Raw genomic sequence first — 72089 nt, forward strand, 5'->3', positions numbered from 1 at the left:
GGTCCGCTATGGTCCGCTATGGTCCACACTATGGTCCACTATGGTCCACTATGGTCCACACTATGGTCCGCTATGGTCCGCTATGGTCCGCTCCTGCCTACGGAGCCGCCGTCCTGACTTTTCCCTCGCTTTCAAGATATTTACAACATAAATATTTCTGTCTGACAACACGAGGACGTTTGAGGACAGCGATGGAAGTGGACAGGAGAGATATGGAGTTGGCAATTACGCATATGGAGGAAAAGAAGGACTCACAAAGACATCAATGGTAAGTGCTTTGGTGTCGCTGTTGTTGTGAGTAGATGGTGATACCCGAGCCTACACATATAATATAATATGAGAGTTGGTGAGTTGTGCCAGCTGCTGTGGTTGGAGAGCCTTTGGCACAGCTGGACGTTCAGTTCCTCACAGGTGTGGCAGGGCTGAAGATCTGGGGCTGCCTTTGATCCTCACATAATGCATGTGGGGCTCATTTTTTTATTTTTTTTTGTAATCATTATCACAGCTGGTCAGATACACAACGTACAATAAAGTTGTTCCTGTATTGGGTTAAATGTAATGCACATACTCTCAATGGGAGCTTGGGGACACTGTTTTAGTAGACGTCTTATATGGTCGTAATTCATTCAAACGACCACTTGTGTCGTATGGATTTGGTGGACGTCCCCAGGAGATGAGGAGAGTCTCCAGATAGGCTTGGTGAAAACGGTCGCAAGCAGTTGTGTTGCTATTTGTTGTCCTCAACCTGTGAGACGTTTCTGTGCATTGTCTCCCAGACATGTCTTTGAGATCTCATTGGTATCTCCTTTGTAACCAGATAAGGACTGAGGCTTTTGTGATTACATTTATAAACAGTTTCATTCAAACACATTCAAAAACATTATATGCAAATAACTGCACACACGTCCCCTCCCTGACCACCCGTCTGCACTCAGGACTTTTCCTCAGCTCCCCCGCCCTCCAGTCGACAGTTGGACGCCCCTCCCCTACCAAAGAAAGAATTCCAACACATGACCTTGTGTCCTGTATATAAGCCGAATGCCCATCTCGACTGCGCATACGTGGGTCAATCAGGCTCCTAATTTCGGCTACCAAACAAATCGATTAGCTATGTGGTGCACCATCAGATCACTCATAAAAAATTTTTTTTTAAAAAGTGAGTAAATTTAGATGGCCTAGCCCAGTGTTTTTCAACCTTTGATGAGCCAAGGCACATTGTTTTCATTGAAATAATCACGAGGCACACCACCAGCAGAAAATGTTCTCATCAAAGTGTCTTGACGAGGAACACCGTATAGTCCCACGAGCCACAATGCCTCAATACATCACTAATTCTCTTGTCTCAAAGAAATTAACTACCTGATATGGAAGAGTATAATATGGTTACTCTGCCGATCACTAGACAGCATAGACACTCGAAAACGGTACATTATTTGTGGATAATAATGCATTTGTTTGAAAAAAAAAGATCTCTCTGGATCTCTCTGATTTTGCTTACTGTCCACTTCCTTATTGACAAAAAAAAAAAAAAAAAAGAACTCTATCGTTTATTTCTCACTCCAGTTTAAATGTCCTGAATATGTCTTGACATGAGGCCAGTTTCAGACCCTACACTTTGTCCAACAGTCGCCTTCAAGGGTCAGAAAAGTTTTTCTCACATAATTATTCCATCCATGTGAACAAGGACGAGTCGTCACATTTGAAGCATCTCCACGGCGATGACAAACACACTTTAAATCATCGACTTTCCAACGGTTAAAACGGTCCAAATCAGAGCTTTCTTCGTTGCTTCACGCTCACTATCAATATTGTTTGGTAGCTGAAAGAAAAATTCCATTACCCATAATGCAACGGACGACCCGAGCTGGGCATTCGGCTTCTTTCCCATGTATTTATGTATGTGCTTTAACTTTAACTGATTGTAATTGTAATGTAATGCGCATTGAGTTGCCTTGAGTACGAAATGCGTGGCCAGGGGACGTCTCAGAGACATCTTCGTGACCAGCGGACACTCGAGTCTCCAACCAGTCTCCAGGTCGGTGACATAGGCCCTTTAGCCCTTTGAGGAGAGCTTCTTCACCACTATTCCACGGTCTGCAGTCCCTCCAGAATAGCCAATAGTCAGCTCATAATTTCTAAACGACAAGAGCTCGGGTTTAATCCTTGTACATTTCTTTCATTTGAGTTTTATTTCTGTGATTAAGAACCGTAAATTTAGGCTAATGAAGCAAAAGCCTACGTTCTGTTGAGGACACACGGGGAAAATGTAATGTGCCGTAAAGATTTCAACCATTGTGTGGACACGAACACCAGTAACTTTGACAATAACCACAAAAGAGTCGTCACAGTCTTGTTATAAACGTCCTTCATTATATTTTGGTCAAGCAACAGCACAAGAACACACAGAACATCGGCACTTTTCATAAATAAATACTTGCATTTGTACATTATTTTACACATATCTACACACAGTCCTGGTCGTGCATTCGACTGTTTCAAAAGGCAACCAATAAAAGAGTAAAAAACACTTTCGATGAGCAATCCCTTCATAACACACAGGTTCAAACTGCTTATACTTAATATTAGCATTTGTTATTGTGCTACAATCAGAAGAACCTGGATGCATTTTTATACAACTGTGAGTGAACACTTTCTCAGTAAAACAGGTTATTAAGAAAACATGTCAATGCAGAAACGGAAAGGATCTTAAAATTGCTTGAATTCTGACAAGTTTAGGTTCATTTATTCAGGTTTTGCAAACACTGACTTCCATTTTTGTCCGGATTCAAGACATTTCTGATCATGAAACACTTTTTGCTTTACAGGACAATCAAAAATGGTTAAAAGGATGGAAATAGCAAAGGATACGATGCATTTTGCAGGCTCAAGTTATTACCAAGAAAAAGGTTTCCATGTAACTTTATACTGGGTTTGTGTCCCGTTTCCATTCCGACAATCAGAGTTAATTTTCAGGGTTTCTACAGGAGGCAGCGAATCAAATTGAATGATTTTTAATGCCACTTTATTTGTAAATACTATATATTTTTTAATTTAAAAAAAATCTTGGCATATTTATTTTTGTAACTTTTGTAAAAGATTGTCAAAACTGCAGCTGCATCTTAGTTTTTTTTGTGTGTGTTTCTGATGAACGTATGAAGTAAAATTAAATGAGCAGTTTCGAAAGGAAGACGTTTAGATTTAAAGCAGTACTAAGTAACTTGTTTACCATAATAAACCCTTTCCGTAGTCCCTGTGGGGGTAATACAAGTGTTAATGGGATGATTGGGGGGGTCTTTCATCTCTCCCTGGTGTCTCTGGCCAGAAAACCACACTTGCAACTTTCCCTGCTCCGGGTCGGAGGTGCAATACACACTAATGGAATCACGAAGAAGAAGCTGGGTCTGAGCAATATGGACAAAAGATAAGATAAAAAAATGTTTTACTCACTTTGGACGATTACGATTTGAATCGATTTTATTGGAAATAATAAAGGTCACCTGATATTTAAAGAAAACTGCTCATTAATATTAAGATTCATAATATAGCCGACAATAAGGCCCATTAAAAAGGTTATTTCCGTTTTAAATATTTTTTGTCTGCTCTCAAAAGTAAAACTTCTTAATAAGCCTTTAGTTTTATCATCCTCGAGCTCAGCTGAGATTGACAACCGTCTCCATGGAGACTCAAGGGGCGGAGTTAAAAGCTGCAGCAGCTCAGAGCAGCTCAGCGTGAGAGAGAAAGAAGAGAAAAGAAGCAGACCGGGGCAAACTTTGTTTTAGCGGAGAAAACTACATCTCCATGTTGTGTAAAATTAGCCGACTTATGATATTTTCCGCTTCATGGAGATTCTCCCACATGAACAAACCTGCTCATTTTAAGAGGCTCTTTCAAACAGTGTCACTGGAAGTTTGTATGTTTTTGGTCAGTTCTATTTACTATGATTCTGTTTTGTATTAGTCAACAAAACCTTTATCCACAGTTAAAGTCTCATTAAGTCTAGTTTTAGTCAGCAAAAATATCATTTTGATTGACATTGTGATGAAACATTTGAGGCGACTGTACCATCGGCCTTAATATGTTATCACACTTTTGGTTACTATGCTGTTTCCATCCGATTACAATGTCCTTACTTTACCGTTAGAGTGCAGCCCTTTGTTGCCTTTATCAAATCTGCAAGAAATTGGCAAGCAACATTTAGATTTCTTCTAAAACTGCAGGTCTAACAAGTAAATACTTCTGAACTTGTTAGAAAACACAAAATCTACAGAATTCAAATAATCTTAAGCACTTAGACTCTCCGTTTTTGCCGTGTTGGATTAGTGCTTGCTCAAAGGCCACAGAATAAATATCAGATAAAAGTCCAATAGTTTAAACACTGATCGTCTTCATCATAAAACTGTGCAAACGCGGCACTAGCACCGGGCCCAAGCACCGGGCCCCGCTCAGAGTCCTCCGCGTCAGGGGTAGGGCCGGACGTAGCTCTGCTGGGGCACCATGGTGAGGTAGTTGGAGGGCACGTACCCGCTCTGCCCTCCGCGGGTCTGGACCAGGCTCCACTCGGGGTTCCCCTTCTTATCGTGCGGCGCCAGGACTTGGATCGGTTCCCCGGCACACAGCGACACCTCGCCCCGGCTGCGTGCTGTGAACGGGTACGCCGCGACCACCTGGAGAGGGATGTGGACAGGTTAGAAAAGATAAGATAAGATAATTTATTAATCTCACAAAGGAGAAATTCACTTGTTACATTCGGCATTCAATAACATCACTGAGGGTTGTGCAAAGGGGGGTTATTGCACATGTTACTTTACAGTCTTGTTGTACTGTCTGACAGCAGTGGGGATGAAGGACCTGCTCCTTCTTGCACTGAGGGTGTCTCAGTCTACCACTGAAAGAGCTGCTCAGCTCCTCTACAGTCCCGTGCAGTGGGTGGGAGGTGTTGTCCATCCGTCCATCCATCCATCCATCCATCCATCCATCCATCCATCCATCCATCCATCCATCCATTTTCTTCCGCTTTATCCGGGGCTGGGTCACGGGGGCAGCAGTCTCAGCAGAGATGCCCAGACTTCCTGATCCACACACACCTCCTCCAGCTGTCCCGGGGCGACACCAGGCCAGCTCGGAGACATAGTCCCACCAGCGCGTCCCCTTCCACCCTGCGAAGGAAGCTCATTTCGGCAGCTTGTATTCGCGATCTTGCACTGTCCTCGTCTTGTGATGGAGGTGAGCTCGGGTAACACCCTCCTGTCCCTCACCTCCTCCACAGAGTCCAGGGGGCAGCCCAGGACGGAGCTGGCCCTCCTGACCAGCTTGTTCAGTCTGTTCTTGTCCCGCTCTGTGCTGCCCACTAAGCCCAGCGTGGTGGAGAGCAGAGGCGACCACAGAGGCCTGCTCACTCAGAAGGACCTCAGTCTCCTCAGAAGGTGGAGGCGACTTTGGCCCTTCTTGTCCAGGGCGTTGGTGTTGTTGGACCAGTCCCATTTATTGTTGAGGTGAACACCCAGGTACTTGAAACTGTCCTCCCACTGGATGTTCAGCGGTGTGTGCGGTAGTGGCTTCCTCATGAAGTCGATCACCGTCTCCTTCGTCTTACTGGTGTTGAAGCACAGGTGGTTTCGCTCACACCAGTCCACAAAGTCCATGATAACCGACCGGTTCTCCAGGTCGTTCACTCAGACACAGCCCACAAAAGAGACTGGGTGTTGTTTGTGTATCCCATCAGAAACAACAAACATGAAACCTCAAACGCACGAGATATGACTTGAAATAGAACCTCAAATAAGTCATTTCTTTGCATGACAGGTCCCGTTTAAAGATTGGTCAGGCAGCACTCAGCAGAGGATTTTCCCCTCAGGAACTCGCAGCGGCTCTAATTCTGTCCTGTCATGTTCCTCAGACCGACTGCTCTAACAAGGCCGAGTGGCTCTGACCAACAGTGATCAGCACAAATGACTGTCGCGCTCAGTGAAAAGGTTAAGGCACTGGCTCCGTCTCCGCAGATCTCCTCTCAGTGTTTCTAATGAGCGTACAGCACTGGCCTGATGGCGCCGACAGACCGCTAACACGCCGGCATGAGTGTCAATAACACGGCGTCGCTTACAGACACTCGAGCACCAACGAGCTTTTTAAACCACTTATAAGGACTAAATAAAGGAATAGGTATAATGCAGACAGGTGTGAGGACATGGCTATTGTTGCTTTAAAATAAGCTCGATACTGCCACACAGTGTTTGTCCATGGTCACAACACTCTGCTGTTGAACAGGATCATTTATAGCTGTGTGTAAGTGTCGTAGTAGCCAGGCGTCATGTGGCTTAAAGGAATAGGCCACCGTTCTTCCGTACTGAGATATGTGTTTACCCCTTTTTATCCACTTAGAAAATCGACATGCTTAATTTTGTGTACCTATACTTGGATCGTTTAACTACTCATGTAACCGTATTTAAACAGGGAAAACGTCGAAGAGCTTGGTCGGTTCTGACTATGGCCCCGTTTGGCCCCATAAGCCGTCATTCCACATAGCGCGACCCGAACGTGCACGCCACGATCTACGTGCACGTATCGACTCTACCCCGCCCACACTTTCTGTTTCCACCACACACACACCCACATTTGTTGTGGGATGCGCCCCCACAGAGGAGCACGCTGTATAGATCGTCATTGAAAGTTTTGTAAGAAGCGATGAGAACAAATGTGGACAAACGCTGCCCTCTGGTGGGACATATGGAATCATTCAGAGGAGCCAAGCTGTATTAAAACAGAAAAGAAACCACTTAATACAACTGTGAAGGTAAGCTACATGCAAATGTTATGCTAACCGCTGCTAATATCGGCAAAATCCCCTTTTAGAACAGCCCTATGATGTTGTGAAATATTAAATCTGTGTGACCTGCGTGTTAATAGTGAGGACTGTCCACTCTCTCGTTGTCAATCAGAGGCCAGAGTCTGTTCACGTCACATCAGACACGGGTCAGAGCTTTGGCCACAGCCAGAGAGCGGTCCCAAAACCTATACCTGGTCAGACCGGTTTTGCCCTGGCCTTTGTTATGGAAAAGCTCAACAAAGTGGATGACATGCGCCTGCATGTAGAAAACCACCTATAGGAGAGGAGGAAAGGCTAAAGGCTAAAAACATCTTTGGTCTTTTTACGTGACTCAGCGCTTGTGTAAAGATCAAACAGGTACGCATCAACTCGTCTAAGCACAGGTAAGAACACATCTCAGTATGGAAAAACAGTGGCCTGCTCCTTTAACTTATCCACGTATATGTTAACAGAGTCGAAACACAAATATTAGCATAACTTAACATTGACATTTGGGTTATTTTCCCATGATGTGACTTCCTCAAAACAGTATCGGAATATTTTCAACAATAGTGTCCATAAACCTAGCAAAGTCAGATTGATATTGTGTGATGTGCTGCTGTGATTGGCCCAAAGCACAGCTGGATCGGAACAAGATGGACTCTTGTGTGTTTGTTACAAATATGACATAATTCAGTTTGAAGGCAAGGTTAAGTTTCACTTAACAGAACAGAAGCCAGTGATAAAACAGTACTTAAATACTTTCAATGACTGCTCTTAGTATAGATCATATATTTGTAAGTTTGTGTGAAGTACTAAGACCATTAGAAGCAAAACCAATATCCTGTGAAAGAATGTGACCCAGTGCACACATTCCATATGACTCGCTCCTCCTGCTCTTCAGAGTCTCTAATGTGAATCAATGAGATGTGCAGCCCACGCTCAGGCAGTGCAGGAGCCTGGAGGCCTCAGTGCCTCTGCCCTTCACCCTCCCACTTACAGGGTTAAACCGGCCATTATGGGCCACGCTTCACTCTAACGGGGACACTTAGGCTGAACCATTTTGGATTTAAATTCATTCAGTTTTCACATGTTTTTTCCCTAATCCTGTACATTTTGAGACTGAAATTTTAACATTTAAATGAATAAAACAATTTGGAACTAAGCTACAGGGTTAGCAGGCTTTGTACATGAATATAGGCCTGTGCAATTAATGGAAATTCAATTACGATTTCAATTACTACACTAAAACATTACAAAATTAGTATAATCGGGAAAAAAACGATACATATATATATTTTCTGGCCAGCAGGGGGCAGGTGTGAAACAGAGACCTCTCCTTAATCAAGGCAAACTTGAAATCATTTGTACTTTTATGACTGTTTAGAAAACAGAAAATATTCAGCATAGTTTTTTGATTAATAAATAAATAAATAAATAAAATAAAGATAGACTGTTTTTAAAGGCAACAAATAATCGTTTGAATTATATTAATTATATAGTGATTATTATTTTTTTTAAATCGAGCAGCCCTACATGAAGATGCTTCTGTTCTGTACATTAACGGTTCTCATTCAATTTAGACCTGATTTAGTCCTATGTGGATCTTTTTAGAACCTTTTTGAACACACCTTTGTCCCGTTTTGGAGATGAAATGTCCATATTGTGACAGTTTGAACATGTACAGAGGGATGTTGAACATGGATTGAAGGATAATGAGGGCTCAGAGGAAGATCAAAGAAGAGATTTATGGATGTCGCCAAAGCCAAAAGCAGCGAGTAAAAAGCAATGGCGATCGGTCTTTGCTTGTGCTACAATAATTCAGCATGATCCGCAGAGAAATGTGTCCAAAGCGGAGCCAAAATGCCAGCTCATTAATCAGCGGCTCGTGTGACAGCTCCATCTGTGGCGGCTGCTCTGAAATATTAACATCCTCGACGGCGACATGCCAAAACTTTTCTCCCGGCATCTGCAAGTTTACTTTACTGTCACGGCCACTTGGCTTTGTAAAGAATACAGACAACTTCATTTAAAGCAACACATTACATCCAAGCAACATGTCAGATATCATTCTTAAGGTTTGAATGTGTATTTTTGACCAGCTTTTGAGTAATAATAGTCGAGCAATGTCATTATTTACCAAGAATCCACTTTATGGTTTTGAATGACATTTAAGGCCTTACATTTGGCACATTTAACGACTTCTATTGCTTTTTAACGAAACCCTGTTGATGATTTAGTCGTCATCTTCAACAGTAAATGCAGTGATCCTTGTTCTACAATGCAAAAGCAAGTCAAATTTTATGCTTTTTTTGCCCAAATACAATATTTTTGGGCTCGATATTTATCATCTGTACATTTATAAGCGTTTCCCCCCCATTTTTTCTTTGTAAAAGAAGCAAATTGAGTTACATTATATTTCATGTTTTTGCAGCTTGTGTGGTATTTTAGGATTCTGAAATCCAGAGTAAATGTAATATGTGATCAGATGTTTAAAAAGAGCCTGTAGTCGGCTCTACAGCAGCTGAATCCCATCACAGTGAATAGGACTAAAGCTCCTTTGGACCCACTAGTAGAGCAAGCGTAGTATAAACGTAAAGAAAATGATATGGAAAAAGTGTTGAAAAGGCTACAAAATAGTAAATGGAAAAAGCATAAAAAAAAGACAAAAACACAACAAAAAAGCGTTTAAAAAAGACGAAAGCGCAACACAAAAAGGTGGTAAAAAATGCCATGAAAGCAACAATAACGCAACAAAAACACGACAAAAGAAAATTCAACAAGAAAGCCACGAAAGAGTGACAAAAAAAACGATGGAAAAGTGACCAAAACACAACAAAAAAAACTTCCAGTTGGAAGCTTTTAGATTTGGGCAAGGCCAAACTGGTTCAGGCTGGGAGTAAAAGGTTAAAATGTCTTAAAATAAAATAAATACAAATGTGAAAAGCATTAAAGCCGGTCATATCCACTATAATACCCTCCGGAAACCCTGTAGCATAGGATACTACTCTATACTCTTTACTTCCTTTCCTGTACAATGAGTCTGTCTGGAACCATGACCCAAATAAAAACAATTAATGCACCAAACGAGCGTCATGAAAAGCTCTGTGTGAAGAATTTAAGCTCCAACATTGACTCACCTGAAACACGGGCACCGCAGGCGACACGGGAGGAGCCACAGGAGACACAGGAGCGCTAGGACTGAGTGGGTTTGGAGACACAGGAGAGCGCAGGGGAGAGGGGGAGACGGGAGGGGGGCGCAGGGGAGAGGGGGAGACGGGAGAGGGGCGTAGGAGAGAGGGGGACAGAGGAGAGGGGGGCACAGCTGAGGGGCGCAGGTCCAGGCTTTTGGACAGTTTCTTCCCCTCCAGCCTGGGGTCTGCTCTGGGGGAGAGCGGAGACGGAGGTGGGGGGCCCTCTGCTGGTGAAACATGGTACGGTCTCAGTTTAGAGGCCGGAGCGTAACCTCTTTTCCCTGCAAACAAAAACAGAAGCGACATGTTTAAGTGTCAAGGTTAAAACTAATATTAATAGGTCTAAAAAAAAAAAAGACCCAAAAACTAATAATAAATGAAGCCAAATACGCTGTATGTACCAACAATAATGGATGAGTCTTGTATAAAGTGGCTTTACAGTTTCCCGAGTGAATGCCTGAAAGCGTTTAAGCCTCACCCCCGGCGTCGACCAGCCAGCGCCTGCGGTCCCCTCTGCTGTCCCGCTCACTGACCACAGCCACCAGCTCTCCTTTGATCAGCGTCAGGTCCAGGTCCCGGCTGCCCACCACAGCCGCCGTCGCCTCGAAGATCCGCTCCCGGGGGTGTTTCAGACACAGCGTCTGCAAACGGAGGGACCAGCACGGGTTCACCGGCTGGACAGACGAGGGGGGAGGGGTTTGACATGAGAGTTAATACAGAGTTAAATACAATGGAGTAGTGATGAGCAACACTTAAAGGCTTTCCCTTAGGCCAAAAAAAAGTACAGTTTGAAGCTTTGAGCTGTTTCATTCTGCTGGAACACTGACCTCTTGTGGACAAACTTTATTATTGCGTCTTCTCATAAACAAGCCTCATAAACACAACCATGTGGAAGAGAATGGCCTGATATTGATGTTTGAAGGATCAAATCAATCACAGGCCGATAAATAAGAGTCATTTTCTTTGTAACGTGGGTCTGTGTTTCACGGAGCTCCAGTGGGCGGAGTCAGTCACCTGTGGCTCCACTGAGGCAGGACATCAATGCACAAGAGTCAGAGCTAATTTAGCCACTGTTTGTTGTAAATGGCATCACTAAATATTAGATATAATAAGACACTGTATTAATGTGTTGACATTTGAACAGTGCTTCAGGATTTGCAATACACGTGTGGTTCTATAAGCAAAGAACTTTCAACGATTTATTTTCATGAGCGGTTAGAGCAGGGGTGCCCAAAGTGGGGCCCGCGGGCCAAATTTGGCCCGCCGAAACAATATTGGTGGCCCGCCAGAGAGTGACCTACTTTTGCCCTGCGTGTGGTTAATACTAACTTTATTCCATACATTCTCAAAGGTAAATATGGATGCAGTACACTTTTTGGCCACCAGCGTCAAATTGGGGGCGTTGTTTCACTCCTTTCGCAAAGTTAAGGAAACACTGTTGTCGTTTCTTGGTGTTTATCAATCACAGAGTGTTGTCGCATCAACTTTCACAGTTTTCCAACTTTTATTGCAAAGGTTGTTGACGTCAACAACAGTATTTGTTAAAATAAAAGAATTAATGCTGAACTGACACTTTCAAAATAATTGAATGTGGCATTTTCTTTGAGTTAATGAATGAGGTAAAGTTATTGTAGGTGCTGTAGATACAGCTGTGTTTCTTTTGCACTAAATTGCTACAGATGTTGATTTGTTCTTCGGAAATTAGGCTTTTGCCATAGTTACCATTTGTTTTAATATTGCATGTTATTTGCATAGATTGAATCCAATGCAAATGTAGGCTATCAAAAAATAAACAGTCAATAAAATAAAGTAACTTTAAAATGTGCAGTTATATGTGTTTTTCGTGCTTGACATCGCCGTGTTTGGCCCGCGACTCACAGGCTTTCATTTTGGCCCTCAGACAAAAAGTTTGGGCACCCCTGGGTTAGAGCTTGTGTTTCACAGCTATAAGGTGAGTGCGGGACAACAGATGCAAATTAGCCCAAGGCTACAATGCGACGTTGCGTGTTTACATGCATGAGTCCCATGTCCATGTATGTTCATTAACATGCACTGTCCCAACCAAAACAACATCCAAAAGACCAATGTACAGTACGCACCATGACGAGGGGAGCGCTGAGAGCCTCCTCCACCGTCTGACACAGATCCTGCAGCTTCCTCATCCCCTTCAGCACCGCGCCCTCGGCCCAGCCCCAGAATGCACTGGGGCTCAGAGCGCTGTGAGAGAGCTGCACACAGAGAACAAGACAAAAATCGTGAATTACAGTAATTGCGAGTGTTTTTATTGCAGAACTGGCTCATGACTTTGCAGAAATGGCCTATGATGGACCCCGTTTTCTATAAATTGTACTACGGGGGCCGTTCTAAACCGTTCTACCCTCAGGCCCCAGAAGTGTGTCTACGGCCCTGCCTGCATCCATCATCATTTTCTGTTAGTCTGAATGAAATATGACAGTAATGAGAGCACAAAAAGTCAACACTCTGAGCCTCCCCAAATATCTTATCTGAGACCTGGATCGTGTTGGAGCCCTGTAGCCAGATTATATTATAAATAAACGTTCCTGTTACCTGTGTAGCGAAGGTCTGGAAGAGCTGGGTCATGTCCGAGGCCAGGTCCCGGTGTAAACAGCTGAAAGTCCCCAACATCCTCCAGATCAGCTGCAGAGACACAGTGTTGAACCTGGGCAGCTCCGTCAGTAACAGAGTGTTTATGGTCCTGCACAGACAAAACAATCATTAACTGTTAATGTGTTTATGATGATACAAGGGACATTTTCAATGCTCGAACCAGAATCTTTGGGCAGTTGGAAACAGATTTGTCACGCAGTGGTCAATGTTGAGATTTTTAGCTAGTTTTGTCACTTAAAACCTATTGCTTATTCAATTAAACTGTGTCCGCAAGCGACCGTGCGCTTATTCATTCACAAATATTGAAATATTCAGTATCCACATGTAGCGCAACAGGCGGTCATTTCCTTTCATGGAAGCAGCAGCGGCAAAAGACGCGAGAAATAACAAAACTTTAGCGCTCGTTGTCCTTATATTATAACAATATCTCCACTTTAGTAGCGCCTACAGACTTCAAACTTTCCCTTCATGGACTGAACATATTTTGTTTATTATCTGATTACCAGCCTGATTTATGGAGTTTTGAACCAGGCAAGGCAAAATTTAAAAAAATGTACAGATATTTTCACTTATAATTGGCTTATTCTAAAACTAAACAAGATATGAAAAATTCCCTATACGAGCACATATTTGTAGCTATAATAATAATGCCTTACACTTGTATTGCGCTTTACAAGCCTGTATTACCAAGTTTCTCAAAGCGCCACACTGTCATCATTATTCGTTCACTTCATACTCTGTGGTGGGAATCTACTTTTGTAGCCACAGCTGCCCTGGGGTAGAGTGACGGAAGCGAGGCATCCAGTCTGTGCCATTGGCCCCTCCGACCACCACCAACCACTCACTCACACACTACATTCACCCAACGGTCTCCCATCCAAGAACCGACCAGGCCCTTCCTGCTGAGCTTCCGAGGTCTGACGGGATCAGGCAGAGCAAAGGCGGTTTGGATTAAACTAATATATAAACAAAATAAAACTTTTTTTTTTTACTGAAAATAAAGGCAGTTTTATTTTACTATATATTATAAAATGAAAATAGCATGCCGCTCAAAAAATATACAGAATAAAGGGAATACTTGGAGTTACACTGTGTTGTTTAAGTGTTCCCTTTATTTTTGAGAAGTGTACAGTATATATCATATTATTAATTTGTATATATCCATCCATTTTCTTCCACTTTTCCGTTCCCGGGTCGTGGGGGCAGCCGTTGGAGCTGCCCAAATCACAATGCACCAGTCCCTTATGGCTCCTCCTGCAGGTGGGGGGTCCACAGAAGGACGGCCTCATGGTTCTAACCGGGCCTGTTGGTCTCTCATAAGGGGCTTCTGAACCGCTCTTTGTCTGACCCGTCACCTCGGACCTGTTTGCCCTGGGAGACCCTACCAGGGGCACAAAGCCCCCGACAACAGAGCTCCAGGATCATTCAGGCGCTCAAACCCCTCCACCACGTTAAGGTGGCGGTTCCAGGAGGGGTAATTTGTATATGAAAACAGAAAATGACTTGCAATACATTTTCCTCACATACAAACAGTGATCTACAACAAACATTTCAAATTATTATATCTAAATTAATTTTCCCCCCATTCATCTGCAGTGCCTTAATTGAGGACAATAGAGTTGTTACACCACCAGAGGGCAGTAAAGACCACCACAAAGCAATGACAGTTTTCTCTTGCATTTTCCTCAGTGTTTGGTGCCATATTTTAAGCACAGTATTATTAGTCTTAGTACAGCACAAGTATTACTGTTTTGGATACAGACGGGGCAGTAAAGACATAATATCATCATATATAGATGATGATATTATTAGGACCAGGTTTAGCAGCTGTCGTGCGATGACTTACTTGTACGTATTGGCCACCGCCTGCTCCTCGTAGCTCAGGTTGGACTTGGCCTCGATGAGCTCGTAGTCCAGCAGCTTGTCCAGTCTTTTCCGGATCAGGTTCCTGGGCCCGATCAGGAGGTCCCGCAGAGCGCAGAGGGGTTTGTGGATGAGCGCACGTAAACGCTTTTCCTGAGCAGACGGGACGGACGGACGGACGAGCGGGACACGGGGAGGAAATGACAGATAAGCATCGCAATTAGGTCAGAGAGCAGTTTAGATTAGCCTTAGAAATCAAGTTCAGCTACACAAGCGTCAGGAGTCAGGATTAAATAAGGGAAACTAATCACAGACCTAGGACTGCCTGCTCTAAAGGGTTCTTAGGCTTTGGTTTGACTGAACACACACTGGTTTAAAGAATAAATAATCAAAATAAAACACTTTTAAGTTCTATTATAAAAGTAAATGTACCTGCAGGCTGGCGTTCGAAATACATCCTGTACATGCCTGTGACTTTTGTTGCTATGGCGGCCATTTTGAATACTGAAGTCGAATTACAACAATACGTTTGTTAAGCGGTGACATCACAGCTCTACTTCCGGGTCCACAGAAATGCGAGAAACTACAAAAAACTCTTTAATGCCACAATCAATATTTCTGGAACTCAGCAGAGAATTACTGAACATACTTATTTATCAGGCCCCAAAATGCTGAACCTACTGCTATAAAAGTAATATTTACCAAAAATACATCTGGGTTAACGTAGAGAAATGCTAACGATGCAGCAGCTACGCTAACCCCGGAAGTACCAACTTTAGTAAATATTACTTTTTTAGCAGTAGGTGCGGCATTTTTGGCTAATGAGTTTGATAAATATGTAGGTTCAGCGTATTTGCCGGTCTGCTAGGCCCCGGAAGCAGAAGTCGTGACATCACACTTAACAAACGTATATCTCTACTCAGGACATAAATGAAAAACAACTGATCGACAGTGACATTATTATATACTCGTAATCATTGCTCAAGAAGAAAACAATAAAAACACGGCCCCAGAGACGCATGTTTATGTGATGCAACCAGCGAGTCAGTGTTTAAGCTGCTCAAGACGATAGCATGCTACCGGTTTGCATTTAGCTTCAACAGCTCAGCTCTGACCACTCCGAGAGAAAGCCCTGAACCACACTCCAAACCTTGGCGATAACATGTGAAAGAGGTCAGAGCTGTTACTGTAGTATTTCCTCAGTGTTCATAGATGTGAACCATGTGTTTATTGTGTTGAAGACGTTGACAGTTGATTGAGTTGCTAACCGGTAGCATGCTAACATCTTGAGCAGCTTAAACACTGACTCAGACTGAGACTCACAGAGAAAGGTTTTCTGTTTCCTCTTTGATGTGTTTAGTCTAAGGAGTGAAGCAGATCTTTAGTCAATCCTGCTGTAGCTCGACAGACAGAGCTGCTACGTCTGAGCCACATTTACTGGTTATATCACATAAACGTGCGTCTCTTTATGAGCAATGATTACGAGTAAATAAAAATGACACTGTCAATCAGTTGTCTTTCATTTTCATCCTGAGTAGGGATGTTGTTACATGTTGTGGTGGTAATAATAATAATACGGCTACTTCGTGATTCAAAATGGCCACTGGAGCCATGTCAGATGTCATTTGAAAAGCATGTTTATACAGCGGGAACCAAATGCTTACATACACTTTATTTGCATTTTTTTCCCTCGCTGTCTGACATGAAACCAGATTTAACTTTTACTTTTTTATTACCATTTTAGTTACACTTTCCTATAGGCTGTAAGCTTTCAGATATGGTTAATGACTCACTGATACAATGACTTAATGAGGTTAAGTGTGGACTTACGAATGTGGGCAGGATCCACTGTCGCAGAGCGGTGGTGATCTCTTTGTAACAGACCGGCTCCCTCTGCGCGTCCATGTAGAAGTCGAACTCCTCCGTCTTACACGACAGGAACGCCTGGGACAAACCAATACACCATCACACTTTATAGATCAATAATACTGATGAACAACGCAATACCTGCCATATTTGAAAGCTAAGACCTACAAAACGGAAACTCTTCTGTCTTGTTTTCACAATTTTTTGGGGTTTTTTCTTCATTGCTTTCTTTCCCTTTTTCTGTCATGTTTTAGTCCAGTTTTTGTCGCCTTTTATTTGCATTTTTGTCACTTTTTTGTTGTATTTTCATCCTCGATTATGTCACTATTCCCCGGTGCTCGGTTTTCCTCTGACCTGAGCAGAAAAGTAAATGTTTCCAGGGGTTAAAGTTAGACTGAAAAGGCTCACAGAGAATCATGTGTTTGGCTCAGGAAGTTTGAGCGTGTGACTAACTTTACACAGGAAAGAAAAAAGAAAAAAAACCTTCTACATTCATGAAAAAAAAAAGCCCAGCTTTGTGCTTCTGCAGCAGCGGTTCACGAGTGTGGAAAACTAAACTTAGAAAACTTTCCCCTGCAGAGTCAAGAGTGAGATTTTAGAGGCAGAATGAGAGGCCTGGATCTGTTCGAGACTGAATATATATTTCCATGAAGTCTGTCTTTGCCATAATTACTTTACCTGCTTTTCCACAAAATATCTCTTATGGAGAGCAGAGTTTATATCAGTGAAGTATAGGTGACACTGATTTGAAGCAAAATGCTCATTGATTGACTTTTTGTGGTGGTGCCAAACGTTACTAATGAAGGTTTCTTTCCTTTCATTATACCTTGAAAAACTTTATCGTTACTATATTTTACTCGGAAAAATGTGTTTTTTGAAAAGTTACAATGACTGGAATAAACGTCTTACCCCACGCCTTAACCCAGTGCATTTTCTCCAGTTTGGCTTAAAGGGGCTAGAATCAAGTTGGCCATTTTATGCTCACTACTGCCACCTCAGGTCAGTGCCGTCATGCACGAGCTTAATATAGAAGGTGCAGTTACACGTATGACCTGAGGTGGCAGTAGTGAGTATAAAATGGACAACTTGCATCTAGCCCCTTTACATTTAGGTAATAGAAGCAATAATGATGTGTCAATGGAAAATATGTATACTTATTTCCAGTTTTACAGTGCAATATAATATCACTATCTTGCACCAAAAGAGCCAAAGTACTTGCATTAACTTGCCACTCAAATAAAGGGCAGTACTTCTATACTGTACTTATATTCAATCTTCATTTCTGGTCGTAATGAGGCTCCTCTCAGGTTCAAGTTCTTGTATAATTTAGAGACAATTTTCTGTTACTTTATTCATTTCATGAGGTGAAAAGTTTGACATATAATAAGTACCGGTACTTATATGTCAAACTTTTGTGTGCCCATCTGAGAGCTCTGTGTGGCGTTTCTGATATTTATCTGTACATTTCATCATCCGCTCGTCTGGATGTCTTTCCCCATTCTTGTCTGACCACAACAGAGCCGACACCCAAACACTGCAGCCACAACTAATCTGGCTTCCTTCCTGAAAACGCTGAAGTCGTGAGTCATTTAAACTTTATTTGTCACCTGTAGATGGCTGAGGTAGGTCTCCACATTCTCCAGAAGCTCCAGGATGCATTTCTCCAAAAGGTAGAAGAAACCCTCCTGGGCGTCAAACTCTTCATCCACCAACTGCAACACACAAACTGCAATGTTACCGTTCGCAGGCACTTGTGTTTGTATAAAGAATAATAAAGTTCCTCCGCTTTTCAACGGACTCCTCAGATAACAGTCATAATATTTGAAATCTCTACTACGCCTTTTGCCCTGTGTGTTTCTAGGGCATTTGAAGTGCAAGCATTAACGGGGCTAGATGCAAGTTAGCCATTTTATACTCACTACTGACACCTCTGGTCATACATGTAATTGCACCTTCTATATTAAGCTCGTGCATGACGGCACTTCGGACCCGAAGTAACAACTTTTTGAGTAACAGTGCAGGATTTTAGAGGCAGTTGTGGTGAACAGGTCTGAGCTCATTCTACACATTAGGACATGGCTGGAACATGTAGGGGGAGGGAAATACATCATTTTGACATTTTTAAACTCTGTATAGTCCCTTTAAACAGTTTGGGGCGGCATTTATCAAGGCAGGTGCTAAATAGTGGGTGCTAGCTCAAAAATCATGCAATTTTGTTGTTCATTTACCATTTCATGTTGCCTTTATTACTGTATTCAGGCCTAATTGGAATTTTTTTAATGACCAGAAGTCCAATTAGATTTGCAATTTATGGTTTCAGTTCAATGTCCACTATAAAGTACTAAACTCATGCAGAGACCACACACATTTCAGAACCTTTGTGATATGTTAAACAGATTTTGAATGTTTTTTTTTTGCTGAACGATATGCCATACCACTGTGCAATATTGCGATAACAATATTATTGCGATATTTCACTAAACCATTTCAACACAATACGTTCTATTCTAATTAAACACAAATTGTAAGTAACTAGTTTTTCAGCTGATTGTGTCAAGACTTGAAAAAAAGACCAAGAGGTCCTAGAGGACATAAGCGCAACTGCAGGTGTCGTAGCAAGTAGTGATTTTTTAACTTATTAATTGTCTTGGAGAGTAAATACTACGCTGACAGAAAAGGAGAAGGGAGAGAGGGATATTGTACATCCAATTGTACAATGGAAATATTTTTTTTCACTCAAACTTGGCTGTGAATAAAGTTTAAAGTGACGCTAGCCCACAGTTAGCATGTTAGCTTCTTCTTCGTGATTCCATTCATGTGTATTGGTGACTTGTGTGGTTTTCTGGCCAGAGACACCAGGGGGAGATGAAAGACCCTCCAATCTTCCCATTAACACTTGTATTACCCCCACAGGGACAATGGAAAGGATTTATTAAGGTAAACAAGTTACTTAGTACTGCTTTAAAATACTGGCAATGGCACTGCACAGTATGAGAAAATGAATTTAATGTAATGTCAAAACAGGTAAAGATACTAAATTAGGACCAAAACAAGGCTACAATTGAAGCATTTTAAGTAAAACAGTACAACAATTAAGTTATTATTTCAGTAATGTCTGTATAATAACTGGAGTAAACTAAAACTGAACTTTTTACGCATTTACTCAATGCATTGTTTGTTTTGTGCTGAATTAGCAAAAACTGTGTCGATCAGATGACAACTTTAGTGACGTTGTGATATATTGTGCAGCCCTGTCTCTAGCTATTATTCATTTGTTGGGGGTCTCTGATTGTTCGCATGTTCATTTTGGGGGTCCAGCCTCATTATTGATTTATCTAAACAAAAGCTTGGAGACACTGCAGAATAATCTCTGTTATAAAGACTGAAGTAGTTTTCAGACAAAAGAAGAGAACTGTGCAGACAATTCCTGTAGACTCTATCAGTGCTTGTTGGACAGAAACATCTCTGACAGTATTTTAGGAAATATAAGAGTAAAAATAACTTCAGACCTTCGGCACTATCCCCGTCTCGTGTTTGATCTGCTGGCTGAGCCGCGCCGTCTTCTTGAAAATGCTGTGAGTGTTCAGCCGGTTGATCATGTCTTTGATGCTCAGGCTTTCTGTCTTCTTGTATTTATCAGCTGCAAAATACAAACAAGGACGGGGAGTTATTTCAAGGAGAGGAAGCGAAGAAATGTTAAAAATAGCAGAAGAACTGACAATATCTCTGTTCTCTTTGACCAACGATGGAAACGAGTTGGATTAGGAAGTGACGGTTGCAAAAGTTTCAAACTGCCTTCTGTATTGAGTTTTTGTGTTGGACATTTAGCCTCTGGCCTCAAGAGGCTTCGTCAGCAACGATCAATCTTTTAGCAGCAAGCTAGACATCTACCCATCTTATAGGCAGTGGTTTGCCTTGTTATATTGTCTGATGATTTCTGAATGATCACATGTTGACCTAAGTGTGTAATCTAATGTCAGTTACAGCTGCTTTGTGATGGTCTCAGAGGTCTGTTCAGAGACTATTGTGGAGCAGAAGCATCATGAAGTCCAAGAACACACCCGATAGGTCCGGGATCAAGTTACATTTCTCAAAGTACAGTTAAATACACCATCCAGGAATGGAAAGAGTCTGGCATCACTGCAAACCTACCCAGACCCGGCCGTCCTCCTAAACTTGAGAAAAACTGAGCTGTTACCAAGAAGCCTATGATGACCTTGGATGAACTGCAGAGAGCTACAGCTCAGGTGGGGGAAACTATCCACAGAACAACTATTAGTCGTACACTGCACAAATCTGGCCTTGTGGCAGTTCTTGTCGCTCTTTTGTTGCTTCTTTGTTGCTTTTTCTGTCCTGTCTTTATAGGTTTTTTTGTCGTGTCTCCGTCACTTTTTCATCACTTTTTTGTGGCTTTTGGGTTGCTTTTTCCGGCACACATTCGTCACTATTTTGGGCCTTTTTTTTCAAGAAGCTTTTCGATTTGGTTAACTCGTTGACTGCCAATGACGTCTATAGATGTCAATTAGGTTTTATAACAGCTGCAGCAAAGCCTTGAGCATGTCTGGTGTCCAAATCTTAGTTGTGCTGCCTAATGCTGCCACCTAGTGACTCAATAAAAGTTCATTTATTGATCACTAAGTGGCTCTTTCGTTTTCTCACCTTTTTGGTCAGAAAACAGCATTTTGGGTGATTTCACCTATTTTCTACGGACGATTAATAAAGAATGGAAAGAGGTACAAACAAACCTTTTTTTTTAGATGAAAGAAGAGGGTCTAATCTTTCTTTTGGTGGGTTTCGTGTTGACATATCTAGACCTAAATTCTCTGTGGGTCTTGAAAAAACAGTCAATATCCTAAAAAAAACCTCTGGCAGTGGGGAGCTCTCTGATTTGAAAATGGCTGGCAGTCAATGAGTTAATGCCAAACAGGAGAAAATGTGTTCGATTCAGACGGGATTTATGAGGTCAACCATGAAGCAGGAAAAAGCATCTCTCGGCCGTTAAAAGGCACCTCAGAATGATAATGATACTCTCACAGAGACATATAATGCAGATATTCCTTAATGCCGTGTTTTTGAGACTCACCGACTTCCCTGAACTCCCGGATCCGCTTGTACTCGTTGATGCGACAGTTGAGGGCGACGGAGGTCTGGGCCGTCTGCTCCAGCTGGGCGTACGCCGGATGGGAGGGGTCCGTGTGCTTCTTAATGGTCTGGAGGAGCAGAGGATACCGGGCGATCCTCTGCACCGGCATCACCAGGAAGAAGCTCAGAGAGGACGCCTTCGACTCCGGACTGAGCAGAGAGACACAAAACTATGTCAAAGCTTTAACTGATGGCTTTATATCTCAGGTTGTATTATGCCTGAAGTGTAGACAACCTTTATACAGATTTACACAAAGGTGAAAGCAAAAATAAAACGGAAGGAAGCGCAGGTTGAGGCCTTTGTCCCTTTATTTACAAGTGAAAGCAAACTGGGCATCACCTCATATGAGAGTTCAAATGTGATTCAACTACAGGATTCTTTGCATGAACATTGACAAAAGAAGACACTTATAGTTTCTCCAGTGAATGACGCAAATCTTCTGTGTTACTACGGGGTTCAAAGTCCATATTTTGTGCGTCACCGTTGTTTGTGTAAGAATAAAACCAAAGGCGAAACCCAGGAGTGGCAACTGAGCCATCCAGAATGGACTGATAAGTTTTGTGTTTAACATACAAGTTCATTTTCGATGTGTGTTAATGCGACGTGTGCTTTAAAGCAGTACTAAGTAACTCTTGCCCCTAGAGGACATACGCGCAACTGCAGGTGTCGTAGCAAGTAGCGATTTTTGAACTTATTAATTGTCTTGGAGAGTAAATACTACGCTGACAGAAAAGGCGAAGGGAGAGAGGGATATTGTACATCCAATTGCACAATGGAAATATTTTTTTCACTCAAACTTGGCTGTAAATACTGTTTAAAGTGACGCTAGCCCACAGTTAGCATGTTAGCCTCTTCTTCGTGATTCCATTCATGTGTATTGGTGACTTGTTGGTTTTCTGGCCAGAGACACCAGGGGGAGATGAAAGACCCTCCAATCATCCCATTAACACTTGTATTACCCCCACAGGGACTACGGAAAGGATTTATTAAGGTAAACACATTACTTAGTACTCCTTTAAAATACTGGCAATGGAGCTGCACTATATGAGAAAATTAATTGAAAGTAATGTCAAAACAGGTAAAGATACTAAATTAGGACCAAAACAAGGCCACAATTGAAGTATATTAAGTAAATCAGTACAACAATTAAACATTTCTGAAGCTTGCTTGAGTTTTTGTTTTTTAATGTGTGAAACTCAGTCAACTTGACCCTGACCCTGACCAGCCACAAAAAAGCAACAAAAGAAGCAACACAAACTTGCTGGGAAAGCGCAATAACACAATAAAAAAGTGACCAATACAACCAACGAAAACATGACACAAACATTTCAAAATAGTGACAAAAACGAGGATGAAAATACGACAACAAAAAGTTACAAAAGAGCGACAAAATACAATAAAAAGCGACAAAAGCATGACCCAAAGTGTTGAAAATGTGACAAAAACGCGACAAAAAAGCATAGAGAAAAAGAAAAACAAAACAAAAAAGAGACAAAAACATGTGACAAAAGCGCAGTGACATCAGTTTTGTAGGCCTTAGCGTTCAAATGAGGCGTTGCTCTGGCCTTTACACTGAAAGCTCCAGTCGCGACACTTTCAGAATTGGGTAAAGCCGAACCGGGGAAAATGCACTTGGTTAAGGCAGGTGTTAAGAGGTTAAAGGAGCATTATGGAACTTTTGAACTTTTTTTTGTGGTAAATGGACTCAACTTATACAGCGCTTTTCTCCCTTTATCAGGCCCAAAGCGCTTCACAGTAAAGAACCAGACACACAGACACTGGAGGCAAGTAGGGTGAAGTGTCTTGCCCAAGGACACGACAACAGTGTGCATTTGCGGGAGCCTTCTGATCACGAGACGACCCGCTCTACCAACTGCGCCACTGTCGCCCTATAGGGACATTTTTTATGGGTATCCACCTTTGAGCTTGATCTTGTTCCCACACTGTCAGGAATCTGAATAGAAAGACAGAGTTCAACTTACGCAGAGCTCTTGAGAACTTTGACGATCTCGTCCCATAGCGCCTCCTTCTGTTTGTAACTGATCTCCAGCACCGTCACCTGGGAATAGTTGCCCAGATATTCTTTATAAGCTGCTTCTATGTCTGAGGAGAGACTCAGGAAGGAGCTGCCTGCCAGAGAAACAGAAACACATACAGAGTGACTGAATAAATCACAAATGTGCAGCAAAAATGGAAATGTATTTAACAGTTGTTTATTTATTGAAATGTCTTTTGTGCATCTGACCCATTATTTAGTTCATGTGCTAAGATTTCATGCAACTTCACTCGTAGCATCTCAGGAAACAAAGCCGTGAAGACGTTTTGAGTGACTTCCTGTCTTGGAGTCGTATCTCACGTAGACAGCATGACTTCAAACCCACTTCCTCGACAGCAGAGGAACTGAAAAGATCTTTATTCTGCATCACTTTATAAACAGTAACTTTGAGAGGGTTCTCACAGTTACCTGACTCACCACCAAGTCTTACTCGCGTGACGTTTTCAAAAATGTTTCACCTCTTGACCCTCCAGATCGGCTTTACCCAAATGTAAAAGCTTCTAGACTGGAGCTGACTGCCTATAGGCCAGGGAAACGCCATATTTGAAAGCTAAGACCTACAAAACTGCATCTTTTTCCTCGCGTTGGTGCCACTTTTTTATCGCATTCTTGTCGCTATTTTGACACTTTTTTTCAAGAAGCTTTTAGATTTGGGTAAAGCCAAACTGGACAAAATGTGCCCGGTTCAGGAGGAATTTGAGAAGATGTAAATCCACAAGAGGCATTTTATGGAGTTTTAATTGTCTCTAATAAACGTAACGCTCTCTCATGCTTTCTATTCAGCAACATAAATGTATCACAAGCTGCAAATGCTGCACGTTTTCTGAAAATCCGCCTCACATTTATGCCAATAACCCACTGAAAAGATGTCACTGTTAGACGTGGCTTAATAGTAACACAATCATATGTGCATACAGCTGTTTTTAACCACCTCAACCCGACCCAAATCCCACAGGTCACGAGACACTCATTGTTTCTAGGGCTGTACGAGACACTTGGAGAGTTTATTTATTTGACAAACTTGATTCTTCTGATTGACTAGCAGACAAATGAAGCGAGGCCTGATCATTCTGATTGGTGAATACGTCCGCTGTAGCTAAAACTTCAATTTGGTAGTGATGCACGAAAATGCCAATTTGACCCGATAACTGATAACTGATCATTTCGCACGTCCCGATACCGATACCGATAACCGATAATGACACCAATAATTCTGTATATACATTTGCTCTTTATTTTGTGACAAGAACTCAATGTAACAGTTCACAGTTCTGCCCAAAATGTATTAACTCTCCCAACAAATATACCAGTGTATAAATATAAATCAAATAGTTTTAATTTGGGTTTGTTTCTCCACCTTTTTCTAAAAGCTCTGGGTTTTTACAGTTCCATCATCTGAGCAGGTCTGTCTCTGTTCATCTGTGTCACATCATATTTAAAAAAAAAATTAATAATAATATTACTACTACTACTTCCTTCTTTGTATTTTTGTTGAGTCTAGCGGCGTCTCTGACATGATAGAGAAGTGATGCCAGATCTGTGTCTGTGATTCAAGTTTGACTAAAAATACGATACTACAGCATCAAAACAAGACGCTCTCTCTCCTGCATTGGGCTCATTTATGCATTTGTGCCTCATGTGGTACAAAAAACACGAGCAGCGTGGCTCATCAATGTAAAACTTCTCTCGTTCATAGCGCTTCAATCACGGGGCTATTGTCTTTATTTGATCCGAAATACGAAGATAATACATCTGTTTAGGCCCCGCTCTGTTCCAGTAACTCGTCTTTTTCTTATCATGTTGCGATGCTAATGTTGCTAATTTTTTCTATCGGCTTATCGGGGATGGCGTCAAAAATGCAGATAAATGCCGATAATTATCGCCCTATACCGTGATATCGTCTGAAACCCATCACACGAGGAGACGTCTTACAGAAGGTCTGGAGGAAGTCTGGGTCTCCGGGCTGGAGCTGGTTCTGGTCCACAGAGTCCAGCAGGCGACTGGTCACAGCGATGACGGCCGGGATGTGCTCAAACATGGAGTCCAGGTTCACGAGAGAAGGCTGAAATGAGGAACAGAAATGAGGACAGGATACTGTGTGAAGCAAATTAACATCTACAGGATTCCTCAAGATCGACTCATAAAGGTCAAAAACAGGTCAAGCAGTGCAACAACATTCCTATGTGTCAAACATTAACAAACATTAAAATTAAATATTTGCCAACAGTATTTCTTCACACGCTGTACATGTAACAATAGCTTCTTTTACCTGCAGTTTGCTGAGGTTCTCCCTGATGGCACCGGCGCTGAGCTGGAGCATTCGGAGGTAGTTTCGTTCGGACTCGAGCAGCTCCTCCACGGCCAGTCTCTGTCTCTGAGCTCGGATCTCCTGTGAAATCTCCTCCTCGCTCCTCCTCTGGGCCTCGTCGCTCTCCTGCTTCAGCTCGATGAAACTGTCCTGGGGGTGAGAGGTACCAGTTACTCCCCCTGTTTTATGGAGAACACTGTGCGGGATTCATTTATGCAGAAAAGTGCAGGGAAAGTCCAGTAAAATGCGGAGTCGGACCCGTTCATGTCTGGCCTGTGTTGCTTATGACTCTCATGGTGTGCAGTGTTAACAAGACAATGACAGAGATCCTATTTGCAGCGAGAGGATGAGAGGATGATCGTTCCGGAGCATCAGACACTGCCTGATGTCGGCCATAGCTCGTCTTTATGACTGTACGACCTACGATTTTCCCCACGACGAGTGTTAGAGGAAAACATTAAAACGCTCTTTATCACACTGGGTCAAGCTGTACAGTCGTACTATCTCTGTCATAGCCTTGACTGTGGTGCTCAGGCGCCCACTCTCAGTTTGCTTGTGTATCAGTCTGACGCTCTGAGAGGGGATTTATCTCTCTTCTGTGGAAACATAGACAGATTTGAATGGTAGGACTAGCACAATGTCTCGAGTTCATGTCTCCGGGTCCCGCACCAATGGTAAATAAACTTCTCCTGTCTAAGACATTCAGACTGCTGCCTGTTCTTCATCTATCCTCTCGAACACCATTGTTAATTCTCTAACACACCTGGCTTTATACTCCAGCTGAGTGGCAGGTAGGGCTGAGTATGAAAGAAGGTACCGAAAAAATCCTTCTATCTTTAGATCCAAGTTTTGATGCTGTTGGTCCAGCATTAAAAGAAGTGATTTGGTTGTTTCAGCTCAAATAAATTATTTGCATTTTTAACATTTTTTTCTTATTTATGCCCCCCAAAGTCTGGAGGAAGACTGAGGTCCTTTGGAGTGAGCAGGCCTCTGCTCAGGACTTTTATGACTGTGGTAGCCTCTGCTCTCCCCTGCCGTGTGCTGGGCCCCAACAGAGCGAGACAAGAACAGGCTGAACAAGCTGGTCAGGGGAGTTAGCTCTGGACTCTGTGGAGGAGGTGGGGGTCAGGAGGATATTAGACATGCCCACCTCCATCATGGACACCTCCCACCCACCCAGGACTGTAGAGGAGCTGAGACACCCTCAGTGCAAGAAGGAGCAGGTCCTTCATCCCCACTACTGTCAGACTGAACAATAAGACTGTAAAGTAACATGTGCAATAACCCCCTTTGCAAAACTATGTGCAATAATCTTTTTGCAGCGCCACTTTATTCACTTATTGACAACCTGCACTAGGACTTTAAACTTTGCACTGCCGATGCCGAGCTTGATATTCTACTCTCTATAGTCTGTTCTAATCTTATGTTTTAATTTTACTCTTTATTTCCTTATTGTCTTTTTTTCCCCATCTATTTCACTATTTTGCACACTCTGAGTGATCTTATTGAATGCTGACTGTAACAATGTGAATTTCTCCCTTGTGAGATCAATAAAGGATTATCTTGTCTTAATTTTTTCTCTTTTTCATTCCAACTATTCCACCCCCCCATTTTTTAGCCAATTCATTCCTCCTTTTCCCCTATTTTTGCCCCAATTTCACCAATTTTCCACACGGTTCTTGACATTGGAGATGACCTCGATATTGTACATTTGCAGATCTCCAAAAACATTATTGTTCTGTTTTCTGGTCCTAGATGATACATATACGGTGCCCAGCCCGAGTGCCAGGGTTGAACTAAAGCCAGTGAAGCTTTCCCAAAGTGCGGGCCGCGTACCTGTGAGCAGATACTCATGTTGAGGGTCGAAGCACAGTCGAGCAGGTCTGGGTTCTCGTCCGATCCCTCGAAAAACACGTCGTCTTCTGGACCGAACAGGTCGTCGAAATCGTCCTCCGGCATCATGGGCTTATCCAGAGGCAGCAGCAGGGTGGGGGGCTGGGGCCGCGGGGGCACCTCCATGATGACTCACTGAGAGAGAGAAGCGTGAAAGAGTTAACTTTAAACACAATAGGGCTGCACATTATGCTTCAGTGCAATGTTTTAAAATCAACATTAGGGGCTAGATGCAAGTTTGCCATTTTGTACTCACTACTGCCACCTCAGGTCATACGTGTAGCTGCACCTTCTATATTAAGCTCATGCATGACGGCATTTCGGACCCGAATTAACACCTTTCTGAGTGACAGTGCAGGATTTTAGAGGCAGTTGAACAGGTCTGAGCTCATTCTACACATTAGGACATGGAGGAACATGTAGGGGAGGAAAATACTTCATTTTAACATTTTTAAACTCCGGATAGTCCCTTTAAATTTAAGACAATGCTTAAATGTGAGAGAAATGGAAAATGGTCTCAATTTACAGCAATGAACCACTCACCCATTCACTATCTCATTCATTCACCAGTGTGTGCAGACAATGAAGGCAAGGTGGGTTAAGTGTCCTGTCTCTGGGCTTCAGCTTTGTCTTTGACATCTTTGATGGCCTGGGTGTTTTCCTCCAAAACACACTTTCTCCTACAGGCACATGTTTGGGTGATTTTCACCCAGTGATAGTCATAGAAGGTAGGTCAGGGTTAGTGTATTTATTTATTTGCTCTTGTTCCCTTTCAAGGTTGACTTTCAGCACTGACACATTTATTTTGCTTCAACTCCAGCTTTGCTCCTGTCACAGCGTTCGTGTCTCTGGCCTCACAGTAAGTGAGTAACACATAGTTATTTAGTCAGCTGTTCATTTATACACATTCAAAATCAGACATTTTGTTTCTCTCTCCTGTGGCTGTTTGTGCCGAGGACACTGAGCTTCACCAGAGAAGTCTCACAAAAAACAAGTTTCCATCTTCATTATTTTATTTTTTAGGAATTTTTTGTTCTATAATTCCTCATTTTCATGATGCTTCTCTTTCATTTAATTAGACATGACACAGTTTAATATAAAAGAACACGACTCAAATGTTTCATGTATTATGTTTTGATTTTGATTAAGTACTTTTTATCGGGTGTATTATCCGTTCTAGGGTTAAGGAGGAAATGACATGAATTTACTTGAATGTAGATTAAATCTAAAGTTTGAGTACTGGTCTAGGACTGGTCTTACTGAACCCAAATTGAAAAGCTTCTTGAAGATAAAGATTAGTCCAAAGTGCACGAATGTGGCAAAAAAGGGACAAATAAGCTACAAAGGAGCAATAAAAAAAGTATGTATTGTATTATATGGAGACTTCATTTGTAAAGGAGGTGATGCACTTCCTAACAAAATACAGAATTATCAGAATTGGCCAATCATTTTCATTTGATAAGTTAAGTGTGTAGTAATGCAGCCTTTCCGCCTGTTCCCCTTGGTTCTAATTAATCTTAATTAACACCCACTTGAATTGAGCACATTTTCCCCAGTTTGGCTTTACCCAAATCTAAAAGCTTAAAAAAAAAGACGAAGCATTAAAACAGTGACAAAAATGAGAATGAAAATATGACAAAAAGAGACAAAAACGCATGTGACAATAAAGCCACAAAAAAGAGACAAACAAGTTCTGATCAATTTTGTAGTAGTGCTGGGCGATATGGACCAAAAGTCACATCCCGATATATTTAGGTTGAATAAACGATATATTCCGATATAGCCTATAAATAAAATTGGTCTATCATTTAGCTCCGATCAGCGGCTTGTTTGAACTATATCAATATATGCAAATAAAAATAATCCACCGGCTGATACTTCTGGGTCAAACGCAGGTTAAGTTAATCATTTATTCCACTTGTAAACAGTCGCTCTCCTGTAAAAAGTAGCCGTTAAAATCCACCTACGCAACAGTGAAAGAAAAATAACACAGAGACAAACATACAGTACATGATGACTAGTTCTGTTTTTAACGCTGATGAATATATTCCTAAGAAAGTCTGAATCACCGCTATATTTTAAAAATAACACAAGAAGTCCTTTCCCGGCATTAACAGAGGCACAAAAAGAGGAACGTGTGTGTTTTGTGTGAGTTCCTCATGCTTCATCCGAGACAGACCGTAATTACATCTGTGTCAAAACAGCTTTAGTGAGCGCGCCCGGGCGAGGTACGTGGAGGCTAATTGTCGTCGGTGTTAGCGGTTTATAATGGGGTCTGAGAGTAGCTTAGTTCCCCTCCTGGTGGGTCGACCACAGGGGGCTGAGAACCACAAAGAACACCCTCGGAGACGGCCCATGTCAAGGGATGCACGATTTAATTTAAAGATGCCGCTTCACAACAACAACGCTGGAGCTGGTTGTTTGTGTGGGCTGATTCAGAAACATAATTATGGCTTGAACAACTGCTTTTGACATCAGCTTTGGTTAAACAATGTCTGGGGGGTCTCGGAGTGAAGTCGGAGCTCCCTCTGCAGTAAACAGTGGGAATTATCCATGATTAAAACATCATACAAGCTGCAGTTTTTCCTCCCCCGACATGTTCCAGCCATGTCCTGATGTGTAATGATGAGCTCAGACCTGTTCACCACAACTGCCTCTAAAATCCTGCAGTCAAAAAGTTGTCATACACGAGCTTAACCTCTTAACCCCCACCTGAACGGATCCCATTTTCTCCAGTCTGGCTTTACCCTAATCAAAAAGCTTCTTGGGGAAAAAAGCACCAAAACAGCCACAAAAAATGAGAAGAAAACAAGGATGTAAACATAACAAAAAAGTGACTAAAATTCAACCAAAAAGTGAAAAAAATTCAACATAAATTTGACCAAAAATTCAACCAAAAAGTGAAAAAAAATCAGCAAAAATTCAACAAAAATGTGACAAAAATTCAACCAAAAAGTGAAAAAAATTCAACATAAATTTGACGAAAAAATTCAACCAAAAAGTGAAAAAAAATTCAACATAAATTTGACCAAAAATTCAACCAAAAAGTGAAAAAAAATCAACAAAAATTCAACAAATATGAGACAAAAACTCAACCAAAAAGTGACAAAAAATTTTTTAAAAAGTGACAAAAATTAAACAAAAATGTGACAAAAACTCAACAAAAAAAATTACAAAAACTCAAAAAAAAATTGACCAAAAAGTAAGACAAAAACACATAAAAAAGGTGACACAACACAGCAACAACGCGAGGAGGAAAAATATCAGTTTTGTGGGTCTTAGCTTTCAAATGAGGTGTTACACAGACCTATATAATGGCCAAAGAGGACAGAATGCATTTGGTTCAGGCGGGTGGTAAGAGGTTAATATAGAACCTGCAGTTACATGTAAGACCTGAGGTGGCAGTAGTGAGCATAAAATGACCAACTTGCATCTAGTCCAGGGGTGCCCAAACGTTTTGTCTAAGAGGGCCAAGAGGAAAAAGTGCCTAAGGGTCGCAGGCCAATCACGGCGATGTCAGCGTGAGACACATATAACTGCAAATAAAAATGTATTTTCTTTTTTGGTATACATTTGCATTTAATTCTATCTATGCAAATAGTATCCTACAAAAGCCAAGTTTTAGTAGAACAAAATCAATTATTGTAGCAATATAGTGCAACAACACCACCTGTACCTGCACTACCTCCAGTGACTTTACCTCATTGATTTCTTTAAGTCAAAGAAAATGCCATACTAGACCAATTTGAAAGTGTCAGTTCAGCATAAATTCTTTTATAAGTCATAGATGTCAACGACCTTTGCAATAAAATTTGGAAAAAGTTGGGAAGTTGATGCTACGACGTTCTATGACAAATACCAAGACACCAGAACAGTGTTTCCTTAACTTTGCGAAAGGAGTGAAACAGCGCCCCCAATTTGACGCCGGTGGCCAAAAGGTGTACTGCATCTATATTTGCCATCGAGAATGAATGGGAGACTAGTATTAATCAAATGCGGCGCAAAAGTAGGTCACTCTCTGGCAGGCCCCACTTTGGGCACCCCTGATCTAGTCTCTTTAAGCTAACGGCAAGCTAACTGACTAATGGCGGCAAAATAAACAATGACTGTGAGCGCAGCACAGGTTAGAGAATGAATATATAGACGGCATCTCGTCAACTAAACTTCCTGGATATTTTTAACCTCTTAACCCCCGCCTGAACTAAGCACATTTTCAGTTCAGGCGGGGGTTAAGAGGTTCAATGTCCTGTCATCTTCTCCCCGGGTCAGACGCTTCACTCGTCGAACAGCTGTGAGAGGATGTGAGGCTCAGAGTCACACTGACACATTCAGCACTGGGGTGTGAAACAGCTGGAGCGGAGCAGTGAAAATACAGCTGTGCCCGACACAAACACTCTGTCCCACGAGAGAATGACTCCCAACTTCATAATATCATCCAACTTTTCAGCTACCTCTAGACCATGGCAGGTTATTTCTTTACATCCTCTACTAGGATGTTTTAACATGAGTCCCCTGAATGTGGCCAGAGCCTCAACACGGAGGACAGAAATAGGATGGTTTATTAAATGGCTGGGTCACTAGTTGGATTGGGAATGGGACGATATGGAATTTCCTCTTAACCCCCACCTGAACCGAGCACATTTTCTCCAGTTTGGCTTTATCCAACTCTAAAAGCTTCCTGATAATGGTGTCAAAATAGCAACAACAATGAGAGGGAAATGATGACGAAAATGCAACAAAAAAGCCACAAAAGCATGACAAAAATGTGACGGAAACCCAACAGAAACAGCGATGGGGGAAAAAAATGATAAATTACGACAACACAACGAGAAAATCTCTGTAGATGAGTTTTGTAGGTCTTAGCTTTCAAATGAGACGTTAGAAAAAGCACTTGGCTAAGGTGGGGGTTAAGAGGTTAATGTCATATTGAGTGAGTATATAGTGAGTATATTTAAACAAATTAAACACAGCTGATGTTTTCATGGCTACAATCCAGAGATAAGATACAATAAGACTGTGAAGTAACGCCGACTGTAACAAGTGAATTTCTCCTTTGTGAGATGAATAAAGGTTTATCTTATCTTATCTTATCTTATCTTACTGAAGCTCGTTTAATTCTGTCAGAAGCTCAGATGCCTGCCCCGCCCCCCCTCCTCAGCCTGACTCCTCGACACCGCTGACCTCCAGGTCACAGCCGGTGATTCAGAGACGACTCAAATCAATGTGACACACGTCCTACGCTCTTCAGACCTCATCCACGTCAAACTGCAGGTCTGACATGTCCAGGGAAGCAGAGGAAAGGCATGGCAGAGAGGGAGGAAGAAGAAGAAGAAGAAGAAGAAGAAGAAGAAAGAGGGAAGACAGAGGGAAGAAGTAGAAGAAGAAGAAGAAGAAGAAGAAGAAGAAGAAGAAAGAGGGAAGACAGCGGGAAGAAGACAGAGAGAAGAAGAAGAAAGAGGGAAGAAGAAGAAGGAGGGAAGACAGAGGGAAGAAGAAGAAAGAGGGAAGAAGAAAAAAGAGGGAAGATAGAGGGAAGAAGACAGAGGGAAGAATAGGGAAGAAGAGAGAAGAAGAGGAAGACAGAGGGAAGAAGAGGGAAGAAAAAGGGAAGAAGGAGGAAAGAAGAGGAAGAAGGAGGAAAGAAGAGGAAGAAGGAGGAAAGAAGAGGAAGAAGGAGGAAAGAAGAGGAAGAAGGAGGAAAGAAGAAGAAGAAGGAGGAAAGAAGAAGGAGGAAAGAAGAAGAAGAAGGAGGAAAAGAAGAAGAAGAAGGAGGAAAGAAGGAGAAGAAGAAGGAAAGAAGGAGAAGAAGAAGGAGAAGGAGAAGAAGAAGAAGGAGAAGGAGAAGGAGAAGGAGAAGGAGAAGAAGAAGAAGAAAGAGGGAAGAAGAAAGAGGGAAGAAAAAGAAACAATTTTACATTCACTCCTGTTGTGGTAATAAGCTACGTACGTTTTTCCTGAAGAAGACTGACAGAAAACGGTCCCTCTGACCACCATCATTCATTCACGCACACACATCATTCATCCGGGCCTATTGTACATGTTTTTAGTGGTAGGGGAAACCGGAGTACCTGTAGAAAGCCTACACAGACACGAGGAAAACATGCAAACTCCACACACAAGGCCCTGTCTAGGTGGGAATCGAACCCGGGACCTTCTTGCTGCGAAGCACAGGTGCTAACCACTGTGCCACCGTGCTCATTATTATGAAGACGCATTAAAGATACTGGAAGAATGGACGGTCTGGGAACAGTAGACTTTACTCTTGGAACAACAGACAACAAATGTTTTAGTTCCATTCAGGGCAGGGCATCTGATTAATCGGATTATTCATGCTTTAAAAACAGACAATGTGGAAAACGGCTAAATCGAACAATCGCTGCGTTTGTGTCACATTTTTTAAAGCCGTTTTGTTTTCATCTCTTTTTTTGTCGTCTTTTTGTTGCTTTCTTCATCGCTTTTTGACGCTTTTTTGTTGTGTTTTCATCACGTTTTTGTCCTTCTTTTGTTGCATTTCCATACTTGTTTTTGTCACTGTTCTGACGCTTTTAGATTTGGGTAAAGCCAAACTGGAGAAAATGGGTCAGGTGGGGGTTAAGATGTTTGGTTTGGTTTCCCCCGGTCTGAACCTCTGCTCTTCTCTCACTCTGAGCCACCGACAGTTCATGCTCTGAGCAAAGACAAGCTTGACTCCGCCCCCTTTCCCCTTTCAGCCGTCTCCATGGATACGCCTGTCAATCACAGCAGCGCTCGAGGCACGAAGACGATAAAGTCCAACGCTTTTGAACACTCTATGGCTTATTATGAAGTTTTAAGAGCAGACAAGGCAGACATTAATCTAAATCTAAATAAATCTAAATGAGCTGGACTTGTGTTCATGAAAGATCAGCAGATCCTCTTAACCACTTGAACCAAGCACATTTTCACCAGTTTGGCTTTACCCAAATCTGAAAGCTTCTTGACTTGAGCTTACACCCTATAAGCCAGGAACTGGTTTGTGGTGTTGTTGCCATGTTTTTGTCACATTTTCATCTTGTTTTTCTTTTTTTCTTTTTTTTCGTAATCGTCTATACCAGGGTGCCCAAACTGTTTGTCTCCGAGGCCAAAATGAAAAAGTGCAGTGAAACACATAGAACTGCAAATAATAATAGTTACTTGAGTTTAGTTTTCGGTGGGCTATACATTTGCATTTGATCCATCTATGCAAATAGCATGCTACATTAAAACACATGTTGACTATGGCAAAAGCCTAGTTTTGGTAGAACAAAATCAATAATTGTAGCAATATACTGCAAAATGTAAACAACAACACCTGTGTCTACAGTGACTTTACCTCATTCATTTGTTAACTCAAAGAAGTTGAAAGTTCTGCATAAATTCTTTTATAAGTCCATTTTTAACATGTATCTTTGTTGATGCCAATGACCTTTGCAATTCAAGTTGGAAAAATGGGAAAGCTGATGCTACAACGCTCTGATAAACACCAAGACACCAGAACAGTGTTTCCTTAACTTTGTGAAAGGAGTGAAACAGCGCCCCCAATTTTCATGCTGGTGGCCAAAAAGTGTACTACATCCATATTTACCATTGAATGAATGGGAGAGTTAGTATTAACCATAAGTGCAGAAGTAGGTCACTCTCTGGCGGGCCAATGTAATAGTTTCGGCGGGCCAAATTTGGCCCGTGGGCCCCACTTTGGGCACTGGGACTGAGTAAAAAAAATATATTTTTTACCAAATCGCTCAGCCCTAGTTCCACTGTAGGCAAAGTCAAATCAAATGCTCTTATATGCAAAAGAGGACTAAACAAAATCTAAAATTAGGAGACATTTGGTTATTTTGCTTATATTAAAGAAAATTGGATAAAACAAGGGAAATTGAGCAACAATAAAAAATGATTAAGAAAAATTTCACACAAACTGCTGTTGAACATGTTTTAGACCATACTGTTTGTATTTGACAAACTTAGTTGAGCAAAGTCACTGTTTTCTAAGAAATAAACACTTAATGCCAGTTGGAATCCAGTTCAGGGCTTTTTAAATGACACTGAAGCCTTGACTTTGGCACAACAGATTAAAATATCATCTGATGCTTTTTAATGCCCCGCAGAAACCCTGAAGGCTAAATACATGAATATTTCTATAACTTTGACTTACCTATTTCCACCACTGAGTATCAGTCAAATAATCCAACAGAGTAATCACAACTTAGCAAAATAGATCCTGTCGTGAAAAAAGAATAAATAAAAGTGTGGATGTTGAATAGGAGCCATGTAAATCGATCTGGAACGTCTCGTGTGTTTTTGTTCCTGCTCTAATTGTTTCTCCGAGAGCCGTCACAGACCAAAAATGCGCTCCGTCCACATCGAGCCGGTGTTAAGGAGCAGCTCGCGCCTGGAATGAAGGAGGACGACTTTCTGCAAATACTGCTCCGTCACGTCAGCGTCACGTTTGGGCTGGTTTAACACGACTGGACACGGGCATTATCTCTGAGCAGGTTTGACATGAGTGACACACAAATTACTATTGTTGACAGAGCAGAGCCTATACATTAGAGAGAAAGCAAAAAAAGAAAAAAAAAAAGCATTGTTGGGAACTATTGATGTCAAGATGAACCAGTTTTACAGTTTTCACGGTTATAAAAGCTCATGGTTGGTTAATGGTGGCAGTTTTAGGACCCACAGTAAACCGCTGTCGTCCAGAGCTAAATCCACAACAAAACAAGTCAGCGGACGGTTCAATCAAGCAATGTGCAGAACAAATCATATCTGTTTTTGAATAATAAACATTGCCAAAGGAAGAGTCCCAAAAGAAGCATGTGCTGCACAACGTTTATGTCACGGTGAAAACGAAAGTGAAACTGTGTGAGTGCACGGAAATCAGCTGATTCAGCTGGTTTGGTTCAGATCAGAAGGAAAATCTTTTGAAAACATTCACACCAGTTTGCTTCCTTTAGATGTGGCTAAAATAATAAAAATACTATTATAAATGTATTATTTCAAAATCATTAAGTGTAAAATTATAAAGATAAAAATAACAAAGGCTGTTCAATGCTGTAGGTTTTCAATTAAAACAACCATTTAATAAACATGAAAATGCCCTTTTTTGTGAACTTAAGAACATTTAGAATGGATATATCAGGCCGATATTTGGGGATTTTACGATATCGGCTATCAACCGATCTAGCGCCGAAAAAAGCTGATATTTCCGGGACAGGAAGTGATAAAGACTCCCCGTTTCTTATAGGGCTGAACGATACGGACAAAATTTCATATCTCGATATTCATACAAGATATCTCGATATCGAAACGATACGATATAACTATGGTTAGGTGAAAACCAAGCATATTTCAGAAACATAAAAACATAATACAAGAGTTTTATTGATGAAAATCTATATCGTTTACATCTTGCTTTTCCAATATTGATATCTTGAATGTTCATATCTCGGTATCGATGCGATAACGATATATCTTTCAGCCCTCGTGCATTGGAAAGAGCAAAGTCAGCGCTTTAAAATAAGTCCTCCCACAACTCCCTCGGCCTCAGGAGAGGTGAGAAACATCGCGATGAAAATTGGTTAGCTTTAAGTTTCACTAAACCTCCGTTAATATGGACCTGCTGCATGTCATTTTGAAACACAGAATCTGGAGAATTCAATCCCCGAGCTAGTTTTAACCTCCACTATAGTGTTTTTGATCGTCGCGCAAAGCGCTGCGGCTAGCAACAGCATGCTAATGCTAACGACAACTCATCCAAGCTTCGACAGAAACTATGGATCACCAAAAGCAACAAACTAAAATTGGCCAGTGCTGGAGCGGCCAAGTATTTGTTTTTACAGGATTAGAGACCAGACATTTGGAAAAATCGGCCAAAAATATCAGCATCGGCCTTAGAAAAACCCATATCGGTCGGCCTCTAATGTAAAAGATTAGATTAGATTAGATTCTCTGTATAGTTTCTTCTTGATATTCGTGAAGAATCGTACAATCGCAGTATTTATCCTTCACAATAATCGTGACTCTAAACTTTAGTCGTGACGTCGCTGCATTGAAAATGTGACGCTCTGATGGAGCTTGAAGAGGCTGTTGGATTAGGCTGATGAAGCGTCTCGCTTGAGCACAAAATAACTTGTATTTGAACCATCTAATGCTTGTGCAGATATTATCCCACACAATCTTCTATCTTCTCCTTCTGGTCCAGGACTGTTTGGAAGTGCCCGTCCTCCCTGTTTACTCCGCGGGCAGTGGACGCCATAGTTTGAGGCGGGGGAGTCTGACAGCCGTAATCTGGCCGTAAGTGAAAGCAGCTGTTGCTCATAAACGCGAGCGCGAGCCTTGTTTTGACACAAGTGCAGGAGTCAGCGGCATTCATTCACAAACAGAGGCTTTTTTGTTTTCGCACGAGTAAGGGCTTTCTATTGTTCCGACCACAGACCGAGCGCAGGCAGACGCGCTCGCGGAAAGTCTGACGCACCAAAGACAACGGACCGAGCGGAGAGGGGGACGGCGGCACCTTTGTAGTAAACCAGGTGTAAAATAACTCAATAAAGTTTGTAAAGTCCGTAAACTTTACCATTCGGAAAAAGGTCTGCACTGCAGTGATGTGATGTTTGTGTCTGAAACGGCTCTTTTGAAGAGAACAGTCAAACTAGGTCTTCTTTGCAAAGTGTCGGATTAGTTTGTGGGTCATTCAACCAAAACAGAATGAGTCTCAAGGAAATAAACAGCCACAAAATGACTATTGCATAACATTATTTATATACATTTTGTACTATTTAATAGTTTTGAAACAATTTTAACAATATTATTCAACAAATAAAAAAATAGAGAAACCAAAAATCAAATGTTCATAAACATGTGTTTTTGGCCTATGACTTTTCATCTTTGATAAAGTTTAAAGGGACTATAGGGAGTTTAAAAAATGTTAAAATGATGTATTTTCCTCCCCCTTCATGTTCCTCCATGTCCTAATGTGTAGCTCAGACCTGTTCACCACAACTGCCTCTAAAATCCTGCACTGTCACTCAGAAAGCTCTTACTTCAGATCTGAATTGCCGTCATGCACGAGCTTTATAGAGAAGGTGCAGTTACACATATGGCCTGAAGTGGCAGTAGTGAGTATAAAATGGCCAACTTGCAACCAGCCCCTTTAAAATGTGTAAATTGTAGCTAGAACTACAAAAGAATCACTTGATTACATTGTCCACTAAGAGATCTCATTATTTTACTGTTTTTAAGTATTAAAAAAATCATATTTTGTATAAAATATTTGCAGTTTTTGTCATTCATTCCTGTCACATGTTAATGGTTCAGTCCAATGACGTCACAATCAAGTAGTTGTTGCATCAGAAGAGACTTTCCCACGATCTAAACCAATCAGTGACTCTCTCTTGCATATTTTACTCTATGAACTGTTTGTGGACATTTGGAAATATATCACGTCATTCCTGTCACTAATATTTAATGTGTAAATCCGAGTATGTTTCTGTTCTTAGTTTAGTTTATTGGTTTATTTGGTCGGGACAGAGCAGGTTAATGAACAAGCAACACCGGATCGTAGCCAGGGGTTATTTCCATCCGTCGTCCCCCATGTGCACTATCAAACACCTTCTCATTCATCCTGGCCTATTGTACATGTTTTTAGTGGTAGGGGAAACCCGAGCACCCGGAGGAAACCTGCACAGACACGGAAAGAACATGCAAACTCCACACAGAAAGGCCCAATCTAGGGATGGGTACCGTTCGTTTTTTTTCGATACCAAGTACTTTAACGATACCTGCTTTTCGGTTCCGGTGCCTTAACGGTACTTTTTTCGATACCAATGTTATTTTAATTCAATAAAAATGACGTGTATAAAAAAGTATAGTTCAGGAAAAAATCCTAAAACGGCACAGCAGAAGCTACACAGGAGCAGCAGCGTCGCCTGTGACTTCATGTTTTGAGCACAATTTCCACTTAAGCAGTAATAAAAAGAAAGAAAGGACGTTATTACCTTAAGCTGCAGAGACGGGACAGATCTACATCAGGACATGGTTTTCTTTCAGCTAAACTTTTCTAAACACACTGCGCTGTGCGACGAAGCGAAAGCAACTTCACACTCAAAGATCCTTGCATGGTGTGAGCGCTCACTCTGCCACTAACAATTTACCAAAACTGGACCAACAATGTCTAATACAGAGTGAGCGCTCGCTTTCAACAAACCATCTTGGATATTCCTGTCGCTGCAGCTGCTGTAAAGTTGTAAACAAGAGCACGTAAGCTCAGCCTCCGTGGGTCTGTCGCTAAAGGTAAACACGTCTTTCTTGTCACTGCTCTTTTTTGCTTTTCAATTTGACTAAAAGCTCAAGTTTCTTCTTCAGTCCTGGTTTAGTCCTGGTTTATAACTGGTTTTGTTTAGCTCTGGGTTTTACAACCGGTGTAGTCTACGTCCTGTCTCAGTCCTGACGCAGACCGCGGCTCTGTCATCTCTATTACAAAAGTTTAGCAAGTTTTGCTTCGCTAAAAGTTACATCTATAAAATATATCTTTGCTTCGCTCCATTTGCGCTGAAGCAGGTCAGTATCTGCGCACACGTTCATGTAGCTTTTTTGAGACTCACTGCGGGTCACATATTGACGTCTGGAGAGAAAAAGAACCGAAAGTTGGCACCGAAAGAATTAAAATTTTTCGATACCGCCCCCGACCGGAGCTTTTCGGTCGGTTCCAAGTAGGAACCGTTTAACGGTGCCCATCCCTAGCCCAATCCAGGTGGGATTCGAACCCGGGACCTTCCAGCTGTGAAGCACGAGCGCTAACCACTTTTTTAATCAATATCTACAAGAAATGTAGTTTCAGTGGGTACAGCAGGTGCTTCTGTGCTAGTTAGCATTAGCATTAGCCTGCAATTGGCAAATTAGTCACATTTCCTGTTACTATTCTGAGGAAGAGAAAAAGAGAGACTGAGATGGCCCCACTACATATTTGTACACCTAAACATACACCAATTTAAAACATATCAAGAAAAATCATTGCTGAAAAGGCACCGGTTTGGTGGAATGACCCAAGTCTATTTTCATACAATTTTCCACAAACTGAGGAAACACGAGAACCGCACTCGAGCAGAGCAGAAACCACAAGGGAACGGTTTTCACACATGCAGAAAATCAGTTGGTTAAAACCATTTTCATTAATGTAGCGACGTTCTATTTACCTGACACGCGTTTCAAAGGTTAAAATTAGAACTGAGACAAAATATGAATCGAAATTAACCACACTTTACTTTTTCAGTTTACTTTTTCCTGTAAGACGTCACTTTGGGCCAAAAAAATGTATTCTAAAATAAATCACTCCTATTGTCTTTGGAGTGTTTGAAACGATCACAGAGGCTTCAAATTTGTCGTGAGAACAAATTTGAAGTTTGATATATTGAGGCAGGAAAGTATCGCGATAAACGATATTATTGACTCTATAGATACTTGATGTACTGTCAACTCTCGGGCATAAAAATGACCTAAACACAAGCTACAATAAACATGGAATATAATGGAACTCAATTTGCTTCAGTTAAAAGTCAAAGTTTTACAAAGAAAAACTAGGCGGGAAATGCTAATAAATGTACAGACGATAAACATCGAGCCCAAAATAAGCCCGATAAGTCAATATAGTAATTATTGTGACAGCGATTAATTGCAATTAATTAATTACAGTTACATAATCAACTTGAACCCTCGTTAAAACATAACTTAGGCCTCAGACAAAAACACATTTCTGGCTGCCTTCTTTAAAAGTCAAAATTAAAAAAAAATGCTGAATGAACACAGCAAAATAATCAAATATTAGCAGGTTAAGAAGGTCTCGGGTTCAATTCCCACCTGGACGGGGCGTTTCTGTGTGGAGTTTGTATGTTCTCCCCGTGTCTGCGTAGGTTTCCTCCGTGTACTCCGGTTTCCCCTACCACTAAAAACATGTACAATAGGCCTGAATGAATGAGACTGTGTTTGAGAGTTCGTATTGGGGACGACAGATGGAAAATGTCCCAAGGCTGCAGTCCAGTGTGGTGTGTTTACATGCATGAGACCCATGTATGTTCATTAAAGGGACTAGATGCAAGTTGATCATTTTTATACTCACTACTGCCACCTCAGGTCTTACGCGTAACTGCAGGTTCTATATTAAGCTCGTGCATGTCGGCACTTCAGACCCGAATTAACCTTTTTGAGTGACAGTGCAGGATTTCAGAGGCAGTTGTGGTGAACAGGTCTGAGCTCATTCTACACATTAGGACAGGGGTGTCGAACTCATCTTGGGTCGCGGGCCGCATATAATACAGAACATTTTTCAAATGATTCATTAATAACATCGTCTTACACTTGTATTGCACTTTACAAGCCTGTGTCATAAGTTCCTCAAAGTACTGCAAAGTCATTATTCATTCACTCCACACTCGGTGGTGGTAAGCTGTTGTTCATATCCTGAGCTCTTATTATGTCAGTGCCCTCTGCTGGACACGTCTGGAACTTTTTCCTTTTTTCAAGTTAATGCCCCCTAGTGGCTAGAATGAGCATTCTGGTTATTCTTTAAATAAAAAAAATAATAACTCTGCACAGGAACGGGCTAGAGACTTACTTTTTTCCCCCACATGCACTGGGATTTATGCTCTACAAAAATACTTAATTTGAACATTTTTAAACTCTGTATAGTCCCTTTAACATGCACTGTCCCAACCAAATAAACAGATGGGCAGAGAGCGCTCCAACCAAACACCTACATGTAAACCAATCATTAAGTGTCTTTATCCATACATGAAAAGTTGAAGTTATGTAAAGTGATATAGGTGCATAAGCCGATTCATAAGTCTTCAAAAACAGAGCTGACTGCAGTCGTTAAATGAGTGGCAGTCGGGTGAATGAAGTGTCCAGCTTTCCTCCCCGCCTGCATGTGTGAGCTCTGCATGTGCCTACAGTCTTGACTCTGATGGCACAGAGCAGTTAACCTTGTCCGGTTAACTCCTAAACTACAATCAAAAGGCACTTCTTGATTTGGTTTTGGCAGAGCGACCAGTGGACGGCGCAGAAATGCAGAGGTAAAACGAAATTTAACTGAGTGGAAGATTGCACAGGAGTAAGCACTGAACGGGCAGTCGACAGGGGAACATAAGCCATAGACATGTAATTACCAAAGTTATGAAGTTTCTCACATGCAAAACCAATCGATGAACAAGAAAACTATTTGGCAGCGCAAAAATTGATCACAAAAGGTCAAAATAAGATTCACTTCAAATGCAACAAATCCAAAATCAAGTCTAGGCCAGATCTAGGACAGAGATAATACAGAGAAAGTCCCTAAATGCATAAATCAAAGTCCAGTCGGGACGATTTCTTTTACCTGGTAGCAAAAGCCCTCATTTTTGTCGATCCCCAAAAGCTGCCTCTGAACTCCGGATCTCAGCGTGTCTGACTAACTCTGTCCGACTGTGCGCTGTGGAAAAGTGCCGTCTACAGTAGTCCAGTCAGTACCATGTGGTGGAAAGAGCGGGGACACTCCCTCCCTGCTCCTGTGGTTTGGGGTTTTTATAAACACAGACACAGGCGCGCACACAGGCAGCAGCAGCAGCAGCAGACCCCCGTATCACACAGGACTGTAGTAAAAATGTCTCCTGCTCCTCCTCCTACACCGGGAACTCCCTATGATTAACATCTGGAGAGTTTGCATCTGGAGGGACGGGGGGGAAGTAAGGGACAGCACCGTGGTGTTATCTGCAGGGTGATTTAGTGCAAAAGGCTAGAAGTAGACGTGACATAGTGATAAAGTATGGCCTCCTATACCAAACCAGAAGCAAACTCTCTACGATAAACGCAAGATATCACAGCTGGGCAATGGAAGAAGCATTATATGGGTGGGTAAATAAAGGGTTTATGTCTGTAGATGGGCAGGGAAGAGAGAGAGTTCTTCAATCGGCACTGGCAGATTCTGAAGGCTCTGTAGTGGAGTAAATGTCATGGATGGAGGGGAGAGGGGCACTGATGATCTTCACATCTGCTCTCACGATGGCATGGAGGCTGATCACACCACACAGTGATGCAGCTGGTCCGTCTGCAGGAGGTCGACCCTTGTCAAGGTCTGCAAGATTCTATAATGTAGATTGTATTGTTAAAGCAGTACTAAGTAACTTGTTTACCATAATAAATCCTTCCCGTAGTCCCTCTGGGGGTAATACAAGTGTTAACCTCTTATCACCCGCCAAAACCAAATCCATTCCCTCCTCTATGCCATTGTCGTCACTTTTTATTTCCCTTATGTGTTTTTGTCACTTTTTTATTACTTTTTTTGCTGCTCTTCAGTCACTTTTTTGCTGGATTTTTGTCATTTTTTCTACTGGATTTTTGTCATTTTTTCTGCTGGGTTTTTGTCATTTTTTTCTACTGGGTTTTTGTAACTTTTTGCTGGATTTTGTCTTTTTTTTTTTGCTGGATTTTTGTCACTTTTTGCTGGATTTTTGTCAATTTTGCTGGATTTTTGTCACTTTTTGCTGGATTTTTGTCACTTTTTGCTGGATTTTTGTCACTTTTTGCTGGATTTTTGTCACTTTTTGCTGGATTTTTGTCTTATTTTTGATGGATTTTTGTCTTATTTTTGATGGATTTTTGTCATTTTTTGCTGGATTTTTGTCATTTTTTTGCTGGATTTTTGTCATTTTTTCTACTGGATTTTTGTCATTTTTTTTGCTGGATTTTTGCAGTTTTTGCTGGATTTTTGTCACTTTTTTGTTGAGTTTTTGTCATTGTCATTTTTTGGTCCATTTTTAGCTTTTTTTTGTTGCGTTTACATTCTCATTTTCTTCTCGTTTTTTGCCTCTGTTTTGAAGAAGCATTTAGATTTGGAGGAAACATGTTCAGGTGGGAGTTAAGAGGTTAATGGGATGATTGGGGGGGGGGTCTTTCATCTCCCCCTGGTGTCTCTGGCCAGAAAACCACAATTGCAACTTCGCTGCACTAAGGTGGAGTCACGAATACACACTAATGGAATCAGGAAGGAGAAGCTAACAGGGTAGCGGGCAAAGCTAACTGCTCCATTGTGTGATTGGATGAACAATATCCCTCTGTCCCTTTGTCTTTTCCGTCAGCGTAGTATTTACTCTCACGGGCAATTAATGAGTAAAAAACCACAACATGCTGCGACACCTGCAGTGGCGCTTATGGCCTCTAGGGGCATGAGTTAGTACTGCTTTAACATCATAAAGCTATTTTGTTTCCATGTAGCTAAGCGTGTACCTTAGGCTTCATGCAACTGCTGGAGCATAAGTTTCTCTTTTACAAATGACATAGTAATATTCAAGTTTCAGTGTTAAATAAATAATAAATGACTAAAGGCTGCTGAACTAAGTTTGCTCCCGCATGTCTCGAAGCAGTGGTTTTGCACGAGGGGATGCAAATGTCGATAAGGGTGCATGTTTCGACAGAACACCGGGACTCTGGCCCTTCTCAGTTTGTGGAGAAAGTAATAGACTGCTCAGAAAATACAGCCAAACCCAAAAACGGTATTATCTTACTGAAAAGAAAAATCCTTTCTCAAGTACATACAATAAAAAAACAATGACTGATGAGTTTAAAGCATGGAACTCTGCAGTAATTTCATAGTAATTGTAGTAGTAGTAGTAGAAAAAGGACAAACAACTTAATTACTAAAGCATTCATTTGATTTCTGGCAAGAATAATGCATTGCAATCATATGCTATACTACGACAGGCTTTTATGATACTAGCCGGAGTTATTTTTGGTGAAATTAAGAAATTTCATCCTCGTCTATTCTCCAGATACTGCTGCATCTTTAGGGATTACTGGCCATGTCCATCATCAATCAAAAATGTGTATAAATACCACACAATTAAGCAAGGAGACTGACATATCTGTGAACTGAACTCCCTTTGCTCCCCAGACCCTCACATCTGGAGTTCTTCAGGGAAAGTCGGAGGAGCTGACCTCAGCACTTCTCCGACTCTGCAGACTTTAATCACAGTCATCACTGCAGCATTTCACATGAGCACGCCAGAGTCAACAACCGAGTGACAATGTCCCACAGAGAACAAGTGGCCTATTCTCTCCATGAGATAAAGACCTATTTACAAGCAGCGCGGTCAGGACGCTCCAACACCATCCACTCATTTGTTTTTATGATTCAGAATATTAACGCTTTAGGACTCTCGAGGTTAGTCTTTAGTGGCTGCACTAATTGTATGTTCACAGCAGTAATGAGACAGGCTGACAGACCGGGCTGTTTTCTGCACCAGCGGCTTCTCCGACCGTCACACCTACAGAAAACATTACAACAACGTGCTTTATCCCTGTAGATAAAGATCTGCTTTCACCTCTCTCACCTCCCACCTTAACTCAGTGCATTTTCTCCATTTGTTTTGCATTACCCAAATCTAAAAGCTTCTCAATTCGAGAGCTTACAGCTTAACGGCCAGTGTAACGCCTCATTTGAAAGCTAAGACCTACAAAACTGATTATTTTCCCTTGTGTTGATGCCGTGTTGTCGATAATTCATCCACTTTATGCCACTTTTTCATTGCTTTTGTGTCACTGTTTTAGTTGCGTTTTCATCCTCATTTTCTTCTCGCTTTTGTCGCTATGTTGATGCTTTTTTTCAAGAAGCTTTTAGATTTGGGTAATGCCAAACTGATTAACCTCTGAACTCCTGCCTGAACCGAGAAGATCTTTTTCCTCACGTCATCAGATTTTTTTCCACTCATTTTTGTAACTTTTTTGTAATTTTTTGTCACATTTTTTTCATCTATTTTTTATCACACTTTTGTCGCATTTTTTGTCATATTTTTGTCATTTCTTCACCAATTTTTTATCAATTTTTTGTCACATTTTTGTAATTTTTTTGTCAAATTTTTATCACTTTTTTTGTAATTTTTGTGACATTTTTGTCATTTTTTTGTCAATTTCTTCTGACATTTTTGTGACATTTTTGCCACTTTTTCATACATTTTTCATCACTTTTTTGTCAATGTTTTCTCACATTTTTGTCACATTTCCATCATTGTTTTCGTCTCAGTTTTGTTGCTATTTTCACAGCTTTTTTCCAGAAGCTTTTGGATTGAGGTAAAGCCAAATTGGAGAAAATGTGCTCGGTTCAGGTGGGAGTTAAGGGGTTAAGAGGTTAACGCCGTGTGCGTTAACCTCTTAACCCCTCACGACATACCACTTCCTGCAAGATTCCACTTGTTTTGGAATAAAATGTGTTTTGTCCTTTAGTATATGGTAAAAGCAGACATTCATCCAAAAAACACTGGTTTAAAGCCTTTTCAACAGTCATAAAATACAGTGAAGTGACAGTTTTCCTCCTGAAAGTTGTGAAAACTGGTTTAAACTCAGTCCCTGTGACGGATTTTGATGTTGTAAATGCATTAGGAAAGTTTGAACCAGAAAATAGCAATTTGAAATTTGACTGACCCTGTTTCTTTGTACAATCAGGTATAGCTCCTTTAATTTAGCATCAGCTTGAAAGGAAAAAGTTCATATTTGTTCTGTTCATATATTTTTATATATACCTGGAAATGAATTCAGGCGTCAAGAAGTTCAACCTAGAGCTGGGCACCATTAAAAAAAAATTCTATACTGGTACTTTAAAGGGACTATATGGAGTTTAAACATGTTTAAGTATTTTCCTCCCCCTACATGTTCCAGCTATGTCCTAATGTGTAGAATGAGCTCAGACCTGTTCACCACAACTGCCTCTAAAATCCTGCACTGTCACCTATGACCTGAGGTGGCAGTAGTGAGTTTAAAATGACCAACTTGCATTTAGTCTCTCTAACGATTGATTTTTGATACCAATACCTTAATGATGCTTCTTATGAATCAAATGAATTGGATGAATCGCCCAGCCCTGCTGCCTCTGTTACGAGGCCGGCAGTGAGTCACGGGGAAATACACCTGTTGAACTTGACTTGTGTTTTCCCGCAACTCAGTCATCTGTATTATTGTTACGGCTTTGACAGAGACAGACCAGTTTTCAAGCTATTGTCTGACGTCTGAAGCAGCGTTTGTTAATCCCTCTGTGAGATTCAGCATCAGTGACACGCGGACAATGAGAGATGAAATCAAACTTGGGATGGAGCAATTTACAAAGAGAAAGAAATCGCTGTAGCCTTTTAGATACAGAGGTGCTGATTCATAGGGATTATTAGAAAACTATGACCTACAAAACAGACCAAAGATTGTTCCTTGTGTTGTTGGCACTTTTTTGTCGTATTTTTGTAGGGACTTTTTTGTTGCTTTTTCATTACTTTTGTCAGCGGTTTTGCTGTACTTTTAGCTTTGGATAGTCAAACTGGAGATGCAGAAAACATGTGCTTACATGTTTTTAGTGGAGGGATGCCTTATGCCACTGGGATCGTATGACATGGAGAAGCCGGAGTATTGGGGAAACCTACACAGACACGGGGAGAACATGCAAACTCCACACAGAAAGGCCCCGTCCGGGTGGGAATCGAACCCTGGACCTTCTAGCTGTGAAGCACGAGCTCTAACCACTGCACTACTGTGCCGCCAATTAATGGCGATTAATCAGTTACATGATTAATCATAAATAGGGCTGAAACAATGAATTTAGTAATCCATAAATCGTTTTCTGGTCCACACAGACCACAGACAGAGCAAAAATGACATGAAATTGCAGTATTTTTGATGAAAACCTGCTTTGTTTTTAATAGTTCGGGTCTGTAGTGTTCATTGTACATTTCTCGAATATCTGTCTGTGTCTCATCCAATCAGAAGCAGATTTAGCACCAAGAGCCTCCAACAAACATTCACTTTAAGTTTACTCCATCAACATGTCCTCAAGAGGCGTCACTTTAGCTTTATGTGATAAAAAAAAAAGGGGAAAAAAAGAACATTTTCCTACACCATTCACAGCCAAGCGATTAATTGGTTAATCGTCAAAATAATCGATAGATTAATCGATTAGTTGCAGCCGTAATCATAAACATCCCTTAGAGCGAGCAACATTTGTTGTGGTCAAAGTCATTCCTAACATTGCCATTGTATTTCTAACATCCTGGTTCTTCTGAGAAATTAACTTATTCACACGTTTCACAACTGTCAGGCAGAAAAGTAGTACTTTACTTTGCAACAACTCGTCAGCTGCTTCACGATCAGTAAAAAAAACTCGCTGCACAGTCGTCTTTCTCCACATGTCAGCTTTAACATTACACTGAGGAGGAAAAGTATATACAGTCATTACATCATTATAACAAATCCAGATATTAGTACTTGGACTGAATGCCAAGTTGAATGTCTTGAAGTGGACCGTCCTGCCCCGCTGACCCCTTTACGAGGGAGGTTCTTCATGTTTACAGCGGGGCAATCAGTGCGATCTGGAAGCACTCAGGTCACATGATCCCAGCAGCATAAGGCTTCCCTTCACTTAATCACATTCTTTTCATGTGGCTTCCAGACATTAAGTGTTTTACCACATCTGTCGTAAAACCCCGGGGGATTCTACACCGAGATCAGTCTACAGCGACGAACGTCCAAAACCAGAGAAGCAACAAAAACAATCTCAAAATAAAGCAAATGACAAGTCAGAAGGTGGAAAAATCCATGAGATACCACACTGCCAGTCCCTTTCTATTATAACAGCAGACATTTGTGAAAAAAGAGCTATGTGCATTTGATTATTGAGCATTTTTATCAGTTGTGAACGAGCAGGCTTGTTGTTGGCGTTACTGCGACAGTATTGCGAGTATTGTTGTGAAACCAGCTTATAGACCACAAGTCGCTCAAAACAAAACACAAACAAAAATCAGGCACAGAGCCTTAAACTTGTTGATCATTCTTTAGTTTGACTTAGTTACAGATGTAAATATAACAAGCAAAATGAACAGGCGAACTAAACAAGTGGAAATTATTTTAAACAATGAAAAGGCCAAACTTATTAAGCATCAGCGCATTATTGACAAAATAATACACATTATTTAGCCTTAATAAATGATTAGTGAACTGTGAATAACACTTAATAACTGCCTAACTTATAATGAATAATTCTTTACATACTTCACTTATTCATTGTTCAGTAATTAGTAACAATGAATAGCACAAGTTAAATTTGAAGCTGCCTTAAAGGGGCTAGATGCAAGTTTGCGATTTTATGCTCACTACTGCCACCTCAGGTCATACGTGTAACTGCAGCTTCTATATTAACCTCATGCATGACGGCACTTCAGACCCGAATTAACACCTTTCTGAGTGACAGTGCAGGATTTTAGAGGCAGTTGTGGTGAACAGGTCTGAGCTCATTCTGCACATTAGGACATTGTTGAAACATGTAGGGGATGAAAATACTTAATTTTAACATTTTTCAACTCCCTATAGTCCTTTTAAGTGATGTCTTTTTGAATTGTTTTCATCAGTAGGTGGAGTAGTGAACTCTGCCCCCCGCCGCCCCCCCCTTCTCTGGTGCTGCTTTGCTTTAAAGCAGTACTAAGTAACGTGTTTACCTTAATAAATCCTTTCCGTAGTCCCTGTGGGGGTAATACAAGTGTTTATGGGATGATTGAAGGGTCTTTCACCTCCCCCTGGTGTCTCTGGCCAGAAAACCATGCTTGCAACTTCGCTGCCACCGGACCGGAGCCACCAGTACACACTAATAGAATCACGAAGTAGAAGCTAACATGCTAACTGGCAAAGCTAACTGCGGGCTGTATAATTGGATGCACAGTAACCCTCTCTCCCTTCGCCTTTTCTGTCAGCGTAGTATTTACTCTCCAAGACAATTAAAAAGTTCAAAAATCGTAACTTGCTACGACACCTGCAGTTGCGCTTATGGCCTCTAGGGGCAAGAGTTACTTAGTACTGCTTTAAGATCCTAAGGAGGAAAAAGACCTGAGGCTCCTGTAGATATTGGATTAATAAACAGGAGGATTTCAGCTGCGTCAGAGCAGGTCGGTCACATGTTTGTCAGTTCTTTTTGTAAACTTCTGTCATCATGCTAAACTGTTAGCCGCTAACTGTTGCTGCATCTCCTGCTTCGAACATTTGCGATCTCTTGTTCACGTGTTTGTGTTTACATGGTGCAGGGGGTGAGGGGTGTGTTGGGGGGGGGGGGGGTGCTGTGAGGTGAAGGCATGGATCTATTATAATAAACGGGTGAGGGAGGTGCGAGGTGCATCAGTGCCGGACCGGCAAAACGGGGTCGCTTAGAGCAGCTTTAACTAATGAATTCTTCTGATGAATTACGGCTAAATCAGGTGTAGTTATTATAAAGTGTTACCAAATGGTTTTATGTAACCTCGAGTATGTGGCCTTTAGGCATAATTTACCCAAATCCACGATAACAAATTTGAAGTTCGATATATTGAGGCAGGAAAGTATCGCGATAAACGATATTATTGACTTATACTGATACTGATATTGACGATACTAGATACTGTCTCAGGCATAGAAATGACAGTAAACCTTTGTTCTAAAAGTGCAAAATCATATCCTAAGATACCACAGACGCTGCAACAAACAAGAAACATAATGTAACTCAATTACAAAGAAAAAACAGAGTGGAAATGCTAATAAATGTACTAAATATCCCAAAAATATATCATGTATCTGTTATTCACTGAACGATGTCGATATAGTAAATACCATGACAGATTTTGTTGTTTTGGCCATACAGTAAGTTATTCTGTCTTGCTTAGTTTCTTCAATCCATCCAATATAGGAATACATTTTACGCACGTTACTGTTAGTTTGACAATTCTCCATACAATCCAATACCGACATATTTCACGCGTAATCTACAGTTCCTATCAATCCAAATCCTACTACAAAGCAAAACCGTCCTTTCAACCGTTCACGGGCCACATCTGCCTCGACACATCTGCACCAGGGTCCATTCAAGACTCACCGTCCACGAGCCGACCCCAAAATGTTTCCCCCCCAGAGCGAGACTTACCTTGCGCGTAAAGCTCTGCAGTGAGTCCGTCTCTCTCGCCGTACCGTCCCGAGTCACAGGCAGAGCCGAGTGGCGCAGGGGCGCGCGGTCCCGCATGAAAAAACAGCTCTCGACACACGAGCGCGAGGGGAAGGCGAGAGTTGGTGTAAGTTTGGTTGTTTGGCGCATAGCGGGTTGTTGCGTCCGCGCCGCTGGGACGCATGTGGCGGCGGGAGGAGGAGGAGGGGAGGAGGAGGAGGAGAGGGGAGGTAGAGGGGGGGATGGGCGAGGCGAAGGATGGTTTGGTGAGGGGCTTTTGAGAGGGGGAATATAAAAGAGATGGGAGGGAGGGAAGGGGGGGGTTCAATGCGACGCCGATTGACCGGAGCAGCTGCCAGAAACAGGAAGAGACGGAGGGCGGGGGGCGGCAGCTGATTGGACGCGGGAGTTCAGTGAAGGAATGCGGCCAATCACGGGGCTGTTAAAGGGACAGCGTGGTCAGGTGAAGTTGGAATCCCGCCAATTTATTATTATTTTTATTACATTATAGAATCATGAAGACCAGAACCTCTTAACTCCCGCCTGAACCGAGAGCATTTTCTCCAGTTCAGGTTTACCCGAATCCTGTAGGCCAGTGTAACGCCTCATTTGAAAGCTAAGATCTACAAAACTCATTTTAAATGGATCTTTTTCCTCACGTCATCACATTTTTTTTTTTTTTCCCCATCTTTTTTGGGGGGGGTATTCAACTCATTTTGGAACTTTTTTGTCATTTTTTTTTTTTTTAATCAATTTTTTAAAGCATTTTTTTTTTTTTTTTTTACATTTTTTGTCACATTTTTTTTAAATCTTTTTTGGTCTTTTTTGGCATTTTTTGTCTTTTTTGTCATTTTTTGTCACATTTTTGTCATTTTTTCGTCACTTTTTCGTCAACGTTTTCTCACTTTTTTGTCACATCTTCATCATTGTTTTTGTCTCAGTTCTGTCGCTATTTTCACACCTTTTTTCCAGAAGCTTTTGGATTGGGGTAAAGCCAAGCTGGAGAAAATGTGCTCGGTTCAGGTGGGAGTTAAGGGGTTAAATTATTATGAGTTGAACAATAAAACAAAATTAAAAAAAAAATTAAGTTGCACTATGCGAAAAAAGAAATCTTGATATTTGCGCATATTTGACTTTTTAATGACTCGGTGGCATTACCGGTGCAGCATGGCACCTTGGCTACCTCTCTCTGACTCTCTGACACTCCAGGATCAATTGTTTCCGGGTGTTCGTATCAGAAACTGGCCAAAACCCCCAAAACAAATAATTCTGGAGTGTCAAAAAGGCCACTGTGAGGGAAAGCAAAGGTGCCGTGCTGCACCCATAACACTGCAGAGTCACTAAAAGGTCAAATACATGTAAATACCAAGTGTTTGTTTTGTTTTTCTTCACACAAAAAGTTACATAGTGCACCTTTAAGCACAAGAAGAAGCCTTTGAAGTAGATTGAGATTTCTTGGTTGATCTTTATTATTACTGTATTTAGTTTAGTCTGCAGTTTTCACAGCCTTCACATTTCAGAGATCTTCGTAACTTAAGGTTCTGCATGTTTGAGTCCTGCTATTACTTTTGGGGATTCTGCGATTTCTGCCATTTTTCTCCATTGATTTCTGCAATTTCATGGTTTTCTGCATTTTCTCACCATTTTCTGCAATATACTTGTGCACAACTTGTCCTTTTTCAGGAAAATTCAGGCTTCTGGGATTTTCCAGTATTTTTCTACAGGATTGGGATTTTATTCCTATTCATTTGTATGGAGAGGTCTCCCCTTTCATTTTTGTAGGGTTTCAGTTACAGTTAGGTCTTTCAACAGTTTCAACATGTTCAGCCGTTTTTGCAATTTCAGCAGTTTTTACAGGTTCTGGGTCTTCGGTTGCAATTTGGACCTGAGCAACTAAATAGGATTTTTCACATTCAATGCACTATAATACAAATAAATTAGGAGTTTCACCTAAAAAACACAAAACACACATTTAAATAGGGATTTTTAAATAGGGATTTAATACATCATAACAATTCAGGAGGAGGCAGAAAACTCAAATGGGCTTATAGTTACACATCCACCTATAGATATGAAATCAATACATGCACAGTCAGTGTTGAATAAAGTAAGAGCTGTGATGTTGTTAATTCAGCGAACACAGTCCAGTCAATGATGTTGGAAAACCCTTAAAAAATTGACCTGTTTAGTACGCTTACTTTTCCCCATTAAAACCAAAATAAAGCATATTAAAAAGAAAAACGGTTGACACACAGACCTACACTGTAAAGCACTTCACTGTTAAAAAGATTGATCATCCATGTCAATGTCATTCCGTGCTTATTACTTCTTCCTGTTGCTCGTCAAAACAGTGTCATATCAATTTCCACAGATGCTTATCTTCCATTGAACACACAAGGAAACCTGAACCTCTGAATCAGATCCTTCCTCCGTCAAAATATAACGTCTGCAACTTACAGTAGTGATTTTACACACAGTGCCTAATGTTATTTTGTTTTCAAATGTGATCATATATATTTGAATATTAAAGCCTCAACATAAACGCTCATATGGGGCTATATTTTCCAGGCTGGTTTCTGTAAAAGTGCTTCAAGTGAATTCTGCAGATCTGACGGTTTCAGTTTCAAAGGAAAAATGGAGAAATGCTGAGTGGCCAGATCCAGGAAACATCTGTAGCTCATAAGTCCTTCAGGTTTTAACTTGTTGATATTCAGTGCGGTTTTCTGAATGTGTCTATCGTAGCAGAAGGATTGTTAGATGCAAAATGCTGGATTGACTCTCTCGCCTATTGTCGACTCTATACAGACATACAAAAAAGTCTACGGTTTTCCAGCTGTCCTCTGCTGGCAAACAAAGAGTGAAACATAAGGCTCCTAGCTGATTTGAAAGGATTTGTAGTGGATGCAATTTGAGCACCAACAATGATGAGTGAAGCTGCCTTCATTTACAGAAACAGAGCTCATGCAGTAACGGTTTCAAATCTCTAAAAGTATTGTCCTCCTCTCCTGCAGTGTCCCGGGCCTTAAGAGCTTAAAGAAGTTCATCGGCCAATCAGGAGAGGGCGTGCGACTCTGCGCTCCTCCTGTCTCCCGGGACAATGGCTCCGCGGGCCGTCCCATCCTCCTCCATTTAAACCTGGATTTACACCGGGGGGACTTATTATAGAGAGGGCTTATACAGTGGGACGTACAGGGACAGAGGGGCAGGATTTACAGCTTTGGGCTCAGTTCAGCTGGAAGTAAGGACCTGCCAAGAGTCACACAGTCGCTGTTGGGGGGGAGAGAGGACAGTGTTTGGTTAAACTACCCTGACTGGTGCTCAACAGTTCCCCCACAGGTGTGCAAAGGAAGCATTAAAGGATCGACGACTTGGCAATAATGAGGTCTTCCATCTGATTGAGATTTTTGGCTCCCACAACCTTAAACGAAAGTAAAGGTTGTTAGCACATTTAGCACAACTGGGTCAAATGAATATGTGTGCGTGAGTGACCTTTCAGTGACCGTATGGGTGGTTAGCATGGTGCCTTTACTTTCCATCCCGGTGGCCTGTAGGACGCTTCAGGGTCCAGTGGTTCTTTGGTTTTTTGATGGTTTTCACTGGTGATGGAACTGTTTCCATGGTTACATCTACATTCCATCAAGAACCCTTAAAAAAAACTGAAATAAAGTTGATCCTTGAGGCCACCAGGATGGAAAGCAAAGTGGCCCAGCTGACCAGCCACTGTAGGTCACAGAAATGTCAAATACTCACTCTATTAACATTTCTTCCCGTGTCAAAAAGTTGTGTAATGCACCTTTAAAGCAGTAACTCTTGCCCCTAGAGGCCATAAGTGCAACTGCAGATGTCGTAGCAAGTTGTGATTTTTTAACTTATTAATTGTCCGTGAGAGTAAATACTACGCTGACAGAAAAGACAAAGGGACAGAGGGATATTTATCCAATTACACAATGGAAACAATTTTTTTCACTAAAACTTGGCTGTAAATACTGTTTAAAGTGGTGCTAGCCCACAGTTAGCTTTGCCCGTTAGCCTGTTAGCTTCTTCTTCATGATTCCATTAGTGTGTATTGGTTGCTCCGGTCCGGTGGCAGCGAAGTTGCAATTGTGGTTTCCTGGCCAGAGACACCAGGGGGAGATGAAAGACCCTCCAAACATCCCAGAAACACTTGTTTTAAACCGAGAGGGACTAGGGAAAGGATTTATTAAGGTAAACAAGTTACTTAGTACTGCTTTAACCTCTTACCCCCCCGCCTTAAGCAAGTGTGTTCTAAAGGTTTCTTGACTGGAGAATTTACAACCTATAGGTTAGTGTAACGCCTCATTTGAAAGCTAAGACCTACAGAAATGTATGTCACGTTTTTATCGCATCTTCGTTAATATTTTTGTCGGGTTTTTTATGCTTTTTTGTGGCTCTTTCATCACTTTTAAATTGTGTTTTTGTCGCTTGGTTGTTGTGTTATCATTGCTTTTCCGGCACGTTTTTGTTGCTCTTTTATTACTTTTTTGTTGTGTTTTCGTCCTTGTTTCCGTCGCTATTTTTACGCTTTTTTGAAGAAGCTTTTTTGAAGAAGCTTTTAGATTTGGGTTATGCTAAACTGGACAAAACATGCTTGGTTTGGGTGGGGGTTAAGAGGTTAAAGTCTTATTTTGGCACAATTTGCTGACAATACTTGGTTAATGGTTGTAATGATACTATGTTTGGTTTGTTGTTGCTATATTCAAGACATTCAAGACACATTCTAGCTTTTAAGTTATGTTTAGTTTATTAGTTTATTTTACAAGGACAATGTACAAAATACATGAACGTAAACAAAAATGTGTCTTGCCCATTGACACAGCAACAATAGGCAATCCTGTGATAATCTTGAAGCTTGACTTTCTGTTCAGAGTTTCCGTCTAACTTCATATAAGGCAACATTAGGCCTAAACCAAGACAAACTGCTGTTGTGTTTATAGAAAAGCCTGAGGATGGACGGCAGAGGAGAGTCATCCTCGTTCCTCATCGGTCAGGGTTCGGGTCATGCTCCTCACAATAGGGGTCGTCACGTGAACTCCTCAGTGACTTCCTGCCCGTGTAAACAAACACATGCAGGTTTGTGGAGCTAAATCTGTCCTCATCTTCTCCCGCTTTGACAACATTCACAGGTCATTTAATTGTGCTATTTTCAATCACATCAACATAAAAAAGTAATTAGTTAAGAATAGTCAGAAGCATTTACTTACGTAACTTTTTGAAGCAATTGTACTTCTTAGAGTAATTTTCTACTTTTTTACTTCTTGAGTAAAATGATCTGTACTCTTACTTTGTTTGTTTGTTTGTTTATTAAGATCCCCATTAGCCATTGCCCTTGACAATGGCTAGTCTTCCTGGGGTCCACAATTACAAAACATATTACATTTGTTGCAGTGTGACAAGATAGTCTTTTTAAAAAATGTTTATGTCTGCAATGTTAGAAATGTCTTTAGGCAGAGAGTTCCAGGATTTCATTCCTCTGAACGTAACATGATGGAAGAGTAAAATGACCATTTACTGTGTGTCTTGTGTTAAACTTATGTACGGAGCAACTGAATACAAGTACATCATACAAAACCTTAGGGAGTTTTAACACAAGAATCTTTTTAAAGAAGCAAAGAAGAGCAAAGTGCAGTCTATTCTTCACCAATGTCCAGCCTAAAGTTTGGTGCAACCTTTGAATATTTGCATATTTTGAGCACCGTAGCGCCTTATTTTGCACTAACTGTAGCTTCTCAGTATCTCTTTCGGAGGCTCTGGACCAAACCATTGGGCGGTAATGTAAATGGGACAGAACAATGGTCTTAATCACTAGTGAAAGAACATTTTGGCTTAAATAATTTGAGCATCTTCTGATAACCGCTAATTCTCTTCCCATAACAGCAACAGTACGATCAATATGCTTGGACCACTTAAGTCTGCTGTCCATAATGACTCCGAGAAGTTTTGTTTCTTCTACTTGAGTGATCACTGTGCCATCGACTGATAGTTCTAATTGTGGTTTTTCCTTTAGTTTCCAACTAGATCCCAGTATAATGCTTTTTGTTTTGGATGTATTCAACACTAGTTTGTTTGCATGTTTGCATCGCTGTCTAAGGAGCTCGACAGAACATCAGCTGATGAAGCAGGCAGGTATATGGTGGCATCACCTGCATACATCACAGCTTTAGCGTGATCCAATACCAATGGCAGGTCATTAGTGAAGATTGAAAAAAACTTGAGTAAAAATAATTGTTACTTAGTAAATATTTCAAATGCTTCATTATGATCGATAAAAAAGATGCAGCTCGTCTCGTGCTCCTATAGAATTATTTAATTTTTCTGTGTTTTCTGCCATTTTCTTTGGAAATATCACAAATTCCACATGATTTTATGTTTTGTTTCACAGTACTCATGTAACATTTTCTCGCAGTACTTTTTTACTTTTACTTGAGTAATTGTTTGGGGCATTACCTAGTAACGTTTACTCTTACTTTAGTAAATATTTCGGCTGCTTCACCCACTCTGAATGTTAAGTACGAGCAAAGAGTTATATGTTTATATAGAGGGGCATGTCGCCCTCTGCTGGACATTCACAGAAAGTACAAATAAACAAACACCACTCAGCCGCTTCTTCTCCTGCACGTACAAGTGTGATTGTTAACCTCCTACCACCCGTCTGAGTGCATTTTCTCCAGTTCAGCTTTTCCCAAATCTAGACGCTTCTTTACTGTAGTTTACAGCCTCTAGGCCAGTGCCTCATTTGAAAGTTAAGACCTACAAAACTGATCTGAACGGACAATTTTCCTTGCATTGTTGCCATCTTGTCATTTTTTTTCTCTTTCATTACATTTTTTTTAAATTAATTTTTTGCTTTTTTTCTTCTTCCCTGATGGCACGGACATACTCCAAATAACATGGCATCCTGTTGCGTGGATTAATTTAGCTCATATTGTGGAAGAGTGACATCATTTTCACACATTCAGTCCAGATCCGCCTTCCCTCCAGTGTCTGGTGTATTAAAGGATCTGTATCCTGCTATTTTAACCATTCCAAAGTTAAGTGTAGGCATTAATATGATATATTGTACCTCTACCACTATGGAGCACTCATTTTTGTGATAAATATAAGTGTTTTCTGGAGGTATTTTTCAAACCTGGAAGACACAACGCTTCGATTCAGTTAACTCCGCCCCCTCTCTCCGCACATACAACTTTACCGTAATATAAATAAACAGCAATAAGTGAAGTTACTTCACGATGCAGTTATACGGAGTTGACATCTGCAACACAGCTTCATAAATGGCTAACACACAAGCTAACGTGCGTTTTGATAAACTCACCGCTCTGGTCCATCGCTGTTTACATTATGGGACTTGCGTTGGTTATAAAAGTTGTTCCACTTTGATTCTGGTGAAGGTTCACCAAACATCCATCAAAGGCAGTCACAGAAAGGTGAAAGTGGTGGTGAAAGTCGCCGAATCCCGGAGAAAAAAAACCAACTTCTGACGAGTGGCCTCTTCTTTAAGAAGGTTGAATAAAGTCCTCGTAGCCAAACGCGCTTCTTTTTCTCTGTGACATTATCGTTAGGTAAGAAAAAAGAACAGGTGTGTCCAGAATAAGTTACAACGAGCTCCATCTTCACAGCTGCAGCGCAAACATGACGTCTGTTCAGACGCTCAGGGAATGTGTTTGTTTTTTTCTCTCTTTGTTTCTCTCTTACGACAGAAATAATGAAAAAGATATTTTACAAATTAAAATCAGGCCGTAAGCATAAAATTAAGGCATTACATTACAGATGCTGAGCACTTCCGTTCCACTGTGACGACACAACTGAACACTCAGTCGTTCACCAGGAGAGGGCGGAGCAGCTGCTCAGAGAGCAGGATTCAGGAGGATTGCTGAGAACTGCGTGAATGAAGCCAAAAAACACTGTGTTTTTGATAAGGAAATAGCATAACAACATGGCTAAAAGCTCTAAAAAGTCGATTTTTCAGGATATAGGACCATAAATGGGACTGTGAATGGGTGACTGGTTCTTTGCTGTAAAGGGCTTTGAGTGCCTAATGTAGGCGGAAAAGCGCTATAGTAAGTTGAAACGATTTACCAGACACTTTACAATTTTGTGCATTATTCATTCAGTCCATACTTGGTGGTGGTAAGCTACTATTGTAGCCACAGCTGCCCTAGGGTAGACTGACGGAAGCGAGGCTACCAGTCTGTGCCATCGACCCCTCCGACCACTCACTCACTCACTCCTGTCACACAGGTTTCCTCCAGGTCTTAGCTTCGAGATCTGACGGGATCAGGCAGAGCCAAGGCAGTATGGGGGTGGGGGCAACTTTTTGGGGGGGACAGGCAGTATTTCCTCAATTGTTTGTATATTTTAATTCAACCAACATTCTTCACATATCAAACAGCTTCTTTATCTTAAACGTGTTGAAACAGGTGTTCACCTTTAAAGGAACAGGCCACCGTTTTTCCATACTGAGATATGTTCTTACCTGAGCTTAGACGAGTTGATGTCATGCACAAAGACCAAAGCTGTTGTTAGCATTTAGCCTCTCCCAGTATATTACTATGGCTCTTCTAAAGTTAGAAGCGACCAAGACCAAGACCAGACAGGTACGTACCAACTCGTCTAAGCGCAGGTATCTCAGTATGTAAAAACAGTGGCTTGTTCCTTTAAGCCACAACGATCAAAACAAGTAATGGATACATTGTTCATTGTTGCTTTTTTCCCACATCATCATCATCATCATCATCATCATCATCATCATCATCATCATCACCATCAGGAGCAGTTCGATTTGAATGTTTCTAGAAGCCAAAATAACCCGTTCCATACGACCAGCCTACATCCAAGCATATGACACTGTCACTTGCTGCTTTTCCTGTTGCCGCGCACATCTCCGGTAATCCCGCCCTGCGTCACAGGGGGGCACTGTTGCACCATCGTCCCATCATCCCAGAGCCCCGCTGCAGCACCGTGGAGGAGCACATGCGGGCTGCTAATATCCTAATGTCTGTCCATCACTGTTCCCCCTCTGAACTCCTCCCTCCCTCCGCAGTGCGCTCCCAAAGAGAAGCCCCACGCACGCAGGGTTTTATTACCAAATTTAATCACCTTGTCCTGCCGTCACCACCGGCCCATGACATACTGACGAGATAAGAATGCCAAACAGCAAAACGGAGAGGGACAGAGAGAGCGGGAGGGATAAGACTGGAGGTCAAGAGTGGCACACCTATAAATAAGTCTATCTATCTATCTATCTATCTATCTATCTATCTATCTATCTATCTATCTATCTATCTATCTATCTATCTATCTATCTTACATTGAACCTCACTCATCCATAACTCCACTGTTGGTTTAGTTTAGTTTATTTGTTTATTTGAGCAGTATACATTCTGCTCAAAAGGAGTGGGCTGAAGCAAGAAGCTCATGAGCCCCTACCCCCAAATTATGTATGTCTTCACTATTTCTATTTCCATTTCCGAGAGTTATTTTTATATTAAGGTACATTCATACATATTATACTCCGAGATCTTGCTACTTCCCAGTTGTCATTACCATCCTCAATATAATTAGTAGATGATGTGGTGCATTAACTCATTGACTGCCAGCCATTTTCAAATCAGAGAGCTCCCCACTGCCAGAGGTTTTTCAGGATTTTGACTGATTTCTCAAGACCCACAGAAAATTTAGGTCTAGGTCTATGTCAACACAAAACCCACCAAAAGAAAGATTAGACTCTCTTCTTTCATCTAAAAAAAAGTTTGTTTGTACCTCTTTCCATTCTTTAGTAATCGTCTGTAGAAAATAGGTTAAATCACCCAAAGTGCTGTTTTCTGGCCAAAAAGCTGAGAAAACGAAAGAGCAATGCTGCCACCTTGTGACTCAATAAAAGAACTTGTAGTTCTTTTATTGAGTCACTAGGTGGCAGAATTAGGCAGCACAAGTAAGATTTTAACACCAGACATGCTCAAGGCTTTGCTGCAGCTGTTCCCAGTGAAAAAAACGAATTGACATCTATAGACGTCATTGGCAGTCAATGTTCGGATTTCAATTCAATGAGTGAAACGACAAGGTTTTTGAGCCCGTTGGGAGGGTCCCTCTCAACAGATCCATACCCTAATTCTCAATTTATAAATTTGAGCAATAACAAGACAGCCGTTCCAAGCAGCAACACTCTTCATGGATAATAGAGGAAAAAATACACATAATCGATCTACTGCTCCCCCTAGTGGCAACACATTTGTTCCTCTATATATTTCAAAAGTGTTTTGTTTGTTTCATCTCCATCTCCAGTTTATTCCACAATTGTCCACCATTAACTGTTGGACTAACACTTCTCAAAGTCACTTACCCTCAAAAGTTTAAGGTTGTTTCCCCTTTTGAAAAGACACCTCGCCTTATCTGAAATTGTGATCTGAACGAAAAGACCGTATGTTAGACACTTGCACGCCGTTTTTCTCTTTTCTTTTAACTCCGCAATATTATTTACTCACCGTGTGACAAACAGGTGGGTTGCCTGAAGGAATCCCCGCAGGACACGTGCAAAACTTTGAAGGCTTATTCTGTTTTATTCCTGGCATAAACACAATAATCACTTTAAAGATTTCAATCGATAGAGGGCGAAACACATTGCAATGTCTGGGGGTTTATTTTATCTCATCAGAAAGAGTTGCTGATGAAAGGATGTTTGAAACTGCACTGAATTAACATGCTAGCGCTCGGTTATCTTTTTATATTGGAAAAACGACATGACAGGACAACGGAACCTGCAGGTCAAAGGATCTTTATCGAATTCTTTGGAGGTTGTCTCAATGCCATAACTGGAGATAAAAGAATGGCCTTGAAATTTACCTAAACTGTAATAATCTTTAGTCTGCCGAATCCCGCTACACTCCAGCACTTCAAAGTTTCTCGCGGGCCAAAGGAGGCTCAGAGCATGTTGCTGCTTTACGGTTGGTTTACTCTCAGAGACCTCTTACCTGTGCTGTCCGTCTGCGGCTTTCATCTTGACCATTTCGTTGAAAAGTGGAAAGGAAACCTCAGCCTGTCTGTTGCTTTGATCGACTGGAGTTTGAAGAGCTGCACTAAGACAGCGAGAGTCTTGAGAAAAGATGAACCATAATGAGAAGAAAGCTTGTCTGTCCCGAAGCAGAATTTTGAGAATGCAGCATTGAAAGACCAGGTAAATTGATTAGATGTTGCAATCTACATGTTCAAATGGGGTCTTAAACCTACTGACCTTGTTAGACGTCTAATTCTTAGATGAACTGGATTGACCTGTGTAACCTTTATCACCATGTTACACGTTGCTGGTCAGAAAATGAAATATTGATCTAAAACAGCTGAGTAAAAATCCGTTTCACGCTGAGACCCAAACCCCCCTCTCCTTGTTCCTCATTGCTGCACAGCTGTGTCAATAAAGAAAAAAACAAAAAGGACCTGCAGCTCTGTGTGACTGCAATGAAGCAAATGTATATATATATATTTAAAAAAAAAAAAAATTACACACAAATTAATACTATACTGAGGATGGTAATGACAACTAGAAGTAGCAAGCTCACGGATAATGTGTATATTAAAGCAGTACTAAGTAACTTGTTTACCTTAATAAATCCTTTCCGTAGTCCCTCTGGGGGTGATACAAGTGTTAATGGGATGATTGGAGGGTCTTTTATCTCCCCCTGGTGTCTCTGGCCAGAAAACCACAATTGCAACTTGACTGCCACTGAACCAGAGCCACCAATACACACTAATGGAATCATGAATAAGAAGCTAACAGGATAACAGGCAAAGCTAACTGCGGGTTAGCACCACTTAAGCAGTATTTACAGCCAAGTTTGAGTGAAAAAAATGATCTCTGTTGTGTAATTGGATGAGCAATATCCCTCTGTCCCTTTGTCTTTTATGTCAGCGTAGTATTTACTCTCAATTAAGAACAATTAAGAAGTTGAAAAATCGCAACTTGCTACGACACCTGCAGTTGCGCTCATGGCCTCTAGGGGCAAGAGTTACTTAGTTCTGCTTTAATGTGCCTTTTTAACATAAAACTAGTGTCTTTAACAATGCTTGGTTTTTAGCGTGTTTTATTGGAGAAAGAGCGCACGCCATTGTGTGTGTGGCTTCATTATTATGCAACGCCATGGTGTCTGTTTGCTTTTTGGTGAGGCCATTGTTGTGCTGTAAGCTAACGTGGTGTGTTCAGTTTGATTGGATTTGTTTGCGTCTTGTTTTTGGTCGTAAGCTGTGTGTGCAGGTTATGGATAATATAACGTAGTCATTGTCCATGGCACTAATGACCATGTGTCTTTCCCTCTAGTCAAATGTGTGTGTGTTGGGATAATGTTGCTAGTTGTCATTGTGTTGCTAGTTTCTGTAGAGGTAGGCTCTACTATGGGCAGTGGATTTATGCAAGAGACATGTATTTATATGGGCATGGCTTATCTAAATGAGATGTAAAAGAGCCCTATTGTCACTCGAGCAGCAGAGAGGGGAAAACTCTGCAAACTTTAGAAGTCGATTTCTCTGATTAGAAGTATTCTGGGTCCTTAACTTCAAACAATTGCTCTCACTTCTCCAAATATGATCAGAATTCCATTTGCTACACATTGTTGGAAAGCTTGGAGACTACACTTTAACAATCTGTGAAAAGCCAAAATGCCCCAGAACCGACTTGTGTCCCTGGTTCCTCTGACTGGACACACATATTGTCATTGTTACTAGAAGACCTAATGACCCTGACTGGACGAGGAGCTTCTTTGAGGAGCTTGTGTAGGTTTTATCGGCCCTTGGTTGCTCGTGCATATTTGCAGTGGCTCAGGACTTGCTTGTAGAGCTACAAATAAAGCAACTTCTTTTCAACTTTTCCATGCCACACTGGTAACTCCACATCGATCAGAAGCAAAGCAAAGTCCCTGTGATCATTCCCTCAAGACAAATATCAAACAATAGACAATACCAAACAATAGAGTCTTGGAGAGAGAAGTTGCAGTCACTCTTTGTTTATCTTCAACACTGTATTAGACAAGAATCAGCGAGAAACTTATTCGGTGGCACTGAAACCCCAACAGGCTTCTTATATTGTCAGGGGAGCTATGTATTTTTTATTTTTTTTTCGAACTCTCTCTGCAAAAACAACCGTGTCCTCGGGATTTGCTTCTGTTTCTGCCACTAAATCAACTTTTATTTTCCAACGCCATCGGCTATGATCTGTCAACGCAACAATGGAAGCCTGTGAGGGCAGAAAATCCTGTATTGGAGTCATTATGAAGCGCCTGACATGCAGTTACGACCCTAGAGACCTAAGTATGTAACTCGGATCGCGTATGGGGACTCTGGGAATGAGATTTTTCTGACACTGGTGCAGTCCCCGAAGACTTCGACACACAGAGTTCAAAATGTGACAATTATAGCAAGCGGTCGACGGGGGAAGTGTGGTGAAGTTGAGAAGACACAATGTGGTGCATAGTAAACTTTCTGAAGAACTTTGGCATTGCTTTGCAAGAACTGTGAATGTTATTGGTGGGAAAAGTGTTGGCAGGAAGCATGAGGAGTCTGTGGAGCAAAAGGCAAGTGGAGTTTTTACAACTGAGATGAAAACCAGTGCAACTTCCCGACATTGATAAAAGTTAATGGTGGTTGGAAATGCTCAGCTACTTCAGACGTCTTTTCAACAATCTTTTCTTTGGAGCAGTGGTTCTTTAAATATTCACACCATGTACCATCGTGATGAGTCTAATTCAAGACCAATTCTGGACCAGCGTAAACTAAAGACCACACTTAAGGCTTTGATCTGCGGGGGTGCAAAAGGGGGCATTGCAACCTCATTTTGAAATATGTCCTCTCTCAGTTTTACTGGCATCACAATGTATTTTAATGGCGAGAATCTATTTGCTCCCTTTTGAAATTGTAATGCAGTGGTCTCCAACCTTCTTAGTTAAAATTATGTATTTTCCTCCCCCTACATGTTCTAGCCATGTCCTGATGTTTAGAATGAGCTCAGACCTGTTCACCACAACTGCCTCTATAATCCTGCACTGTCAAAAAGGTGTTAATTCGGGTCTGAAGTGCCGTCATGCACAAGCTTAATGTAGAAGCTGCAGTTACGCTTAAGACCTGAGGTGGCAGTAGTGAGTATAAAATGGCCAACTTGCATCTAGTCTATTTAAAGCAGTACTAAGTAACGTGTTTACCTTTATAAATCCTTTCCGTAGTCCCTGTGGGGGTAATACAAGTGTTTATGGGAAGATTGGAGGGTCTTTCATCTCCCCCTGGTGCCAGAAAACCATGGTTGCAACTTGCCTGCCACCGGACCGGAGCCACCAATACACACTAATAGAATCACGAAGAAGAAGCTAACATGCTAATGGACAAAGCTAACTGTGGGCTATCGTCACTTCAAACAGTATTTACAGCCAAGTTTGAGTGAAAAAAAATATTTCCATTGTATAATTGGATGTACAATATCCCTCTGTCCCTTTGTCTTTTCTGTCAGTGTAGTATTTACTCTCTCTATTAATAACTTAAAAAATCGCAACTTGCTACGACACCTGCAGTTGCGCTTATGGCCTCTAGGGGCATGAGTTACTTAGTACTGCTTTAAGTTGTTCATTTAATTCACCGAGCACCCCCTACCTCAAAGAGCCTGTCAAATGTGTTACAAAGTGATCAACTAAACTCATTACTCAGTATTTAGTAGAGTGTGGAGTTCAAATTAACACAAAGTTATTATAATTTGACAAGGAACAACAACACATCCTTTGAAAGTAATATTGAAATACTACTCAGTTTCATCTTTTTAATTCTGAGGTAGTTCCAAGTTCCCCTGCCATCCAGAATGATTGCGTATGTTCTGCTCTTGAAATGTAATTGATGCCGACTCTAACCAGACTGGATTTTTCCGGGCAGATTCCAAGTACCCCCTGCTCAATGCTCAAGTACCCCTAGGTGTCCCCTCGCCCTGGTTGAGAAACACTGCTCTAATGCAGTGGTTCCCAAAGTGGGGGCTGCTTCTGTTTACACTGGGCCTTGAGTGGGGTTCCCCAGAGGATTTCAAGATGAAATTAAAAAACACACACATCTGCACGAATGGACCCTCCGAGTACCACCAATCATTCATGTACACACACACACACACACACACACACACACACCATTCATCCTGGTCTATTGTACATGTTTTTAATGGTACGGGAAGGCACAGGAAGAACATCGGGCCCCGGGAACTGCTGCGCCACCATGCAGCCCAAAATACGAAGCCAACCTATAGAAAAACAAATAGCCTATTACTGCAGATATGTTTTTGATGAGGATTAAACATTATAATGTTTTTTACATCCTTTCTGCTGGTATAAAACTGTTCTTTCTTTTAGCTAAACCTGTGCATACGGGTGTAATGAGATTTGCATCAAACCTTGTTGTTTTTTTCCCCAATCAAATACTAAATTGCCCAAAGAATATCTGCATTTCCCGGTGCCAAAGCAATTCTTTAGGTTGATTTAAGAAAAAAAAAAAGGTTTAAATAAGTAATTAAAAATTCCGTGCAACAGACGAAAGCCGAGAGAGAGTGCTGAGCCGTGGAGAACGGCGCTGCGTGGAATATAAAACAGTTGGAACAGCAGCTGGCCATGAAATTATTTAACATTTCTATTTCCGATCAAAGTCCATTTTCACATGATTAAAGCTCATTTTCCTTTGATAAAAACGTAATTTATGTCTTTATCTACGCACGATTAAATCTTTATGATAAGCTGTAATTTTATCATCTGCTTTAGACGAGAAAGAAGCCTGTGAAGACTCGTACAAGTCCATTAAAGACGACATTTTGCATCAGTTCCATGAAATTCACGTCACTGACCCAATTTATACACTTTTCTGTCAGTGACTTCTTGAAACTAAGGTTATTTCAGCACTCCAATTGCCTGCACTGCAATAGGTGAAAACTTGTTTTATCTTGATTTTAAAAGGCATACTCCCCTCTGTGGACTTGAGCACTAATGACTCGCAATTTGACTTGGACTCGGGCCCTGTCACATGGGAAGATTTCTTGCTTCTCTCCAAAAAATAAATAATTTTACAAAAACTATGACTAAATTCCTTTAAATGGTTCAGGTCAAGGTGCTTTATTGTCCCCTTAGGGACATTTGTCCTGAGCATTTGACCCATTCTTCAATACAGCTGTGGCGACCCATAATGAGCGATGGGAGACCGCAGAGCAGCCTGGTTCCATCTCCAGATGTGGAACCAGGCTGATGGTCAGAGTAACCTAGCTGCAGGCTTTACCTATTGTGCATGTTTTAGGGTGATGGGGGAAGCTGAAGTACCCAGAGGAAGCCCATCGTGACACGAGGAGAGAAAAAACAAACTTCACACAGAAAGACCTGCATGTTCCAGGACTCAAACCCAGGACCGTCTTGCTGTGAGGTAAGAGTGCTAACAGCTCAGCCAGTGCTGTTTCCATATAGACCATACAATGACACTATGGGACATTTTATAGCAACAAGATTGTAAACCATTAATAATCATAAACATTGATAAAAAGTTGATTTATTAACCAAAACACAAATAGGTTTGTAAACTTCAACTCATGCCACATGTTATGTTGTCCGTATTCACGACAGTGGCGCAGTCGGTAGAGCGGGTCTCATGATCGGAAGATCGTGGGTTCGAATCCCAGCTCCCACAAATGCACAGTGTCGTTGTGTCCTTGGGCAAGACACTTCACCCTACTTGCCTCCAGTGTCTGCGTACATTGGTGTATGAATGAGAGAGTGAATGGGTGACTGGTTCCTTACTGTAAAGCGCTTTGGGCCTGATAAAGGTAGAAAAGCGCTATTAAGTTGAGTCCATTTACCATTTACCACACTTCCATTCTATTTTCCATTTTCAATTTTCCATTTTCTATTTTGTTTACTTTTTAAAAGCTTCTTTCATCAGGACCAATACAGACTCTTTGCAGTAAAGAAAATCCACCGAAACTCCACAAAAACACGGCTAATATGTACAAAAGCATCCAGTAAAACAATGTGGAACACAGAAACCACAAATGCAGTTCCCAATAATAGGCAAAAAACACAGCTGTACCAAGAGAGAGGGAGGCTTCTGCTTGTTTACACGTCGCCATGTTAACACACTGTTTATTCGATTAACCCCATGATTACTATTAATCGATTATCTGATTAATCATGAATATCCTATGTATATCACATTCTAATGTACATGTTTTTGTGTAGGGGAAGCCGCAGACACAGAGAGAACATGCAAACTCACCACACAAAGGCCCTGTCCGGCCCAGAGATCGAACCTAGGACCTTCGAGCTGTGACGCACGAGTGCTAACCGCAGAGCTACCGTGCCGGCCACAGCAAGCAATTTTAAATAGAACAATTTCAATTTGATTAATAGTTTGGTCCAATAAACAGTAACAAAAAGACTGTCCTCTCATGTGAATAAAACCAAGCTTTATTCTGTGTCTCGCACTAAATCATATTGATTTTTTCAGCCCATGCTTTGATAAATAAGCTTTCAACACAAATCGACTGACCTCCACAGATGAGATAGTTTCCCATGACGCCGGGAATTTGTCCGTAAACCAACTATTTTTCTTTCCTCTTCTGAATTTGAATGCTGAAAGTATCCATAATGAGAGAAGACCAAAAGGCCCAATCGAAGCTTGTTTGCTTTGATAAAGACTAAATTGTAATTCAAAATGGACGCTACATTTAAGGACGCAAGGAGCTTCCAAAACAAATTAAAAATCCAGTCGGTGAAAGCTCAAAGGAAGCTCGTCGTGCTGTTGTTTGGAGATCAAATTACACATGAATCCAATCAGAAAGAGAACAAATGAGCGTTTAACCTGAGAACACAGTCTGGCGGGACAGGCAGGAGAGACATGGCGAAACAAGACCTGATTCATTTCAATGAGGGGTAATTTAAAGGAACAAAAGACGCAACTATGATCATGTTGTTTTGTCCGTGCTCGCAGTGGGTGGTTAAGGTGTAACAGCTTTGAAAGATACAAATGAGGTTTAAAGTGCATAATTGGGCTACATGGAACAAAAGCTATTGTTTTGGAGGCATTATACTGTTGATGTCAAACAAGAGCACGGCGAGGAATACGGCTGCACTCAACAGGAATCAAACACAGAGAAGTGGTGCTTGACTTTGGGCCACAGTCTGGATGTTCGGCCTTTTAACTGAGGAAAAAATGAAAACCGCCTTTCCAGTCACGACTAAGCCAACAGGATAAAAGGTTTAATCGCTGCTGTTTTGCAGAGTGACCATTTCAGAAGTCAGATATTCCAGAGTAATAATATTATTCTGTAAAGGCTCTGGTTAGTTAGTTCTCTTCACCCTCTACACCCCTGACTTCCGTTACAACTCCAATACGTGCCACATGCAGAAGTTCTCTGATGACACTGCAACTGTGGCATGTATCCAGGAAGGTGAAGAGGGGGGGTACAGAGGTCTGGTGGAGGACTTTGTGGAGTCAGTGGAACAAGCTCTGGCTGAACTCGGCAAAAACCAAGGAGGTGGTGCTGGATTTCCGCCAGGCGCCACCTTCTCTGCAGCCCATCAACATTCCGGGATCGGAGGTAGAAGAGGTTTCCACCTACAAGTACCTGGGTCTACAGTTGGACAAGCTGAGCCGGCCAAAGAACATGGACGCTAAGAATGGGCAGAGTAAAATGTGTTTTCTAAGATGGATGGCCTCATTCAGGGTCTGTTCTAAGTTATTTAACATTTTTTATCAGACCATTGTGTCGAGTGTGGTCGGACTTGGCGTGGATTCAGTGGAGAAGGTGGTGGATTTGAGGATGCTCTCCATCTATCCACCATCCATCCATCCATCCATCCATCCATCATCCATCCATCCATCCATCCATCCATCCATCTATCCATGCATTATCCATCCATCCATGATCCGTCCATCCATCCATCCATCCATCCATCCATCCATCCATCCATCCATCCATCCATCCATCCATCCATCCATCCATCCATCAATCAATGCATTATCCATCTATCCATCTTCCATCCATCCATCCATCCATCCATCCATCCATCCATCCATCAATCAATGCATTATCCATCCATCCATCCATCCATCTTCCATTCATCCATCCATCCATCCATCAATCCATGCATTATCCATCCATCCATCCATCCATCCATCCATCCATCCATCCATCCATCCATCCATCCATCCATCATCCATCCATCCATCCATCCATCCATCCATCTATCCATGCATTATCCATCCATCCATGATCCGTCCATCCATCCATCCATCCATCCATCCATCCATCCATCCATCCATCCATCCATCCATCCATCCATCAATCAATGCATTATCCATCTATCCATCTTCCATCCATCCATCCATCCATCCATCCATCCATCCATCAATCAATGCATTATCCATCCATCCATCCATCCATCTTCCATTCATCCATCCATCCATCCATCCATGCATTATCCATCCATCCATCCATCCATCCATCCATCCATCCATCCATCCATCCATCCATCCATCCATCCATCCATCCATCCGCCCTTGTTTTCCACTCAATGAACAGACTTCACTCTCTACTGGAAATACGGTGACAAAGGAGGTGCCGATCCTTGGGAAAAAGAGGCAAAAGTGGACGGGGTGGAATAAGGTGAAAAGGCCGCAGGGTTCAATGTGTGTGGAAAAAGTACCGGATTATAGTCCAGAGATTACTGTAGACAAGTTCCCAAATGTGCATAGCTAAATAACAAAGTGCTACATTACTACCAGTGAGCAGAGGTGCCATTCGTCCGAAATGTATCCAATGAGGATAACATTAAATTAATCAGAAATACAGTCTAGATATTGTTATTGTTGTGAATGTCTATTCTAGCTGTAAACGGGTGATTTTTAATGGAATACCAACATAGGTATGCAGACGCGTGTTTGTAGCAACCATCGCTCTGGTTTTCTAATGGTACATTGTGTTAGAGGGTAATTGATGATTAGAAAACCCTCGTGCAATTATGCTAACACTGCAGAAAACTGTTGTGCCGCTTAGAGAAGCTATAGAACTGGCCTGGGTGACCCCGAACTTTGGAAGGGTACTGTATATTTGTTTTTTTAGGAATGTTGACAGAATTGACAAATTAGCACAATCGCCAAAGCTGATTATTTAGTAAGAGAAAAACCATGTCATCCAACCCTAAATATCGTCATCATAGGAAACACAATGTTCCCTCCGCACATACCACATCCAGTCACATTTTAAATCCATTTATATTGTGAAGTGGACAAAGCCGGGCCGTCAGTGGGTAGAGCCCATGCTGCGATATGGACTTCCTGAAATAGCACATGTACAATGGTTGGACGTCAGCGCAGGACGACAACA

General features: G+C 41.4%; 1 protein-coding gene across 2 annotated transcripts; it reads right to left on the minus strand.

Moving 5' to 3' along the window:
• Positions 1-4195: 4195 nt before the first annotated feature.
• arhgef37 (Rho guanine nucleotide exchange factor (GEF) 37) lies at positions 4196-51909 on the minus strand. 2 transcript variants are annotated; one of them, XM_079556195.1, is made up of 15 exons: positions 43115-43313; positions 27697-27888; positions 25822-26010; positions 25485-25614; positions 23479-23626; positions 21437-21645; positions 19863-19993; positions 17961-18065; positions 16318-16431; positions 14471-14640; positions 12565-12712; positions 12096-12224; positions 10475-10670; positions 9958-10277; positions 4196-4664 (listed from the first exon to the last, which is right to left on the minus strand). In XM_079556195.1, the coding sequence occupies exons 2-15, from the start codon at positions 27877-27879 to the stop codon at positions 4458-4460; spliced, it is 2379 nt and encodes a 792-aa protein (XP_079412321.1). In that variant the 5' UTR covers positions 27880-27888; positions 43115-43313; the 3' UTR covers positions 4196-4457. The 2 variants fall into 2 exon arrangements, with proteins under 2 accessions (XP_079412321.1, XP_079412320.1); XM_079556194.1 differs by lacking the exon at positions 43115-43313 and adding an exon at positions 51686-51909 and having other exon boundaries at positions 4197-4664.
• Between the last annotated feature and the right edge of the window lie 20180 nt (positions 51910-72089).

Source organism: Gobius niger (assembly GCF_951799975.1).
Source record: "Gobius niger genome assembly, chromosome: 5".
NCBI lineage: Eukaryota > Metazoa > Chordata > Actinopteri > Gobiiformes > Gobiidae > Gobius > Gobius niger.

Bases quoted from the DNA above. Each gene is read 5' to 3' on its own strand.
- arhgef37 (XM_079556195.1), bottom strand. From the start codon at position 27,879: ATGGAGGTGCCCCCGCGGCCCCAGCCCCCCACCCTGCTGCTGCCTCTG. The intron at 25,615-25,821 runs GTAAAAGAAGCT...TCCTCATTTCAG, and splicing joins AGAACCTCAGCAAACTGCAG to CCTTCTCTCGTGAACCTGGA. The intron at 18,066-19,862 runs GTCTGAAGTTAT...TGTGTGTTGCAG, and splicing joins AGACGGGGATAGTGCCGAAG to TTGGTGGATGAAGAGTTTGA.